Raw genomic sequence first — 72089 nt, forward strand, 5'->3', positions numbered from 1 at the left:
ATTTGGCTGCAATGTGATTCATGAACCTTTTTCCATAAAGTGAACTCCCGTTCACTGTGACGCAATTCCTTGGCGGGAACCAACTGAACAGCAAAGCCCAGCCTCAGGATCCTCTGTCTGCAAAATGTACAATCAATGTGTTCAGCTAAAACAGGAATGTAATCCGCTCTGGAAGCCTTGAAACTGAGCCTGAAACGAGGAATTGTATTATCCACTTAGAAAGAACTTTATTTCAAACTGTGGGGAGATTCTTGAGGAGAACTGGAATCTCCCCATCGACATGACGTGGTCAGTCAGCCTCACGCGCTTTCTGGTGAAGAGTGTGGTGAAAGGTACACTGCTGTAGTCAGTGACCTGTATTTTGAAAGTGTTACATTTACAGCACTGTTTTATTACAATATGTGACTTAAAGTTTTATTTAGACTTTGCTAGTATGTGTGTTAGACTAAATTAAATTTTTGGCTTTACTAATAATTTTGGGGGTTCGCCCCTTACCCTCTTTTTCCCATAGACCCCATGATTAATATTGCACGATTTTGCACAACACGGTGTTGCACAGGAACACAGCTACTGAGTTATTGGAGAACAACCTGGATTGATAGCTGATCTTCTATCTTCACACGATACTCCGCTATCCTTTTAATTTCCAGAAATCCTTGTTTATATTCAGTGCCTAGGTTTCCACAGCCTGAGCTGGGAGAGAACACTCTAGTTCACCAGTCTCAGAGTGAAGACATTTATTCTCATCTCAATGCAAAGTGGCCTGTCTGTACTGAATGCTGTGGCCCCTTGTCTGAGGCATCCAAGCCAGCTTCCAATCTGTCGCGCCCTGTCAGAGTTTTATATATTTCACTGTGATCACCACTCATTTTCCTAAATCCCATGGAATACAGGTCCAGTCGCCCAAAACTCTGCTCCCACAACAAGTCTGTCATTCCAGAGATCAGTCTGGTCATTCTTCCCTGTTCTCCCTCAATGTCAGCTTTGTCCTTTATTGGGTAAGGTGCCCAAAACTGCACACAATACTGTACAATGTTAGAGATGGGGTCTCACCAAGGTCCTGTACAGCTGCAGTAGGATACTCTTACTCCTGCACTCAATTCCCCTGTAATGAAGGTGAAATACATCATTGATCTGTCCACCTGCTTTCTGCTCCTGCAATATTGCTTTCGTGACTGGTACAATGTCATCTTTCAATGTTACAGCTTCCCACTTGCTGGGTCGACATACACTGGTCAACGTATCAATGCCATTCCCAGTATTGACTTCGAGCTTCAGACTCACTGTCCTGCATGTACTCAGAGGGCTGTGCAGAAATAAACGAAAATGCAGCTTAAATTCCTTTGTAGAACAACATTTTTCAACCACTCCCTTTTCAAATGAGAGGCTGCCATTCTATTGTTCCCATCAAAGTACACAACATCACATCTCTCCCAATTGCTCTCCATCTGCCACATATTATCCAAGTAATTTCCCTTGTCTCAGTCACTTTGGAGCATTTGTACATCTTTCTCGCCAACTCACAGGCTGACAATGTTTAGTGCTGTCAGCAGACTTGGGAATATTGCATTTGAGCCCGTCAACCAAATATATGATTTGTATTGGGAATAGCTGGGGCCCAAGACACGAACATTGCTATATCCTCCTAGCCTTCCATTTTAAAAAAAATGTTGTTTTATTCCTGCCAGCTCTCCCATTCTAAAACCATGACCATACGTTAGACCCAGTCCCACAGGATTCGAATTTGCACAATAGGCTTGGGGCTTTATCAAAAATCTTTCTGAGATTCCACTCGTATTACATTGATACCTTCTCCATAATGTTGCTAAAAGCCACTTTCTCAAATATGATTCCCATTTCATAAATCTCTGTTGACTTTGTCTACGTCCATTAATTTCATTCCGATACTTTCTCTAAACTGTTTAGTTGCTAATTTCATTCTATTCCCATTTTCTCACCAGACTAAAGATCCCTAGTATTTCTAGGAAGTTTTCTTTTTTATTTTGTTTTCCTCTGTGAAGGCATGACTGAAACTTTTGTTACATAGTTCTACCATTTCCTGGTCCTCAATTATCTGACATCAAACTGTAAGAAAGCTGCACATTTCTTTCTCTTAATTTTGCCATTAACATATTTTCAGAAAATATCGTAAGTTCTGTCTTATAGACTTTGTTAAGACATTCTTCAGAAACCTATCAATTCCTATTTTAAGGTACTCACTGATTGGCCTTCTACAGCCATACAATCACAGAAGCAAAGACTCTGTACTATCAGAAATACAGCATGGTCTACATAAGGCCCACTTTCCGACACAATACGCCTAGCCGTGTATCTTAAGGCACTTCAAGTGCACAACCGTGTATTTTCGAATGATTTTGAGTTTGTCATGACATCTCCCCTCTCAAGAAGTGCACTTCAGACCCCAATACACATTGGCTGAAAAGCAATCCTCAAATCCTCACTAAACCGCAAACTCTTCACTTTAAAAGTGTGCCCATTTGACTAAAAGGAACAGCTGCTGTCCATCCACCCTGTCCATGCTCCTCGTAATCCTATGCTTTTGAATACGTCCCCCTCAGCCTCCTTTCCTCCAAACTAAACAACTCAAGTTTATCCAGCCTCTCTCTATAGCTGATATGCTCAATCGTAGGGAACATCCTGGTGAATCTCCTCTTCAAACCCTCCCGTGCTTTCACATCCTTCCTGTAATATGGTTCTCAGAACTACACACAGTATTCCACCTTGGCGTCACCAAAGTTCCGCATAGCTCTTATAATCCGTGCCTCAATGAATCAGGTTATGTTTACAGTCCTCTGTGCTTTCCCAAATTGTGTATGAACCTGTCCATCACATTCAGGGATGTGTGGAGAAACACCCTATGACCTTCCCAGTGTGCTGCCATTCATTGAGTCCTCTCCTTCTTCCAAAGTGTATCACCTCATATTTATCAGGGTTACATTCCATCTGCCATTGATCTGTCCATCTAACCATTTCATCTGTATCTTCCCGTTACTTAAGACCTTCCTCCTCACTGCCAGCCAATGGCCAATCTGTGTATCAAACACAAACTTACTTATCACACTCCCCACCTCTCGTCCATATTCACAGCGACATCATTTATGAGTACCACAAATATTAAAGTTGAAAATCACACAACATCAGAATAGAGTCCAACAGGTTTTTTCGGAGGCACCAGCTTTCAAAGCGCTACTTCTTCATCAGGTGATTGTGCGCTTTGATGAAGAAGCAGCATTTAGAAAGCTAGTGCCGCCGAATAAACCTATTGGACTATAATCTGTTGTTATGCGATTTTTAGCATTGTCCACCCAGTGCAACACCAGCATCTCCGAATCACAAATAATAAGGGATACAGCACTGATCCCTGTCGTATACCATTGGATACTGGCCTCCAGTCACAAAAGGAGTCAACCACCACCTTGTGTCTCCCACCACTAAACTTTATTTTGATGCAATTTGGCCTAATGAGACCTACCTGTTTCTTGGTTATTCTGTTCCGCTGGATACACTTGTAGAATAATTGGGAATCCATAATCTTGCCCTGCCAGCAGGTTTCCATGTCCCTGTGTTAGTTAGTCCCCAACGCATGCAGAATTTCCTCCTTATTGCAGTCTTAAATGGTCTGTCCTTTATCCTGCCATTATTTCCCTTGATTGCGTATTAGGCAGCCGGAGATACATCCTGTTAATTTCCAACTTGTCACATGTTTTGTGAATTTTATGCATTTCACAGTGACCCATCTGTAATTCTTTGAAACTCTAGAGAACACAGGCCGAGTTTCCTCATCGCGCAATCTCACCAATTGAGGGATTAATCTGGAGAATGTCCATTGTACTTCCTCTGTGGTCAGTATATTCTTTCTCAGATTTGGTGACCAAAACTGTCCTCAATATTCCAGGTACAGTCTCACCAACACGCTGTTAACATGTCTTCAACATGTCTTTACATCTATATTCTGACTCCAGTAAAGCAATGCAATCCAAACTTTAACTTACCACTTGCTTATATTCCTCCAAATACCCTTCACATTCATTGCATTTACAAACTCACTGTGTGAGTTCTTATAGAAAGCCTTCTGATAATCTGAAGTATGCCATTTCTCCTGGATCCCCATGATCGATGCTGTAAGAATCAACTTCAAACAATTCCAAAGCTTGTCAAGTATGATTGCCCTTTCAGAAATACAGACTGATTCTCTCCAATGTTGCTGTTAATTTCTCAATAACGAATATCACATCCTACATAATAGATTCCAACAGTTTCCCCACAAATGTCAAGTTAATTAGTCTGCAGTTCTCCACACTATCTCTTCTTCCCTTTGTAGATGCTTGGATCACTCCCGTTCATCTGTAGTGCTTGGTTCCAGACTATGCAGAATGCACTGGGTAATGGTGCACAGTCATCGACAGTGCAACTAATACTTCAATTAGTGATTTATTTCTGAAGATTTTGGTATGAAGTACAACTAGTTTGTCAAGGTTAGCAAAGCTCAGTCCAGCTGCATGTTCAAGTAGAGCCTTGTTACTGATATAAATTGACTTTCTGTCTTTCGATCCACAAGTCCTGTACGATCACTTCGTATTTCTGGGTGATTTTCTGGATCTTCCTCCATGAAGACAGATGTGAGGTAACTGGTTATTTGCTTGGCCATTTCTCTGTTATCCATAATAAACTCGTCTCTCCTGATTGCAGATTTCCACATTTGACTATGCTTTTCTCTTTCCTTTGAAATATAGATCATAGATTTATGCAGTCCTTGTGTTCCTTTTTGTTTGTATGCATGTTCCCTTTTTGATTTCCTTACCCGTTTCATGGCCCTGCTTTTCTGGATCGTAATTTTCTGAGAATTCTCAGGATTCCACAATGTCTGGAATTCTTCTGAAGTTACTTCCTGTGATTCGTGTGATCTTTAATTTATTATGCTAATCATTGTTAACTCACTTTCTCACTCTTGGGTGTTTTACCTGAAAAAATTAGACATATTTTTCAGACTTTGTAGTATTTCTATCAATCTCCTGGTCCTGACCATATATATTCAGGAACACTGCAGGAGGACAGGATAGAAATAGCGGGGGCCCTGGTTGGTACTCTTGCATCATCGGTCGTCAATGGGTAAGGTCCTGGAGGACTGGAGGGTAGTGAATGCTGTGCTGTTATTCAAAAAGGGCTACAAATAAAAACCGGGGAACTATAGACCAGTACACCTAAAATCTGTAGCAGGTAAGTTATTTGACAAGATTCTGAGGGAGAAGATATACATGCATTTGGAAAGACAGGGCCTTGTGAATGGAGGATTATGGCTCACAAGTTTGTTAGACTGCATTGATGAAGTGACCAGTAACTTTGGCAAGGACATGGCTGTATATATAGATTTCAGTAAGGCCTTCAATAAGGTTCCACATGGTACGCTGCTCTGGAAGGTTAGATCACATGGAATTGAGGGGGAGTTGGCAAATTAGGTCCAAAATTAGCTTGATGATAGGAACAAGAGGGCAATCGTGAAAGGATGCTGGTTGGACCGGAGGCCTGTGATGAGTGGAATGCCTTAGGGATAGGTGCTGGGACTATATATTCATATATTACACATATCTATGATTTAGATGAGAATGTACAGGTATGATTTGTAAGTTTGAAGGTGACACTAAAATAGGTGGTATCGTGGACAGTGAGGAAGGTTATCAGAAATCTCAGAAATTACAGCAGTACCTTGATCAGGTGGGGAATTGGGCAGAGAAAAGACAAATTGAGTTTAATTCAGATAAGTGTAAGTTCTTGCATTTTAGAAAGCAGGAGTTTCATGGTGACTGGCAGGGCCTTAAGGAGTGCAGTGGAACAGAGTGACCTTGGAATTCAGGTGCACGATTTTCTGTAAGTGGAGTCCCAGGCTTTTGACTCACTGCCCTTCATCAGTTAGAGCACTGAGTATCGAAATTAGGGAGTTATGTTGCAGTTATACAAGATGTTGGTGAGTCCATACTTGTCGCGCCATGTTCAATTTTGTTCACTTTGCTCGAGGAAGGATGTTATTAAACTGGAAAGAGTGCAGAAGAAATTTACAAGGATGTTGCCAAGACTCAATGGTCTGAGTTATAGTGAGAGGTTGAACAAGCTAGGAGTTTGTACTTTAGAATGTATGAGGCTGAGGGGGATCTGATAGTAGTGTGTAAGATCATGGGAAACATGGATAGAGTCAATGCACTCAGTCTTTTTTTCCCCAGGATTGGGCAATCACGGTCTAGAGGGCATCAATTTAAGGTCAGAGGGGAAAGAGTAAAAGGGAACTTGAGGGGCAATTTCTTTTACACACAGGGTGGTATGTATATGGGATGAGCTGACAGCTGTAGTTGAGGCGGGTACATTCACAAAATTTAAAATACATTTGGACAAATACAGAGTTAGGAAAGGATTAGAAGGATACAGGGAAATGGCGGGGAAATGGGGTTAGTGTGAATGGATGCTTTTTCCGGGATGGACCAGTTTGGGCCGAATGGCCTGTCTCCGTGAGGTAATACTATATGGGTCTAACAACCATTGTTCTCCTACTGAAAGTTATATTGTACTTTCCCAATTCACTGGAGCGAACTTGACCCTCTAACCTCTGGGCTTCCATGATGTTTGACCAGAATGTTCAACCATTCCATATTGAATACAGACGCCGTGTAAAATACAACATATTAATGTCACTATTCCTCCAAAGCTGCTTCAGAGGAAGGTTAGTAATTAGTCCTTCTGATCACACAATAGATAATAAACAATAGGTGCAGGAGTAGGCCATTCTGCCCTTTGAGCCTGCACCACCAATCAATATGATCATGGCTGATCATCCTTAATCAATATCACACAACACGAAATCAGAAATAATCTGCTCTCTAGTTTGGTTCACAACATACTCTCCAACCTACCTGATATACACTTAAGGAATTTATTTTTCACAACATTAGCAGTCACTTAGTTAATTCAGTTTCAATGCAACTTGACACCATTCATTATTACTGCAGAACCCACGAGTATTTGTTACACATTCACAGGATGGGGGGCTTAGCTGGAAAACCAGCATTTACTGGCCATTCCAGCCGGCAGTTAAGAGTCAACAGCGTTGCCTTGGTTCTGGAGTGACATGCAGGCCACATCAGATAAGAACAGCCGTTTCCTTCCCTCAAGGACATTAGTGAATCAGATGAGTTTTTCCAACAATCAGGAATGGATTCCTGATCATCATAAACCCTTGATTCCAGATACATATTGAGTTCAAATTACACAATCTGCCATGGCAGGATTTGAAACCATGCCCCCAGAACATTACCTGGGTCTCTGGGTTAAGAGCCCAGCGATAATACCACTATTTCATAGCTTCCCTTTGAGTATAGTTGCATATATAATTTCCAGAGCATATGATGCAAAATATTTGCGTGACAGTTTTGGTTCAGATATATAACACAACAAATTTGTTTCTCCTTGCTATTTGTAAGACCCACCCAAACTGATTCTGTGGAATCTGAGGGACAGAGCCTGTGTCGTTATGAGCGATAGACTTGGATAAGACATTCGGGGAGGCTCACCTCGCTGCTGAGATGATCTGCAGACATGTCCAGCAATAAAGGACAAGCATTAATATCCATTCCGTTCTGTCAGGATAAGTGTCACCGTATATTCTCGCTGTTCCCTCACACTCACTGTATATCTGCTACAGCACCGACCCTCATCCAAGGCTCACACTCTAACTCCAATAAGTCTCAAGCACGACCACACTCACTGTTGAATTCAGCACCTTCCCTCCCCCACATTTTGTGTCCCTGATGTAATAGTCCCACACACTAATAGCACGACATGGATACAACACTATGGACAGACTCCCTCCGGCCACCTCTCCATATCACACCTCACCGAGTCCAGCACTAACAGCAGGGTCATCCACTCCCACCCTCACTCATTCCCTCCCTTTCTCCAATTCCAGGAGAAGCAGTCTGAAATAGCACAGAAAGGGCCAACCCGGGTGGTGGAGGGCCGGATATCCGTTCCCTCATCCCCCTATTCTGATATGTGGAGAGGATCCTGGAGAGCTCCGGAGAGCACCAGGAGGCCTTGTGTGGAGATTCTGAAACATCTACGTCCCACCCACCGAATAAGGAGCAGTGTACAGTAAGAGCAATTCTCAAATCAAACCGACTGTTAGTTCCAGCCTCATGTCTCTCACTCGCAGAAGAACAGATACCCCATTGCACAGAGATGCAGGCAGTGAATTACACAGATGTATTGGTAAATACCCCAATATACTAACATACACAATGCATACAAGGAGATAAGCATGCACACACGGAGAAGCACACAAAGACATAAACAGTCACACACAAATATACACAAACACAGATAGAAACACACAGGCTGATACAAAGACAGACAGACATAGTCACACAAATACAAAAGTAACAAGCACAAGGAAACACACACACACATAAATACACATTAAGACACAGACGCGAGTGTCATTAAGACTCAAATAAATAAGTTTTTGATTTATAAGGAGATCAAGGATTCTAGGGAGAAGGTAGGAGAATGATGTTGAGGAACATATTAGAAATGACTGAATGGTATATCAGACTCGATAGGCCAAATGGTCTAATTCTGCTCCTTTTTTTAATGCCCGTATATTGTTCTGCTATCAGGTATTCTCTTCCTGAGACAGCAGCAGCATCATATTTGATTGGAAACAGTCAGTGATAATGTGGGAAAGGATTGGAGGGCAGAATGGTTAATGTCTATTCCTAGTTATTGTATCACTTTATCCGAAAAGGGGCAGTGGTTTGATATCAGGTTAACACGGTTTTTAAAAACTGTGTCCCACAATGAAAGAAGGATGTCCCTTTCCCTTTACTGTTGTGCTGTCTGTGGTGTCCTCATCCTCAGGGAGCAGTGAAGATTCGGTTAATGAAGGTATTTTAATTTGAGTTTGACTGATGTTTGCCGGACAGGAGAGTCAATGTTTATTGGGAACAGACAGGACACGGATGGTCAGACACACTCGGATCAGCCATGAGCATTCTGGATGGTGCCGCTAAATGGCCAACTGCTGCCCCTTTCCAATGTGTTGTTCCATCAATCCTCGCTCCCGGCCGTTACAGAGATATACTGCTGACCATACCCCATGTGTTGTTCCCTCTATCCACCACTGAGTGCGATTACAGGGTAGAGGACCATCCCATTCAGCCTGAATGGATCGTTACAATGAGATGGGAGGAGACCATTCTGCCCCTCCAAAGAATTACACAGGAATATAGGATGAAGTAATTCAGCTCGTTGAGTACATTACACAACCCAGGACGAGGTCATTCAACCCGCCTGAACTGCTGCACAGGAACAGGGATGCTGTCACTAACAGGAAATAGACAGTAGAGATGTATGATTTTTTAAACAAAACTGTAACTAGTTTTGACTCAGAGATCACTGTAGGGTCATCAATGATCAATAATCTATGTAAAATATCTGGATGAAGGGACTGAATGGATAAAAGCTGAACTATCTTGTACACCAAAATGATCATTCAATAGATCTTCAAATGGAGGGAGTGAATCTGCATTATGATGTAGACAGGGAAGGTTAGTGAGCTACCCTCAGTAGAAATAATATAATGTGAGTTGTTTATTGCAGTCGGGAACAATTTAAATGGAGAGAGATTGCAGAACTCTTTGATGCAGATGTTTTTCATATTCTTGTTACATGACTGATACGAAGTCTGTCTGCAGATGCAGCAAGTGATTCGGAAGGTAAGTGGAATGATGCTGTTTTTAGCAACGGGTATTGGGTTTAATTAGGAATATTTCACTGTATCTGTCCCGGGCATTGCTGAGACGACATCAGATACTCTGGGTGAAGTTCTGATCCTCTAAACTAAAAATACAACCGGATACAATTCCTTTCAAAAATGTTCAAAGATGTTTCCCTTTACTCATTCCTGAAATGAAGGCCTTTTGTTGTCGGGGATTATCTGTTTTGACCTTAGATGAGAAATCTTATTAAACCACGATTTTCAGAGAAGTTTTTCAGCTGGATACATACTTACCCTTGTTAAGAAGACTAAAGCTAGATAATAATTTTTTGAATGAGATGCATTGGTATTAACACAAATACTATGAAGATATCAACCCAGTTTTAAAAAAATACGCAGATGTATATAAACATCTCATCAAATCATCAAACGGGCACATTACTTTCTTTGTAGAGACGCTGATAGGGGACGGGAGGGAAATATATCCCTGGTGGTGGGGTCCATTTGGAGGTGGCGGAAATGGCGGCGGATCATATGCTGTACATGGAGGTTGGTGGGGTGGTCGGTGCGGACATTATTTTATTTTGCTAATGAACAAACGTTGTGCACAACAACAGCAATGATGCTGCATACAGCATACAGTCTATTATCATCCATTCCAGAGAATGTACATGGAGAGTGCACATGGTCCAGTTTTGTTTTCAGTTGACATTCTTGTATTTTTCCACACAAAGACGGATAAAAATATTATTTGCTTCAGAAGCAGCAGCCAATTGGTCTCTCTCTTACTTACTTCTGCCTGAAAACAAGGCGTGAGAGCAGAAAACTCCTGAGTCATCTTTACCACTCGTGGAGGATTCCTGATGAGGATTCATAAGAATCTCTGTACAGCTCGAAGCAAAGGGAATTCAGCCAAATCCAACTGTTCCGGGAAGAAATCCGCATTCCCAGACATTTGTGTGAGCAGAATAAGTTGAAAGTCAGAAAAAAACATTTGGGATACTCTGTCATTTTACCATTTGTTCACAGTTCAACTTTCTGTGTCTCAGATTTTTGAAGAAAAATTACCCAGTCTGATACCTATATCACTGGACACAGCACTCAACTGGTTACATTTAAAATTTGCTTTCGCCAATAGAGGAGTGGGAAAAGACATGAATGACCCTCCAACATTGGTCAGAACACGAACAAGAGATTCTCATAGGGTTGTCAAGGTGTGAATTCCCTTCCACAGAAGATTGTGATATTTCCTGGATATTTCCATTTGTTCAATATTGTCTATGTAAGACATTTGAAAGACAAATGAATGTAGGAAAATGGTACACTGACAGAAAAGTGCTGCTGAGACCTTAATCAGATCATAGTGCATGGTAGAGCCTCACTCAGAGATGACTCAAAATTGCTTTGCTCTCTCTGATTGCAACATGCAATAACAGTACATCCAGGAAAATTGCAGCCATTTACATTGAAATTACAGAAAATGAAAACATAAGGAACAGGAATAGGTAATTCGGACGGTCAAGCCATTGTATACGATCATAGCTAATCTACTGTTCGCATTAACTCCTCCTTAATTCCCAGTTATTCACACTCCTCAGCTCTCTGACAGGTCAAAGATTCATGTACCACCCCATTAAATACTTTCAGTGATGTAGCTCCCCTAACTTTCTAGTCCAGATAATTCCTGACATTGATTACCCTCTGTGAGAGGAAAACACTCTCTACACATACACCGTCACCTGTTGATGTGAACAAGAGGTGAACACAGGGGCTCAGGAAAGAGTGAATGGCCTTGATACCAAGTCAGTAGTTGACTGAGGATGTCATCAAGACCACCTACTTATCTGAGCTTAATGAGAATCAGGTCTGACGTCCTCACTGGTTGGGGTCTTTCAGAGCACAAAGGAAGATGTTTGTGGTCGTTGGCTGACCATCCTCTCAGTTCCGGGACATCACTTCAGGAGATCCTCAGAGTAACTTTCTCAGCACAAGCATCTTCAGCTCCTTCGTCAACGTCTCTGTGCCCCCACTCCCGGCGACCCCCATCTATCCCAAGATCAGAAGCGGAGTGATCACTGAAGATCACACAATATTCAGAACATTTTGTCCCCACTCAGCTCCTGAACTGGTATGTGTCCATATTCAGCAAGACCCAAACAACATTCACATTTGTGCTGTTAAAGTGTCGGTAACATTGATGTAACAGAACGGCCAGGCACTGCACATTTCCACAATTAAAAGAGAAACTCATTCAGCACCTCAAGCTGGTTACACCCGGATATGTGGAAACTATTCAGCCCATCGAAATGACTGAACAAGAAGAGGGACAACCCATTCAATCCTTCTGCCTGTTCCACAGGAAGAGGAGGCGTCTGGTCAGTACATTGAGCTGTTAAACAGGAACAGACAGATTTCAGTCAGACCCCTAAACCTGTTCTATGGAACCAGGAGGAGACCATTCACCCCTCGAGACACTTATACAGGAATAGGAGGGTGTCATTGATGCTCCAACCTGGAAAACGAACGGAGCAGACTCTGCACTCATAGACTGCTCACAATGTTCCTCGTGGCTCCATTGCCTGTGGAACAAATGATTGTTTAACGTGTTTTGCTGGCAATGAGGAAGGAATAAAATGTTTTGTGCCAAGCCTCAAGGAAACATCTTTCATCTCCAAGAAGACAGACCCATGTTCTTCGTGGGGGTCAGAAGCTGGTTGGGATAGTTAACTGTTTTAGAATGAAGGTATTGTGGCTCCTGTCCCGATGGAGGATAACGTGAAGTTCTATGTATGATCACACACCAAATGCACTGGATTAATGTTGGAAGAGTTTATCGAAATGGGGAGTGGCGTGCACTGAGAGGAACATTCTCAGAGTCTTTTAAGCCATTGAGAATTATGTAAACCAAGTTAAAAAAAACATGGAATTTATCACCGTATTTGTTCTGTTTGGGATATAATGAGTGACTGTCCATCACCTTAAGTTTCAATGCAATCACCTCTTATTCTTCAAAGCGCTGCAGATCCTCATGCACTCCTGAAGGTACAATCATCCCAATAATTAATCTGGTAAAACTCCTTTATACTGTTTCTGCCAAGAGAATTATTCCTTATAAAGGAGAGAAAATCTGTGCACAATACTCCAAATACTATCTCAACAACACTCTAAGGTTGATCACAATAATTCTGTTCCCTCACTTAGCTGTCTCAGCTTCTTTCCTGTGGTATAAAAAGCCATTCCTTCTCTCTGCACTGCGAATGATGTGGAATTTTGAAGTTTCTTACATCTGTGCGTCAGTCATCACCAGAGGTGTCGATGGAGATGTATATCACGTTCAGAGGGAGACTCAATCAGAAAGAATTCACTTGAAACAGGGAATGGTCACCGACCTGAATGGAAATGACTTACAGGTGAATGGAAATCAGGCAGAGAAAGGGAGCTATCTTTCCTTCTGTTCTACCCTTACGGGATGTGTGCAGCCCTGGTCAGGCCAGCATGTTATGTTGATCTTGAACTGAGTGGCTGATTCAGCTGTTGCACAGGATAATAAAGAGTAAACCAAATTGCTGTGGGTTTGCAGTCACACAGAGACCTGAACATGAAAAGATAACCCATTGCCTTCTCGAAACGACATGAGGCAAGCAGATAGGCTTCTGTTTAAAACTAGTGGTGATGATTTCATTTGCATTCCATCAACTTCCTTCATGAGATACCAACAAATTATTATTCTGTGCCGCTTGATTATGAGTAAATGACTTGACCACCATGCATTGTCTGTCCATCTGACAGATTCTGTGCAGAGGAGAAATTAACCAGCTCAAGTGACGTAAGCATAGTTAGAAGGGACTTGAAAAGTTTATATCTGGATTTACCAAAGGCACAAACTATGAATTATTCAGCAGCTGCATTGAGGCTGAGAAGGTGACTGAAATATCCTGATAGTGGTCTTGGGCAGGATTGGTGAGTGGGGAGAATATGTATAAATGTAAATATGAATGAAGAAAAAAGATAATGGAAATTAGGAACAGTCTGGTTTCTCCTCGCGTATTGTTGAGCAAGCTGTGAATAGTAATTTGCTAGTTATAATCAGTAAGGAATAACATATTTGACTGGACTTGAAAATAATGACTTGCAAATTTTAAAATTTGAATATGAACAGCAATTCAGTACAACTCAGCTGAATGGTCAGATGGAATGACTGACCAGGAACACCAACTATAGCGAGGATAGGATAGTAACCACCTTGAATAATCCAAAGGATATCTTCGATCCGTGAGGCTAATGATATCCAAGGCTGAGAAAGGTAGTAAAGACCCAAGGCTAAACTCCTGTCTGTTGTAATATTCCAGTCTAAGGTTCTCAGATTCTGATCCATTAATGGAACATCCCAGTCTAATTTTCTCAGATTCTGATCTCTCCTCCCCCTGTCTCTCAAGCTACTGATCCCTGTTCGTCCAGTCATTGATGCTCCTGCCCATACTGGGATGACACATTGAACCAAGTCCTTAATTAATAGAAGAGGCAAACCCTCCAGTGACACATCTCGGATCCACGGAGATTGACATTAATCACAGTCACTGAACAAATAGCTCCATCCAATGCCTTTCAATTCAATATTGTTCTATTCAAATTCAAAACAATGATTCAAACTGTCATTTTCTGGATGGGATATGTGAGGGTGACTAATGGAACAAATCTTGAGGCCGTTAGATCAATTGAGTGTAACCATTCAATCTGTCTTGGATGCAGAAGTAATGCCATAAGTTTATTTAACGTAAACATGTGTCTCTGATTATAAATGGAACATATACCCTGGAACTATTGATCAAGCATCATAATTTCAATTAAACATTGAGACAATTTTTATCATTCATGATCTGAGGTGAATGCGTGTCTGAGAAACGTGGGGTTTTAACAGACAAATGGCATGGATATATTAACAGAGAATTGAACGTGGCGAATACAATTCAGATTGTTATTCCAGGTTTAGAGAGAGGCAGATGAGGCCTGTGCTATTGATGTTATCGATGTTAGTGAACTGTGATGAAATGTTATTTACTGGACTTCAATTACAGTGTGATTATGGCATTGTGCAGGAGGCAGGAAACAGAGAGTATTGTGGGATGTGACAGTTCAGACTGGAGGGAAGGACAATAATATTCCCCAGTCATCCGTATTGGAATGTTACTCTTTATAACTCATGTGAAGAACAGATTCAAGGATACATCTAAAGTGAGGAATGAGGAGTAAAATTTGTTTATTGAATACAAAATATGGGTACAAAATGATTTTCTGTCCGTACTAAAGTATGGGAAGTACAAAGAAATAAGATACACTCATGGTATTGAGCTTCATAAATTGAAATGTGTATTACAAAACCACGGAAGTGGTGTGTAATCTTTGTCAATCATTTTTTGGCCCATAGCTGAGATGCTGATTTCCCCTCTGTCAGTGATCCACCTCATTAAGATTCTCTGGCGCAGTATCTCAGTATCGAGCACGATTCTCAGTTCCTGCTGCTGTTCATCCAGTCTATTTAAATTAAGTCACCTTCTCACTGTAGAGAAAAAAAAATCACTTTGCCTTTTGGACTCTGTTTAACTGTCAGCAACTCAGCTCTGTGATATTATTGGCGATAAATGCTCTGGGACCACAGCCAGTATCCGCACAGTGCTCAAACTGTATGGCAATAGATAAAGACCTTGCCATCCGTGAGAATTTCTAAATAAAACTTCCATTTTCTGTCCGTTCCTGTCTATCACCCGTCATGCTGTCTTCTGATCTATCCAACTCACCCCCTTTTAGCATCCCTCCAATCACTCCCTGTTTCCAAATTGTGCAGTTGTACAACTTGATGTTTTGGCCATTTTGGAGAAATGGATAGAACAGGGGAAGGACTGATCGTTGGAGGGTCCGGGTTTAGATGCTTCAATAAGAACAAGGAAGGTACTAAAAGTGGGGCGGGTATGGTGGTTGTGGTGGGGGAGGGTGGGTTGGCATTGAAAATCAAAGACAGCATTACGTTAGTAGAAAGGATGCTTGATAAGGACTCGTCTAGTGAGGGCGTATGGGAAGAGGTTAGATACAAACACGGGGAGGTCACTCTGCTGAAAGTTCTGTACTGCCGTCTGAGAAGTTCCAGAGATGTAGAGGAAAGGATTACAAAGATGATACTGGATAGGAGCGAAAATAACAGAGTAGTTGTTATGTAAGAGTTTAACTTTCCAAATATTGACTCGACATGCTGCAGTTCAATTACTTTATATGGGTTAGTTTTTGTCCAATGTGTGCAGAATGGTTTCCTGACACAGTATGTAGATAGGCAAACAAGGGCCGAGGCCAAATTGGGTTTGGTACTGAGTAATGAACCAGACCAGGTGTTAGATTTGGAGGTAGGTGAACACTTTGCTGATAGTGACCACAATTCAGTTATGTTTACCTTAGCGATGGAAAGGGACAGGTGTATACCGCAGGACAAGAGTTATAGCTGGGGGGAAAGGCAATTATGATGCAATTAGGAAAGGATTTCGGATGCATAGGATGGGGAAGGAAACTGCAGGGGATGGGTACAATTTATGAGTGGAGCTTTTTCAGACAACAGCTACTGTGTGTCCTTTATAAGTTTATACCTGTCAGGAAAGGAGGAAGTGGTCGAGTGAGACTGCTGTGGTTTACTGAAGCAGTTGGATCTCTTGTCAAGAGGAAGAAGGAGGCTTATTTTAAGATGAAACGTGAAGGCTCAGTTCAGATGCTTGAGAGTTACAAGTCAGCCTGGAAGGTCTTAAAGAAAGAGCTAAGATTAGCCAGGAGAGAGCATGAGAAGTCTTTGGCAAGTAGGATCGCGAAAAACCCTCAAGCTTTCTATCAGTACGTCATGAATAATAGAATGAACAAATGAAGATTAATGGCAATCAAGGACAGTAGTGTAAAGCTGTGTGTGGAGTCTGAGGAGATAGGACAGGCTGTAAATTAATATTTGAATTAGTATTCACAATGGAAAAAGAAAATGCTGTCGAGGCCAATACTGAGATACAGGCTATTAGAATAGACAGGATTGAAGTTTGTAACGTGGAGATGTTAGCAGTTCTGGAGAGTGTGAAAATAGATAACTCCCCTGGGCCAGATGGGATTTATCCTAGGATTCTCTGAGAAGCTAGGGAGGAGTTTACACAACCATCTGTTCGGATTTTTACATCGCCATTATCTACAGGAATAGTGTCAGAAGACTGGAGGGCAGCAAACGTTGTCCCCTTGCTCAAGAAATGGAGAAGAGACAACCCTGGTAATTAGATACCTGTCTTACTTTGGTTGTGGGTAAGGTGTTGGAAAGGATTATAAGAGATAGGATTTAATATCATCTAGAAAGGAATCATTTGATTAGGAATAGTCAACAAGGTTTTGTGAAGGGTATGTCACGCCTCACAAATCTTACCGAGTTCATTGAGAAGGTGACCAAACAGGTGGATGAGGGTAAAGTGAGGTATGTGGATTTCATTTAAGCGTTTGATAAGGTACCCCATAGTAGGCTATTGAAGAAAATATGGAGAGTGTGGTGTTGGAAAAGCAGAACAGATGAGGCAGCGCCCAAGATGCATGCAAGTTGATGTTTCTCTTGTAAGCCTTTCATCAGGAATCATTTTTCTGGTCTGCAGCATCTGTAGTCTTCATTTTCTCCTCGCTCCTCGGATATTGCCTGACCTGCTGTGTGTTTCCAGCGCCACAGTCTCGACTCTGATCTCAAACATCTGCAGTCTTTACTTTCTCCCAGAAAATATGGAGACATGGAATTGTGGGTGATTTAGCATTTGGATCATAAATCGGCTAGCTGAAAGCAGACAGAAGGTGGTAGTTGATGGGGAATGTACATCCTGGAGTTTAGTTGCCAGTGGTACACTGCAAGGATCTGCTTTGGAGTGACTGTTGTTTGTCCTTTTGAAAATGACCTTAATGAGGGTACAGATTGATGACTTAGTAAATTTACGGTTGACAGTAAGGTCGGTGGATCTGTAGGCAGTGCTGAATGATGTTTTCGGTACTGAGCAGTAATGTTCTGTGTGCATAGACCTACAATGGGCTAAGTAGCTTTCTTCTGTGATGTAACGATTCTGAGGTACTCTGGCCCACAATAAAAGCTTTAGGTGCCTGGAGAGACAAGCTGGTCCAGTAAAGGACACACACTGCACAATCATCCATCATCTCTCCCTGTTCTCTGATATATGGCGGCCTCAAAATATCAGTTCAAACAAAATAGATTTATTCACATTCAAACACTCAGCAGGACGTTCACCCGAGGGGATTACCGTCAGAGGATTCAATGAATAATAAGGTTTCAGAATAACTCCAAAAATAAAGCAATATCACAGCAGCATAATAATTGGCAGCAGAGTAAAACTTACAGTTCCAAATATTTCCCAGTTCAGCATTGTGTTCAGTTTTGGTCACCTTGCTATAGGAAGGATGGTATTAAACTGAAACTTTACAAGGATGTTGCCAGGCCTCTAGGGTCTGAGTCATAGGGAGATGTTGGATAAGCCGGGACATTTCTCTTTAGAGCGCAGGAGACCGTGGGAGGCATGAAGTGCTTCGAGAAGCTAGTCATGGCCCACATCAGTTCCAGTCTCCCAGCCTGCCTCAATCCCCTACAATTTTCCTACCAGTGGAATGGGTCCATAGCGGGTGCCATATCCCTGGAACATCTGGACAACAAGGGCACCCACGTCAGAATCCTGCTCATTGACTATAGGTTCACCTTCAACATCATTATTCCCTTCAGACTGATCACTAAACTCCCTGACCTTTGTCTTGGCTCCGCCCTCTGAATTTGGATCCTCATCTTTCTGACCTACAGTACACAGTGAGTGAAAATAGGTAAGTGTGTCTCTTCCATGATAACATTCTATACTGAAATCCCAAAGGATGTGTCCTCAACCCCCTAGTATACTCCCTTTTCACCCACGATTGTATTGCCAAATTTTGACCAAATGCCATCTACCTGTTCACTGATGACACCATCATAGTAGGGCAGGTATGTAATGATGGCAAGTCAAAATACAGAACGGAAATAGAGGACATGGTGATGTGCTGCACTGAGACAAATCTCTCTTTCAACGTTGGCAGAACTAACCAACTGATCAATGACTTCAGAAAGAAATGAGGAGAACATGCCCCCATCTCCATCAATGGAACTGAAGTTGAAAGAGTGGAAAGCATTAAGTTGCTTGAAGTGACGATAACCAATCTCCCATGTAGATGTGACAGCCGAGATGGCACAACAACACCTCTTCTTTCTCTGGCAGCTCAGGACATTTGACATGTCCACAAGGACCTTCACCAATGTCTACAAATGCACCACTGACAGCAAACTATCTGTGTGCATAATGACCTGGTGTGGCCACAGCCCTGCCCAGGACAGTAAGTGAAATGACAGAAGGTTGTGTGCACAGCCCATGCCATCACGGAAACCAATGTCCTATCCATTGTCTCCATTTACACAGCTCACTGCCGCAGAAAGGCTGACAACATTATCAAAGACCCATCACACCCTGGATCTCCTGCAATCTCTTCCATCATGGAGACAATACAGAAGCTTGAACACACAAACCAGCAGCTCCTGGACAGCCTCGTCCGAGCCATTATTCATCTAATGAATGGACTCTCTAACTTCAAATTATGCTGATCTTGCTCACATTGATGTTGCCTATTGCCTGCCCCTTCTGGTGTAGCCTGTATGTCTCAGTCTAAGTATTTCCTTTTCCCTATGATCTGTATGTTCCTTGCTTATTGTAGGAGCGAGATTCCCCAGCTAGGGTCAAAGACTCTGGAGGCAGACAGGGCACAGGCATGGAATGGACTTTAATTCAAGCAAAACATGGTTAATGCAGGGAGAATACCAACGGATCTTCCTCGAATCTGGCTTTGACATGAGAAGACAATCGTTTCCTTAATCTTTAGCTCAGATCAGACGGCAAATCAATGACACACTTCGAGTTTACAGTAGAAGGACCGTATTTTTATACGTTCTGTGTTGCAATGATCATACACAACTTTGTCAGTGTGCACTCCACTCCCCTTCTGCAGAACCAATCTTGTAAAACAACTGATCAATGATGGACACTCCCAGGGACAGCCCGAGGTTCTTATTTGTTTCGGATGTTTAACAATTGCTGTTATCTCTAGGCCTTGGGATCTTTCTATAATGGATTCCAAAGTTCGGGGCTGTGCCCTTTTTAGTCATATCCCTCATTGTTTATCTTGAAGGATTGCATAAATTCTATTCTCCATTGGGCAGGCTATCTCTTATCAAATTCCGAGATCACATTTTACATTAAAAAGTTAATTCTGTTACAAAATTCGTATTGTTATTATTATTTCTACTGTTAAACTTTTTCTTAGTGAACTAGACAAGACATGCCAGGCATCTCTTTAAGCTTTTAGAATTACGTTGAAATCTGTGTCCATGATTATTTACCAAATATTTAACTCGGACTTATTACAATTGTAAATAGTTTCAAAGGCACAGCGAGCTTCTGAAAGATAACTTGAGTTGCTGCTTTTGTGGATGAAAAGAATCCTTACTGAGATCAGAATACGTTACCTTTTGTAATGATTCTTCAAAGTTTTTGTGCTACAATTTCATTATATCTTCTGTGTTCTGTTAAAAATTATCGATTCTTTAAAAAAGAACTTTCTTTATCACTATGTTGGCATGTTTCAGAATCTTACGAATCAGATTATCATTTATTTTGCTTTGGAATAATTCCCTTTTCAAAGGCCCTTTTTTCACAAATGCTGAAGCAATCTATTTTAATTTCTGGCTATTTTGTGGCTCTTCAAAAACAGACAGTTGTAGTAGACTTCTTTATTTTGGCCACTCCATGTCTCTAAAAAAAAGGCAGCTCCAATTCTCACTATGATCTGCCAGAACTGTGAATAAACAAAGAGTTTCACTCCACTTAGATAAATACGACAATGACTCCTATCAAATCAAATCAAACCAAATGTAATGATAGAGAGAGAGAAATTGTCACAAGGTCATTACACCCAGATCGAACTCTGCAGTCTGCCACATCCGGCCAAAAATCGTGATAGACGATTAAACAACTGACTGATGGAGAGGGCTCCACAATTATTCCCATTCTATCAATGGATAAGTTCTGCACATGAGTGTAAAAAACAAGGAAATAGTATCTGTACCATCCTAGCCAGGGGTGTTGAGTCGATGATTCAACTCACCGTCATCATCATGCCCACAGAATCACAGATCAGTCTTCAACCAATTCGATTCGCTGCACGTGACATGAAGAAACAGCTGAACACAGTAGAGAGGCAAATGCAATGAGCCCTGACTCCATTCCTGCAATAGGACTGAAGACTTGTGCTGTACAACAAGCCGTCTCCCTGGGGAAGCGGTTCCCTTCCAGCTCCAAATCTGACATCTCCCTGGCAATGTGGAAAATTACTCAGTGTCGGGGAATAATTACAATCTGACCAATTACAACCCTCTCAGTCTCATCACGATAGTCAAATTGGGAGTTCGTTTTGATAGAGCTGTCAAGCAGCACAGACATAAACTTGCTCAGTGTGGTTTCTGATAGGTCCCCATGTGGAGATGGTGCTGTTTTGGAAAAGTCACTGGATGAATTATCCAAACCAGGCTAATGCTCTGGAAGCTGGTGGAAGTTAAAAACAATTACTAAAACATCGACATCTCAAATCTGGTGTCAGTGACAGCGGCCTTGAAGTCAACGTTGATTGTAAACACCAATTTGCTTTTCCAATGAACTTTCAGGAAGCGATTCTCCCGTACTTTCCTGGTTTGGCCTAAATCTGACTCCAGACACACAGACATGTGATCGACTCTTCAATGGTCTCTGAAAAGGCCAAGCAAGACATTCTATTGTATCAAACTGCTCTGAAGTCTTCAAGGATAAAACCTGACAGAACACCCAGCCTCAGCCTCAGTATGGAAAAGGGAACTGGAAAGACAGTCCTGTTGACCCTGCAGAGACCTCCTTCCTAACATCTGTGAACTTGTGACAACATTTACAGAGCTTTCCTACAGACCGCACAGAAACATCGGGAATGGAATAGGCCATACAGCACATTGAGCCTGCCCCATTCTAGTTAATGTCTGAACATCTCCTCAAAGCACTTTCCCCACACACTGTACACGTGCCTTAATGTGATTAACCTTCTGAAGCTATAAAATAGGAACTGCAGTCGTCCCCTTGGTCTGTCGAGTTTGCTATCCAATTCAATATAATGACGGCTGACCCTTTATTTCTACACCACACTCCTGCTCTCTCCCCCATCCTTTCGGTATCTAGACATCCTTATTAGTCTTTAGTGCCTTGTCTTCCACAGCCTTATGTGAGAGAGAATTCCCAGGTTCACCAGTCTCGGAGTGCAGACATTTATTCGTTTCTAAATGCAATGTGACCCAACTGTATTTAATACCGTGGCCTCTTGTTTTAGACTTCCCAGGCAGGGGAATTATCATCACTTCTTCCAATCTATCTAAACCTGTCAGTGTTCTATATGTCTCACTGAGATCTCCACTCATTTTCCTAAACCCCATGGAATACAGGCTCAGTCGCCCCAAACTCTGCTCCCACAAAAAGTCTGTCATCCCAGAGATCAGTCTGGTCATCCTTCGGTGCTCTCCCTCAATGTCAGGTTTGTCCTTTATTAGGTACGGAGACCAAAACTGCACACAACACTGCACAATGTTCGAGTTGAGGTCTCACCAAGGGCCTGTACAGCTGCACTGAGACACCCTTACTCCTGGACTCAAGTCCACCTGAAATGAGCGTCAACACCCCATTTATCTTCCTGACTGCTTTCTGCTCCTGCAATCTTGCTTTCAGTGACTGATGTACAGGGAGATCCGAGATCATTTTCAATGTTACAGCTCCCCACTTGGTGGGTCTGCGTAAACTGGTCTCTGTGCCAATGTATTCCCAGTATTGGCTTCTGTCTTCAAAACTCACTGCCCTGCATGGAACTCAGAGGTCTGTCCAAACAATAACAGAAGAAAAATACAGTTCCCTTTATAGATTGACATTTCTCAACCAACTCCTTTTCCAATGGTTGGCTGGCATTTTAGTGTTTCCCAACAAAGTGGGCAAAATCACATCTATCCAAATGCTCTTCATCTACTACATATTTATTCATTCACTCCATTTGTTTCAATCACCTTAAAGTTTTTTTCACATCCTCCTCAATTTTCAAAATCCAATTCCATCAGCAGACTTGGAAACTTTGCATTTGATTCCCTCAACGAGATGTTTGAGATGTATTGTGAATATCTGGCGCCCCATCACCAATCATTGCGATGCCCCATGAGCCTTCCAAACTGAAAACCATCCATTTATTCCTACTCATTGTTTCCTGTCAACACTCCCATTTTAACACGATGCTCATATATTACCCCCCATCCCATGTGTTTTTACTTTGCACACTAGGCTTGGGACTCTTTAAAATTCTTGCTGAAAATCCAAGTTCAGTGCCTCTATTGTTTTTTCTGTAATTAATCTACCAGTCAGTTTCTCAAATATGTTTCCAATTTCATCAAAGTTTGTTGATTTTTTTCTATGCCCATTATTTTCAGTTCCAATAATTTCTCCAAATTAGTTTGATTACAAATTTCATTCGACATCATTTTCACATCAGACTCAGGTTTTCTCCTATTTCTGTAAAGGCTTTGTTTCTGTATTTTTCTGTGAAGACAGAAGTGAAGTCGCTGTGTCATGTTTCTCTGTTCTCCATTCTACATTCCCTGGTTTCACTCTGTAAAGAAGCTGGAACTTTGACTAAAAAGAACAGCTGTTGTCTATTCACCCTGTCCATGCCCCTTGTAATCTTAAACCTGAATGACTTATCCGCTCAACTTCCTCTGCTCCAAAATAAATAACTCGAGCTTACCCAGCCTCTCTCCATAGCTCATATGCTCCATCCTAGGGAACATCCTGGTAAATCCCCTCTGAATCTCATCCAGTACAATCATAACCTGTCTATAATGTGGCTCCCAGAACTGCACACAATATCTCATTTGGCCTAATCAAAGTGCCATATAAAACTCGTATAACCTTTGGGTCAATGAATAAAAGCTTCATCTGCAGTCATGCTGAACTCATCAATTATCATATTCAGTCATATTCAGGGATGTGTGGAGAAGCACGCTCTGAGCTTCCTAGTGTGCTGCCATTCTTTGAGTACTCCCCTGTCTGGTTCCTTCATCCAAACTGTATCACCTCATATTTATCAGGGTTACATTCCATCTGCCATTGATCTGACCATCTGACCATTCCATCTGTATCTTCCTGTAACATAATACCTTCCTCCTCACTGCCAACCACCCGGCTAATCTTTGTGTCAAACACAAACTTACTTATCACACTCCCCCTACCCACTTCACATTCACTTATCTTATGAATACCACAAATAATAAGGGACACAGCACTGATCTCTGTGGTAAACCAAGGGAAATTGGGCTCCAGTCACTCAAACAGCCTTCTCCAATGAAGTTGAGTTTGGATGCAACTTGCCAAGTCACTAATAGGCCCTACATGTTCCCTGGTTGTTCTGTTCCACCTGATATACGTGAAGAATATCTGGGGATTCTTCTTAATCTTGCCCTGCCAACAGGCTTCCCTGCCCCTGTGTTAGTCAGTCCCCTCCGAGGGAAGAATTTCCTCCTTATTACGGTCTTAAATGGCATATCCCTTATCCTGTCATTATTTGCCTTAAATATAGAGTAGACAGCTCGAGAAACATCCTATGTATTTCCACCACATCACATGTATCATAGATTTTTGAAATTTCACTGCGATCACCTCTCATGCTTTGAAACTGGAGAGGTCGCAAGACAAATCTCCCCATCAGAAAATCTTGTCATCTCAGGAATTAATCTGGAGGATGTCCATTGGACGTCCTCTGTGATCAGTGTAATCTTTCTGAGATTAAGTCACCAACACTGCACTCAATACCTCAGGTACATTCTCACCAACACTCTGTGCATCTGCTTCATGATGTCTTTACCTCTCTATTCCGAGTCCCTTAAACAAACTCCAACCGAACTTTAACTTTCCAATTACATATATTGCACCAAATACCATTCACACTAATTGCATTTACGAACTCACTCTGTGAGTTATAGAGTCATAGAGATGTACAGTATGGAAACAGACCCTTTAGTCCAATCCGTCCATGTCTAGCAGATGTCCCAACCCAATCTAGTCCCACCTGACCGCACCTGGCCCATATCCCTCGAAACCTTCCTATTCATATAACCATCCAAATGCCTTTTAAATGGTGCAATTGTGCAAGCCTCCACCACATCCTCTGGCAGCTCATTCCATACATGTACCACCATCTGTATGAAAAATTTGCCCCTTAGGTCTCTTTTACGTTTAGATTTTTTAAAGAGTGGAAACAAGTCCACACCGACCCACCAAAACCCCTACATTTACCCCTTAACGCAATACTACTGGCAATTTAGCATAGCCAATTCACCTAGCCTGCCCATTTTTGGATTGTGGGAGGAAACCCACGCAGACATAGGGAGAATGTGCAAACTCCACATAGAGAGTCCACACAGCCTGAAGCAAGAATTGAAGCGGAGTCTCTGGCGTTGTGAGAGAGCATTGCTAACCACTGTGCCACTGTGCCGCTCAACATCTTTCTCCTCTCACCCTAAACCTATGCCCTTTAGTTCTGGACTCCCCAACACCAGGGAAAAGACTTTATCCCTTTATCCTGTCCTTGCCCTTAACAATTTTTTACATCTCGAGAAGGTCACCCTTCAGCCTCCAAGACTCAAGGGAAAACAGCCCCAGCCTGTTCAGCCTCTCCTTATACCTCAAATTCTCCAACCCTGTCAACAGCCTTGTAAATCTTTCCTGAACCCTTTCAATTTTCAGAACATATTTCTGATAGGAAGGAAACCAGAATTCCACGCAATTTTCCAACAGTGGCCTAACCAGTTTCCCGTACAGCTGCAACATGACCTCCCAACTCCAATACTCAATACTCTAACTAAAGGAAAGCATACCAAACACCGCCTTAACTATCCTATTTACCTGCGACTCCACTTTCAAGGAGCCATGAACGTGCACTCCAAGGTCTCTTTGCTCAGCAACACTCCCCAGGACCTTACCATTAAGTGCATAAGTCCTGCTAAAGTTTGCTTTCCCAAAATGCAGCACCTCGCATTTATTTGAATTAAACTCCATCTGCCACTTCTCAGCCCATTAGCCCATCTGATCAAGATCCTATTGTAATCTGAGGTAACCCTCTTCGCTGTCCACTACACCTCCACTTTTGTTGTCATCTGCAAACTTACTAATGATACTTCTTACGCTCGCATCCAAAGTATTTATGTAAATGGTAAAAAATAGAGGACCCAGCACTGATCCTTGTGGTACTCCACTGGTCACAGGCCTCCAGTCTGAAAAGCAACCCTCCACCTCCACTCTCTGTCTTCAACCTTTGAGCCAATTATGTATCCAAATGGCTAGTTGCCCCTGTATTCCGTGAGATCTAAACTTGCTAACAAATCTCCCATGGAGAATCTTGTCGAACGCATTACTGAAGTCCATATAGATCACATCTACTGCTCTGCCCTCTTCGTTACTTCTTCAAAAATCTCAATCAAAATTGTGAGATATGATTTCCCATGCACAAAGCCATGTTGACTATCCATAATCAGTCCTTGTCTTTCCAAATGCATGTACATCCTGTTCTTCAGGATTCCCTTCAACAACGTGCTCGCCACCAACATCAGGCTCACTGGCCTATAGTTCCATGGCTTGTCCGTACCAACCTTCTTAAAACAGTGGCACCAAGTTTGCCAAACTCCAGTCTTCTGTCACCTCTCCTGTGACTATCAACGGTACAAATATCTCAGCAAGAAGCCCAGCAATCACTTCTCTAGCTTCCCACAGAGTTCTATGGTACCCCTGTTTGGGTCCTGTGGATTTATCCACGTTTAAACGTTTCAAGACATCCAGCACTTCCTCCTCTGTAATATGGACATTTTTCAACGTGTAACCATTTATTTCCTGACATTCTATATCTTCCATATCCATTTCCACTGTAAATACTGATCCAAATACTCGTTTAGTATCTCCCCTATTTCCTGAAGCTCCACACAAGGGCTGCCTTGCTGATCTTTGAGGGGCTCTATTCTCTCCCTAGTTATGATTTTGTCCTTAATGTTTTTGTTAAAAACCCTTTGGATTCTCCTTAATTCTACTTGCTAAAGCTATCTCATGTCCCCTTTTTGCCCTCCTGATTTCCCTCTTAAGTATACTCCTACTGCCTTTATACTCTTCTAAGGATTTGTTCGATCTATCCTTTCTATACCTGACATATGCTTCCTTCTCTTTATTAATCAAACCCTTTAGTTAGTCAGCAATCCCTATACTACCAGCCTTTCTTTTCATCCTAACAGGAATATACTTTCTCTTCTTATCTAATTTCTGAAGGCTTCCCATTATCCAGCCGTCCGTTTACCTGTGAACATCTGCCCCCAATCAGGTTTTGAAAGTTCTTGCCAAATACTGTCAAAATTGGCCTTTCTCCAATTTAGAACTTCAACTTTAAGATCTGGTCTATCCTTTTCCATAATCATTTTAAATCTAATATAATTATGGTAGCTGGCGCCAAAGTGCACCTCCACTGACACCTCAGTCAACTGCCCTGCCTTATTTCCCCAGAGTGGGTCAAGTTTTGCACCTTCTCTAGTAGGTTCGTCCACATACTGAATCAGAAAATTTTCTTGTACACACTTATTAAATTCCTCTCCATCTAGACTCTTAACGCTATGGCAGTCCCAGTCTATGCTTGGAAAGTTAAAATCTCCTACCATAATACCCTACTTTCTTACAGATAGCTGAGATCTCCTGATAAGTTTGTTTCTCAGTTTCCCTCTGACTTTTTGGTAGTCTATAATACAATCCCAAAAAGGTCATCATCCCATTCTTATTTCTCAGTTCTACCCAAATAACTTCCCTGGATGTATTTCCACGAATATCCTCCCTCAGTACAGCTGTAATGCTATCCTTAATCAAAAACTACACTCCCCCTCCTGGCCTGTCTCCCTTTCTATCTTTCCTGTAACATTTGTATACTGGAACATTTAGCTGCCAGCCTTGCCCATCCCTGAACCATGTTTCTGTAATTGCTATGATATCCCAGTCCCATGTTCCTAACCATGCCCTGAGTTCATCTGCCTTCCCTGTTCGGCCCCTTTGCATTGAAATAAATGCGGTTTACTTTATTAGTCCTACCTTGTCCCTGCCTGCCCTGACTGTTTGACTCGTTTCTGTTCTCAATTGTACCAATCTCAGATTGATCTATTTCCTCACTATCTCCCTGCCCCCAGTACCCCCCCCCCCCCCACTTTACGAGTTTAAATCCTCCCGAGCCGGTCTAGCAAATCTCCATGTCAGTATATTCTTCCCCTTCCAATTTAGATACAATCCGTTCCTTCTACCCCAAAAGAGATTCCAGTGATCCAAAAATATGAATCCTTTTCCCATACACCAGCTCCACAGCCATGCATTCATCTGGTCTATACCTCTATTTCTGCCCTCACTAGCTTGCAGCGCCGGGAGTAAACCAGATATTACTACTTTCAAGAAATTCCTTTTTAAATTTCAGCCTATCACCCTGCAATCTCCGTCCATAATCTCAAACATTTCCCTTCCTATGTCGTTGGTTCCAATTTGGACAATGACCTCTTGCTGGACCCTCTCCCCTGTGAGAACATTCTGCATCCTTTCTGAGACATCCTTGATCCTGGCACCAGGGAAGCAACACACTAATCTGCTTATTTCTCTGCTGTCCACAGAACCGTCTGTCTGTACCTCAGACTAGCGAGTCCCCTAACACAATTGACCACGTGGAATCCGACGTATCCGTTGTTGCATTAGAGCCAGTCTCCATACCACAAACTTGCTTGTTTGTGCTACGTTCCTGTGTGAATCCATCACCCGCTACATTTTCCAAAACAGCATATCTGTTTGAAATGGAGGCAGCCCCAGAATACTCCTGCACTAGCTAGTTCATTATCTTGCCCTTCTTGGAGTTAACCCATCTATGTAACTGTATCTGAGACATTCCCCCCTTCCTATAATTGCCATCCATCACATACTGTTGCTGTTACCAATTCTTCATTGTCTTATACTGTCTCTCCAACCGATCCATACAATCTGATAGGATTCGCAACTAGAAGCATTTATTGCAGATATAATCCGCAGTAACCCTTAAATCCTCCTTAAACTCCCACATCTGACAAGAAGCACATATGATTCTACTGAGGCCATTTGTGCTCCTTCACAATCTACAGACCCAGAAAAAGAAAACTGTCTTAATCCTCTACAAAACACTGCCCAAGGTTATATTAATATTTATAGTTTATATTTTAAGATTAATCAAAAGACATATCTCAAAAATATATAATTAAGGAATAACCCACTCTACTTACTTCTGCAGACTTTCTGTAGGACACATTTAAAACCATCCACTATCTGGCTGGGAACTTTGCTCAAACAGTTCCTCCAAACCAGTTGTAAATTTCACTGTTTGTTAATTTTCCTAGAGGCACTCCGATATCCAGCGATACATGAATTCAAACAGCAAAGGCAGTAACTCTGCTGGTACGCCGTCCTGTCAGTTTCTTCCCCTCACCATGTGCTTCCTTTGTCCGTTCTTTTCCCTCTTAAAACTGCTGTTTCTTTGAATTTCTTTTTCCCAAAGTTCCAAAACAATGCAAGTGCATACAAAACAGTTATTGCTGCTTTCTGGAATTCGAGGAAATCACCTCTAACACCTAAAATACCTCAAAAAGAGGAGCAGCTGTTACAGCCAGAAATTTTTCCCGCCCGCCCAGACATCTGAGAATCCAAATACACTACTTCCCCTGGTTGTCTGTGGTCTAAGCTGAAAGAAACAACTTCAAACAATTCCGAAGTTTGTCAGGCATGATTTCTCTGTCAGAAATGGATTGTGATTCTCTGAAATTTTGCTGTTCATTTCTACGTACCCAATATCACATCTTATGTAATGGATTCCAATTCTTTCCATACATATGTCAAATTAATTGGTCTGCAGTCCTCCACATTATCACTTCTTCCCTATGTACATAGATGGAACATGTTTACTACCTTTCAGTTACCTACAATGGCTGGATCTGCAAGAAAATAAAACACAGTCACCAGCAGTTCAATAAATATGCTGTTTTATTTCTGACATTTTTATATGAAGTATATCTGGCCCATCAGACTTAGCAATGATTAATCTAGCTCAATTTTCAAGTACTACCTTTTTTCTGATATGAATGCACTTTATATCTTTAGTTCCACAAGTCCCATGTGATCACTTGCTTTACACAGAGATTGCCTGGCACTTTCTCCATGAAGACAGATGCAAAGTAGCTGGTTAGTTTCTCTGCCATTTCCTTGTTCCCCACAATAAATTCTCCTATACCTTACAAATTTCCACATTTGGCCTTACTTTTGTTTTCTTTGGTATATGGATCGGAGATTTAAGCAGTCTTTATGTTTCCTGTTTGTTTGTATTCATGTTCTTTTTGATTTCCTTAACACTTTCTTCGTCCTTATTTTCAGAAAAATAAATCTCTCTGTATGTTCAGGTTTGCACAATATCTGGAATTCTTCTGAAGCTGCTTCAATTTAATGCAATCATTAATTTCTTACGTAAACCATTAATGAGTCACCTTCCCTTTCATTGGTGTCTGTAACTTAGTGATATGTCCGTATTTTTCAGACTTTACAGTATTTCTATGACTACCAGCCAATGTTTGTCTCACACTAAGTGTCATATTGTATTTTTCCAATTCACTTGACCCTCTAGCCTTCGGGTTTCCATGATATTTGACTGTAATGTTCAAACATTCTATATTGCTTGCAGGCGCCGTGTAAAATGCAAGATATTAATGTCACGATTGGCCAATAGCTGCCTCAGAGCAGGTTCAGTCATCAGTCCTTCTGACCACACAACACCACGCCCAAAATAACCTGCTCTCTACTTTAGTTCACAACATACTTTTCAACCTACCTCATATACACATGAAATTGATTTTTCACAGCATTAGCAATCATTTAGTTAACGCAGTTTAGATGCAATTTTAGATCATCCAGTATCACTGCAGCACCCACGATATTTGCATATCTAATTTCCAGAGAATTGGATGCACAAAGTTGCACAACAGTTTTGGTTTAGATATGTAAGGCACCAATGTGTGTTCCTCCTTGTTGTTTGCACGATACATACAAACTGTTTCTGAAGAAGCTGAGGGATGTGGTGTGTGGTGTTATTAGTGATAGACATGGACAGGACATTGGGGAGGCTCACCCCGATGCTGAGATGATCTGAAGAAATGCCCATCAATACAGGACAAGCATCAATAACCTTCCCCGCTGGGCCAGGACAAATGTTTCCCTCTTCTCTCTACTCCCTCACACTCTCTTTATATCTGTTACAGCACCTACCCCCGAACAAGGCTCTTGCTACACCACTCTCACCTTTGCATGCAACATTCTATTTCCTTCACTCTGTCACTGAAAGCAAATCGAGATTGAATTTATTGTTTTGCCAACATTGAACCAATGAGACAATTGGATGCTGGGGACATAAAAATGCGAACATTTTGAAAATTAGGGAGAGAGCAGATGCCATCGAGATGGATGAAGCCTCGGGACCAACCATCTTGCTTTGCAAGAAATTAGGAAATACTCACTCATCATATGTATTTTTTTCATATGAAAACTATTCACAGTAAACAGAAATACGACGACCCAGGGAATTCAGCAGCCAGGAGAGTAACATCACAGAGGACGGCAGTGGCTGTGTGGTTTTGAAATTAAGTTCATGTAATCTTCATAAGTGTCTTATTGAAACAGCATATTGTTAGAGATTTGGGGGCAGTTGTGGGGGGTGGGCTGGTTAAAGTTGTAAATAGTTGTGGCGTAATGTTCACTTTTACAGTTAAAAGTAAATTGGCGTTATTTTCTTTAAATAGTGGAATTTGGGGAGTTCTCTATCACTCATATTCTAATAGATGACGGGTTAGGTGAGCTTTCCTGGGTGTTTGGTTTAATTAAGAGGCGTTCACCCCCATATCGTAACACTTGCAAAGACCAACAGAGAGCAAAACAAATGATATAAGGAGTGAGAAAGTTAAATATGAGGTAAGCAAGCCAGCCAGCAAGAAAGACTGTAAGAGCTTCTTTCGATACATAAAGGGCAAACGAGAGTCGAAAATGGGCATCTGATCGCTAGAAATTGACGCAGGAGCGATAGTAATGTGGAACAAGGAAATGGCTGAGGAGCTGAAAAATTACTTTTTGTCAGTCTTTATGGTTGAAAACACGAGTAATATCCCAAACATTGAAAAGACTTAGTGGACAGTAAGGTGAGTAAGGTGGCCATCACCTAGGAGAAGGTGTTGGAAAAACTGAATGGCCTGAAGGTAAGTAAATCACCTGGACCAGATGGACTCCACTCCAGATTTCTAAGGCAGATAGCTGATGAGACAGGGGAGGCGTTGCTGGTAATCTTTCAGGAATCTCTCGAATCAGGGAGATTCCCAGAGGACTGGAAAATCGCTAACGTGATACCCCCGTTTAAAAAAGTAAAGAAAAAACCGGAAAATTACAGACTGATTAATCTAAACTTGGCTGTGGGTAAGATCCTGGATTCCGTTGTGACGGATGAGATTTCTGAATACTTGGATATGGATGATAAAGTAGGACAAAGTTACCATGGTTTCATCAAGGGGAGGTAATGCCTGGAAAATCTGCTGGAAAACCTTGAGGACGTAATGATCAGCTTAGAACAAGGAGAGCCAATGGATGTCATCCACCTGGACATCCAGAAAGTCTTTGACAATGTGCCGACAGGAGGCTACTGAGTAAGGCAAGGGCCCATGGTGTTAAATGCAAGGTGATAGCATGGATAGAAGTTTGGGTGTCTGGCAGGAAGCAAAGAATATCGATAAACGTGTCCCTCTCAGGTTGACAGTCGGTGACAAGTGGCGTTCCTTTAGGCTCAGTGTTGGGACCACAACTTTTCACTTTTCACTTTCTACATTAACGATCCAGATGAAGGATCTGAAGGCATTCTATCTACGTTTGAAGATGAAACAAAAATTGGTATAGGGACAGGTAACATTGAAGAGGCAAGGAGGCTCACGAAGGATTTGGATAGGTTAGGAATATGAGCAAAGAAATGGCAGATGGAGTACAAAGTGGGAAATTGTGGGAACATGCACTTTGTTAGGAAGAATAAAAACATGGACTACCGAGAAAATTCAGATGTCTGAAGTACAAAGGGACTTGGAAGTTCTACTCCAGGATTCTCTCAATGTGAACTTGCAGATTGATTCAGTAATTAGGAAGGCAAATGCAGTGATGGAATTTATTTGGAAAGGATTTGAATATAAAAGCAGGGATGTACTTCTGAAGGTCTATAAGGCTCATGTCAGACCATATTTGGAGTATTGTGCGCTGTTTTTATCCCCACAACTCAGGAAGGATGTGCTGACCTTGGAATGGGTTCACAGGAGGTACATGGGAATGGTCTCAGGAATGAAAAGCTTAACATATGAGAACGTTTGAGGACTCTGGGTCTGTTCTTGATGGAGTTCAGAGGGATATGGGAGGATCTAATTGAAACATACAGAATACTAAATGGCCTGGACAGTGCGGATGGTGGGAAGACTTTCATTGGTAGGAGACTCTTGGACCCAAGGATATAGCCTTAGAGTAAAGGGAAATCCTTTTAGAACGGAGGTAAGGAGAAACGTCTTCAGCCAGAGAGTGAAGAATCTATGGAATTCATTTTCACAGAAGGCAGTGGAAATCAGGTCTTTGTGTATAATTAAGATAGGGGTAGCTAGCTTCTTGAGTATCAAAGGGATCAAGGGTTACATGGAGAAAGCAGGAGAATGGTTTTGAGAAACTTGTCAGCCATAATTGAAGAGTGGATCAGACTCGATGGGCTGAATGGTCTAATTTCTGTTCCTATATCCGATGATCTTATGGTCGTAAGCCAGTCTATTGCCCCCTCTCTCTCACTTTGTCCCTTCTGACAGCAAAATGTGAGAGAAAAAATCCCTGAGTCATCTTCAGCAAACTTGGAGCATTCCTGTTGGGGATTCATGGGAATCGCTCCACTGCTTGAAGGAAAGGAAATCCAACGATTCCAGGAAGAAGTCTCATACCAGCAGCTTGTTTGAGTAGAATAACGTCGGAGACAGACTATCAGTTGGGACGCATCATTTCTTTTCCATTTGAAATAAGTTCACCTACTACGAAACTCTGGAAACCTTTTCCTATTCTTTTTCATCTTCAGACAGTGCGATTGTGTCTGTGTCAGTACGTGTGTGACTCTGTGTCTCACATTTTTCGAGAGACTGGGCTAGGTTACACTTCAAACCTGTTGTAACCAGTGGAGAAGTGGGGCTGGAAAAGGACACAGAAACCCTCCAACATTTGTCGGAGCAGAAATGAGAAATTCGCACCGGCTGTTCAAATGGGAATTCCCTTCTCCAGAAGTTTCAGCTCAAGGTGGCAGCTCAACACCACCACTTCCAGCGTAATTAGACATGGTCCATAAATGTTGGCCTATCAACAACACCCACATTCCATGAACAAATCTAAAATGATAAACTGCAGCAGAATTAATTGTATGGGAACAAGACTGATATATAAATGTCTGTTTCCTTCCAGAATTGTGCTGCCTGTGTACTTTTACTTTGTGCAGTTTCCTAGTATTGTGCCTGGGTGCCTGCATTTATTCAAAGTTGTGTTTTACAACATTTGACAGACATGTGAATGGAGGAAAATTGTGGACAGACTGAAAAGTGCTGCGCAGACCACAATCAGACCAGCCATGATCTTATTGTCTGGTCGAGCAATGACAAAGTGTCTAATGACCCACTCCTGTTCCTCAGTTCTCTGTTCCTATGTTCCATTCAGTCCTTAAAACCATTTATATAGGAGTAGATGGAGACGACTTGCTCCAAATACCTGGTCCGCAGTATTACAGGATATCATTCAGTCCCTCAACACTGTGTGGTTTGCTGTGGGTTGGAAAATGTGATGGGAAATCCAAACTGTGTATGAAAGTGGTCTCCCACCTCTTTAAAGAGTGTCTCCTCTCTGCAAGTGGTGTTTCGTATGTTGGTCATGTTGTAGACCCAGATTCATGTGAATATCGGGCCCATACCTCTCCCAGAGATGGCTCACAAAATGCTTTTTTCTCACTGTCCTCAACATTCAATAACAACACTTCCAGGAAAATTAAAACCATTAACTTTCCAAAGACAGAATATGAGAACATAAAAACAGGAGTAGTAATTTGGATGCTCACACCATTGTATGCCATCATGGCTGACCTACTGTTGGCATTAACTTTTCTTTAATGCGCAATTCTTCACACCCCTCAGCTCTCTGACAGGTCAAAAATCCATCTACCTCCTCTTTGAGTAATATCGCCCCCCCTAACTTTCTACATCTGAGAATTCCTGACATTCACTACCCTCTATGAGAAGAAAATACTCTCCACACAGACACCATCACGTATTAACATTTACAAAAGTGTTTAACTGACCGGCTTAGGTAAGATGGATTGACCCCGATATCAAGGCAGGATTTGACTGAAGATTTTATCCACAGAGGCACTTAAATATCCAGAATCATGCATCCCAATTAAAAATAAAAATACAAATCATGGAATTAATCACCTTCTCGGTGACTGTGTAGAACATAACTAGTGATTGTCCATCTCCATCAAGTTTCAATGCAATGACCTCTTATTCTCTGACAGTGTTATAGATTACCCTTCACTCACTCCTCTTTTACCATCAGCCCAGGGATTAGTCTCATGAAATTCCTTTACACAGCCTCTATTGTCGTGAGATAATTCCTTCTAAAGGAGTAAAAACTGTCCATAATACCCCAAATACTACCTCAACTACACTCTTAGTGATGATCACAATAATTCCTTTCCCTCACTTATTGGTCTCCGTATCTTTATTATGACATAAAAACCCATTCCTTCTCTATGCACTGCCACTGTTGTGGAATTTAAAAGTTCCTTACATCTGCATGTCAGCATCAGTAAAGTCAGGACCAGAGGTGCCCGTGGAGTTGAACATCACTCTTGGGGAGAGACTCAGTCAGAAAGATTGCACTTGAAATAGGGAATGGTCACCTACCTGAATGGATATGAAGTGTAGGAATAAGGAAAACAGGCAGAGGAAGGGAGCTAACTTTACTTTTGTTCGTCTCTCACGGGATGTGTGCAGTCATGGTCAGGCCAGCTTGTTATGCTGAGCTTGAACTGAGTGACTGGTTCAGCTGTTCCACAGGACAGTCAAGAGTAAAACATATTGCTGGGGCTTTGCCCAGACATGACTGGGGAAGGATAACGCATAGGCTTCTCTGAAGGACATGAAGCAAGCAGATGAGCATTTTCTCACAAATGATGATAGTTTCAGTTCAATTACATCAATTTCGTTCATGAGATATCACCAGATTATTATTCTGTGCCTCTCGATTATGTGTCAATGATTTAAGCAGCATGCAGTGTCTGCCCGTCTGACAGAATCTGTGCAGTAAACAAGTCCAACATACTCAAGAGCAATTATTCTGTAATTGACATGTGGTTACAAGGGACTTGATAAATTGTATCCAGATTTAACAAAAACACAATTGATGGTTTATTCAGAAGATGCACTGAGGCAGAGGAGGAGTCAGGGATATCATGATTTTGGTATTGGACAGGATTAGTGAGCGGGGTGGATATAGAAATGTAGATCTGTGCAGGGCTAGAAGGATTATGGAGTTTGAGAACAGACTGGTTCTCCTCACAATTTGGTGAGTAATTTGTCATGAGTAATTTGCTCGATACAATTTGTGAAGAAAGAAATAGTTCATTGGAATTGAAAATGTTGACATCCACCTTTCTAAATTTTAAATAATATTCGCAGCAATTCAGTCCAACCTGGCTTAATAAACAGATAGTATAAATTACCAGGAACAACAATTTAGCGAGGATGGGATAGTAACCAGGTTGAACAACCATCAGTACATCATAGATCCACAAAGCTAATGAGATCCAAGGCCGAGACAGACAGTAAAGACCCTCGGATAAACTCCTGTCCATTGTTGAAACATTTCAGTCGAATGTTCTCAGATTCTGATCCATTGTTGGAACATTCCAGTCTAATGTTCTCAGGTTCTGATCTCTCCTCGCCCTCTGTCTAGGTCTGCTGATGCCTGTTAATGCTGTCGCTGATGCTCCCACTGATACTATGGGATAACACATTGAACCGAGTCCCTAATTAATAGAAGAGGAAAGCCCTCCAGTGACATATTTAGGATGCATGGAGACTGACATCAATCACAGTCACTGAACAAATACCTCCCGTTAAACCATTTCAATTCAATACTTTTTATTAAAATTCAAAATTTTGATTAAAATTTACATATTCTGGATGGGATATGTGGGGGTGACTGAGGGACAGCATACATTATGTTAGGTCTGGTAGATCAATCATGTGTAAGCATTCAATCTGCCTTGGATATGGGAGCAATGCCAGAGGGTTATCAGAATATAAGCGTGCTTCTCCGTTTATAAATTGAAACATACGTTCTGCATCTACTGATCAGGCACTGCAATATCAGGAAGACATTGAGAGAACTTTTATCGTCCAAAATCTGATAAGAATATATCCCGAAGAATACATGCAGTTATAACAGACTGCGACATGGCTATGTTAAAAGGGAATTGTATCTAAGAGATAATGGGGACTGCAGATAATGGATAATTCAGTGCAGGTAAAGCATGGAGGTGGAAAAGGCACAGTAAGCCAGGCAACATCCAAGGAGCAAGAGAGTAACGTTTCAGGCAGGACCTTTCTTCAGGACTGGGCAGGGAGAAGGGGCTAAGAGAAAATGGGCGATGGGGTGATGCTGGGGGAAAGATCAGTGATAGGTGAGTGAAGGTAGGAGGTGATAGTGATATATCGGTCGGGAGTGTGGAGGAGATGGTGGGAAGGAAGATGGACATTAGGTCTCCTCGAGAGGGCAGATGTGAGTCCGGGGGTTGGATCTGGGATCTGGGTTGGCCAGGGGAGATTTGTAAACCAGTGAATCCAATGTTCATGCCGTGTGTTTGTGTCTCCCGAGGCAGAAGATGAGGTGTTACTGGTAGCATCCTGGTAATCTCTTCTCAAACATCTGCGGCTTAATAATCTCCTTCCTGTAACAGAACTGCACACAGTACGTCAGAAGAGGCTGTATCAATATCCTGCACAATCTCAGCATGACTTCCCAACTTCTAACCTCAAAAGTATGAGCAATGAAATAACCTTAAACACCCTGCGCCACAAACTTCAAAGAATTATACCTGCGTCCCTGGGTCCCTCTTTACTATATAACTACCAAAGCCCACCATTAATTGTATAAGCCCTCCTCTTGTTTGTTTTATCAAAATGCAATGCCTCACATTCATCCATGTTAAACTCCATCTGCCACACCTTAGCCCAGTGAATGATATTACTGCCCCCTCACACTCCCCCTTCGGATTAAACGACAATCCCCTGTCCATAAGGCCAACAAACACCAGCCTTGATTTTCCCAAAGACCCAGAACTTGGTTTGCCTTGCGCAGGCAGAGGGAGGAGTCGAAAAGCAAAAGCTGGAAAGGAAACAGTTGCTTTGTATCAATGAATGATTTTAGGAAGAGGGAAGGCACGGGATTTGAAATAGTGACCGGTGTTTTGGGCCCAGAATTGTGCTCCTTTCTCGTCTCTGATGTTCAGTATTGATATCTACTCGAGAGCCTTCATAGTGTAGAGTGTGTCTGCAGGATTTATTTCCCTAATATAGCAGAATGCTGGTAATAGCTATTTAAACCGGAAATCATAGCCAAGCAATTGAAGATGTTCATTGGTTATCTCAATGGCATAGCGAATGCACTCAATATTCTTTAGTTGAGCCTTATAACTTGTACTTTTTTCAATTCGAAATGTCCCCTGTATAATTTTGTAATGTTAACCAGAATTTAATAAATCCATACACTTCAAATATGACCCGAAATCTGGGCATGATTTAGGCCTGTTTAATGGATGGGTGCCCAAATTTCTGAGCCGGAGCTCTGGATTCGATTCAAGTCCATGACTGTCTGATAGTGCCCCTATCTCTGGAGAAGGTGGAGTGGAGTCATGTCCCGTGGAGGTGTGTCACAGCATGTTACAACTGATGAACAACATACAGGAGCATCATGTTGCAGCTTTAGGGGGTAATGCTGAATGATGGTAGGTCCCTATCACTGCGCCGAAAATTCTAATTCCAAATCCCACAGAGCTGTTTCATAATATATCTGAACAAGTTGATTAAACTTTTTTGGAATCGTGCCTTGATAGAGAAGGAAGAGGTACGACTACTGAATTTGAGACTATAGACCCAGGATGACTGAAAGCACAGCCAACCGTCTTGATTGGAGTCACATTTACACTTTCTAGAGGTTTATAAAATTATGAAGGGCATGGATTGGGTGAGTGGTCAAGGTTCCTTCCCCCCAAGGTAGGAGAGTCTAAACTAGAAGGCATAGGATTAAGGTGGGAAGAGAAATATCTGAAAGACAATGAAGAACAACTTTTTTTCCTGCAGAGGGTGGTGCTTCTATGGAATAAGCTGCCAGAGAAACTGGTGGAGGCTGGAACAATTACAGCATTTTAGAGGCAACTGGATGGCTTTATGATTAGTGGGACATGGGCCAAATGCTGGCAAATGGGAGTGGATTAATTTAGAATAATCGGATGGCATGAACAAGTTGAAGGGTCTGTTTCCATGTTGTACATCTCTATGAATCATTGATTTAATTAATGAAGGTCTCTTTGTAATCTTCAGTTGTTCACCATTATACAAACACTGTCCACTGTACACCCAAACTTGATGTTATCCGCAAATTCGCGAAATATATCTTCTATTTCTCTCATCTAAATCATTTATATAAATGACAAACAAAAGTGGACCCAACAATTTTGCCTCTGGATCATCGCTGCCCACAGGCTTCCATTTCAAAAAACAACCATCCACCACCACCCTGTCTCCTGCCATTAAACAGATATACACAGAAACACACACGCAATCACACACACATACCGACACACTGACGTAACCATGTCTTTAAGACAAAGGTTAGATTAAAACAACGATCGAGAGTTACAGTGAGAAGGTGGGAAAGTTGTGTTGAGAAACACACACCCGACAGGATCAAATAGCAAAGTGGACGTGATGGGCCAAATGGCCTAATTCCAATTTCTTATGCTCTGTGGCCTTAAGGTGTCAGGATTATTTTCCAAGGGTGCAGTAGAAACTACGTTTGATAAATACTTGACAGAACAGCCAATGGGACTGTGGGATACATTTGAGGGGCTGAATGGTATATGTTTGTTCCTATTTGCTGTGCCCTTGTTTCTGAAAAGAGGAGGTGACTTGCTGTGAGGTTAACACAGTTTAATATAAAAGGTGTCTCCTATTTCCATTTGAGATAAAATTGGTCCTTTCTCCTTTGGATTATGCAATCTGTGGCGTTCTCTTCCCCCGGGAACAGTGAAGTCTGTGTCACTGAGTATGTTCAAGGTTGACCTTGACTGACCGTTGATGGACAGGAGGGTCAATGTTTATTGGGAACTGACAGGAAAGGGGTATTCAGTTACAATCAGACCAGCCATAATGTTTCTAAACTGAGCAGCAAGTTGGAGGAGACGAATGAGCAACTGCTGTTCCTACTTCATCCGTTGGTCTGTCAATTCACCCACAAGGCTGTTACAGAGGGAGAGAAAGATCCCATTCAGCCAGTCAGCATCGTGATAATACAGCAAGATCAGGCCATAATGTACCTCTATGGGGTTAGACAGGAATAGAATGAAGTATTCAAATCATTTCAGTAAATTACACAGCACAGGAGGATGCCATTTAACCATCCCAGGCTGTTACGCAGGAGCAGGGGCGCCTTGGGCAGCATCAGGAAATACAGACAAGAGATCATTACTCATTTTATTTTTGGCAAGTTGTAACTAGTGGAATTCTTCAGGGATCTGTGTGAGGTCATCAACAAATGACAATCCTTAACCAATGAGTTGGATGGAGGGGATGGAGCTCAGTTTGCTCATACATCAGGACAGTCAATCAATAAGATGTCAAAGGGAGACAGAGCGTCTGCAATGAGATACAGACAGGGGGAGGGCAGAGCGTCTGCAATGGGATACATAGAGGGGGAGGGCAGCACGTCGGCAATGGGATACAGACAGGGGGTTGGCAGAGCATCTGTAATGGGATACAGACAGGGGAAGGGCAGAGCATCTGTAATGAGATACAGACAGGGGAAGGGCAGAGCATCTGCAGTGTGATACAGACAGGAGAGGGCTGCGCGTCTGCAATGGGATACGGGACGGGGGGAAGGCTGCACAGCTGCAATGGAATACAGACAGGGAAGGCATAGCGTCAACAGTGGAATACAGACAGGGGGAGGGCAGACCGTCTACAATATGATACAGACAGGGGGAGGGCAGAGCGTCTGCAATGGGACACTAACTGGGGAGGGGCAGAGCTTCTGCAATGGGATACAGACAGGGGGAGGGAAGAGCGTCTGCAATGAGATACAGACAGGGGGAGGGAAGAGCATCTGCAATGAGATACAGACAGAGGGAGGGAAGATCATCTGCAATGGGATACAGACAGAGGGAGGGAAGAGCATCTGCAATGGGATACAGACAGAGGGAGGGCAGAGCATCTGCAATGGGATACAGACAGGGGAGGGCTGCGCGTCTGCAATGGAATACAGACAGGGGAGGGCTGCGCGTCTGCAATGGGATAGACAAAGGACACTTTTGAGCAAACCTTCAGCAGAAAACAAAGTACAACATTTCTGTGATGGGAATTTTCTGTTTTGGGCAATAGACAAAACAGCAGAAAATTATTTAAATGCAAGGAGAATGCAGAACTGAGTGGTACAGAGGGCTCTGTGTGTCTTTGTACATGAATCACATCAAATTACTCTGAAGAGGCAGCTGGTGATTTGATAATAAATGGAATTATTCTGTTCCGTGTAAGGGATGTTGTGTTTGATCTTAGCGATGATTTTTGCATCAGTACAGGGCATTGCTGAGATCACAACTGATGTATTATGTGTCGTTATAATTGCCTTAACTGATAAAAACAAAATTGCTTTCGAAACGTTTCAAAGATCTTTCTCTTTACTCATTTTTGGGATGAAGACATTACGTTACGAAGAAGGAACAGTTCGACCTGAGAATGAGAGATGTTTTATTGACCGTATAACATCTTGAGAAGAGTGTAGTTGGTGAATACTGGATGGATAGTTCTTCTTATGTGGGAGAATAAAATTGGGGAAATAATTTAAGAATAACTAAGGTTCAAAGGAAAAGTCATTGGACCGAAACATTGAACTCTGATTTCACTTCATATCTGTTGCCAGACAGGCTGAGCTTTTCCAGCAATTTCTCTATTTGTTTAAGAATAAAACATATTCATCTTAACACAGATATTGTGAAGTCATCAAACGCTTATGTTTACATTATGCAGGCACATATTAACACATCTTCAAAACAAGTAGGACCATTTATTGTTAATGAATTGATTCTGTGTATGACAACAGCATTAATGAACTGGCCTGGAGACGAGAATGAGATGGAGTCATATAATTCGGACAATATTCAAGGAGAGCTCACATGGTCCAGTCTGGGGCCTGATAACGTGAATGATTTAACTCACAGATAGGAAAATGTAGCCTACCTGTGAAGGCACAGCCTATTACCCCTTTTCTGTTTCCCTGCCGCTCCACACAGCACTGTGTGGGAGTGAGAAAAAGCCTAGTCGTCTTTTCCACTCATGGAGGATTCCTGATGATGATTCATTGGAATCTCTCCACTGCATGAAGCAAAGCAATTCAGCCAAATACAACTATTTCAGGAAGAAATCCCATTGTCAGAAGGTTATGCGAGACGAATAACTTCAGAAGTAATTATTCAGACTCGATATGTGAGGGGATCAGGCAAGAGATTCTGTGGCTGCAAATGGGAATCCAAGATGATGTATAGCCTCCTACGTGCCAGGGTCCAGGATATCTCAGAGCGGCTGCAGAACGTTCTCACTGGTGTGGGGGAGCAGCCAGAAGTCATTGTACACATTGGTACAAATGACACAGGTAGAAGTAGTGATGAGGTCATGCAGAGTGATGATAGAGAGCGAGGAAAAAGGGTAAAAGACAGGACCACGACAGTGTAATATCCGGTTTACTTCCAGTGGTCCGTGCTAGTGAGGGTAAGAACAGGCGGACATGGCAGATGAATACGTGGCTAAATAATTGGTACAGGAGGTACCAATTCAGAGTTTTAGATCACTCGGATCTTTTGTGGGACAGAGGTGACCTGTTCAGGAAAGACAGGTTTTACCTGAATTGGAAGGGGACTAATATCCTGGCAGGCAGGTTTGCTAGTGCCAAAAGGGAATGTTTCAACTAGATTGGCTGGCGTGGGGACGGCGTGGGATCCTCAACAGCAGGGATACAAGTGCGAGGCTTGAAGGAGATACCGTTATCACAAACAGTAAAATGCAGAGATAGGTTAGGCAGGAACACGACAGGGAGCAAGGAATGCCTGTTGGATTAAATTGCATCTGTTTCAATGTAAGATGACTGACAGGTAAGGCCGATGAACTCAGTGCGTGAATAGGTGCGTGGGACTGGGATATTGTAGCCATTACAGAAACATGGCTAAGGGAGGGACAGGACTGGCAGCTTAATGTACCAAGGTACAGGTGCTTTATGCGAGACAGAGATGGTGGAAGGAGGTGTGGGGGTTTCATTTTTGATTAAGGCGGTACCACAGCAGTAATCAGAGATAAAGTAACTGATAGATCATCCAGTGAGGATTTGTGGGGGAAGCTAAGAAATAAAAAAGGAATGATGATATTATTTGGGTTGTACTATAGGCCCCCAAATAGTAAACGGGGAATTAGAATAATTAAAATATGTACAGAGATTGGGGAGACTTGCAGGGCCAATAGGATTGCCATAGTCGGAGATTTTAATTTTCCTAACATTGACTGAGAATTACATCGAATGTAATTGAGATGGTGTGTTCAGAAACGTTTCCTCAAGCACTATGTAGAGGGAGCAATTCGGTAAGAGGTAAAACTTGACCTACTCTAAGAAATAGGGCAAGACAGGTGACTGAGGTGACCGTGGGGGAGCACGCTGGGGCAGGGACCGTAGTTGTGTTAGTTTAACAATCCTTATGGAGAAGGACAAAACTGGCCCGCATGTTCAAGTTCTAAATTCGGGGCAAGGCGAATTTTGGTGGAATTAAATAGGAGCTTGTAGGGGTTGGTTGGAGGAGTTTGTTTGCAGGAGAAGGAACCTCCGGCAAATGGCTGGAGTTCAAGGTCTGTATGTTCCTGTGAGGATAAAAGGCAAGGTTGGCAGGAAGAGGGAACCCTGGATGTCAGGAGATATTGAGGCTTTGACATGCAAAAAGGAGGTCTGGCTGAGGTCCATGCAGCTGGGTTCAATGGAATCCCGGTGCTGTACAGAGAATACAGGAGTTTACCGATAAAGGAAATCAGAAGGGCGAAAAGAGTGCCCGCGATAGCCTTGTCTGAGAAGATTAGGGTGAAGACAAAGAGGTTCTTGAAGTATATTAAAGTTAAAAGAATAACTACATGAGAATATGACCCCTCAAGGTCCCAAGTGGACATGCATGTCTAGAACCATAGGAGATGTGTGAGATTCTCAATGAATATTTCTCCTCTCTCTTTATAGTGGAGAAATACATGAAGACTTGGATGGTTAACAAACGTCTTGGTGATATCTTGGGGTTAGTCAATATCACAGGAGAGGATGTGTTGTATGCATTAGAATGTATGAAGGTGGATAAATCTCCTGGTCCTAAACAGATGCATCCAAGAATGCTGCAAGAGGCTACAGAAGAAACTATGGGGACCTGGGTGATATTTTTGCATTATCGTTAGCCGCAGGTTAGGTTCCAGAATATTGAAGTGTAGCAAACGTTGTGCCATTATTCAGGAAGGGAAGCAAAGAAAAATCTGGGAACTATAGACCGGAAAGCCTAACATCTGTAGTAGGTAGGTTACTTGAGAAGATTCTGAGGGATAAGATATGCACACATTTGGAAAGACAGGGTTTGATTAGAAATAGCTTTTTTTTCAGTTTCCTACAGTATAGAAACAAGCCATTTCGTCCAACAATACCACACCGACCCTCTGAATAGCAACCCACCCAGTCTCATGCCCCTAATCTATATTTATCCCTAACTTATGCACATAAGGCTGTGGCCAATTCACCTGACCTGTACATCTTTGGATTGTGTTAGGAAAATGAAGCTCCCAGAGGAAACCCACACAACCACAGGGAGAATGTGCAAACTCCAAAAGAGAGTCACCCGAGGCTGAAATCAAACCCGGATCAGTGGCACTATGAGGCAGCAGTGCTGACCACTGAACCACCATGCCACCCTTGCTTTTTTTCAACGCAGTTCAATGACATAGGGACAAAATCTATTCTGCCCTTCACGAATGATGCACGTTCCAATGCCACACACCATGGATAATTTATTCTCCGCTGAAAATGCCATCATATTATTACATATTATTGTTTGTTGTTATTTATTTTAATAAATACTTTTTAATAGTTGTTTTTAGACTGGAATGATTGCATGACTTTGTGAGTGGGAGATCATGCCTCACAAATTTGCTTGAGTTCTTTGATGAAGCGACCAGGAATGTTGATGAGGGCAGCGCGGTAGACATAGTCTGTATGGTTTTCAGTAAGGCCTTTGACAAGATTACTCTTGATAGGTTGATCTGGAAGGTTAGAACCGCAGGGAATCCAGAGGGAGCTGACAAATTGGATACACAATTGGCTTGATGGTAGTAAACAGAGGGTTATAGTGGAAGGATGCTCTCGGAGTGGAGGCCTGTAACACATGAAATGCCTCAGGGGTCAGTGCTGGACCCATTGTTGTTTATTATCTAGTTCAATGATATTCTTCAGAATGTACAAGACATGATTAGTAAATTTGATGATGACACTAAAATTGGTGGTATTGTGGACAGTGAGGAAGGTTACCAGAAATTGCAGCAGGATTTTGATCAACTGGAGAAGTGGGCTGAGGAATATTTTTTGCAAACGTAGATCAATGTAGGAGTTTCATGGTGAATGGTAAGGCCTTAAGCAGTGTCGTTGAGCAGAGGGACCATGAAGTTCAGGTCCACCGTTCTCTGAAAGTGGAGTCACAGGTAGACATGGGCAGTGAAGAAGGCTTTTGGCTCACTGGCAGTCAACGGTCAGGACATGGAGGAGAGAAGTTTCTAAGTTATGTTGCAGTTATACAGGATGTCGTTGACACTGCACTTGTAGTGTTGAGTTCAGTTTTGGTCACATTGCGATCAGAGGGATGTTTTTAAAATGAAATGTGCACTGACGGAATTTACAAATATGTTGCCAGGACTCAACAGTATGAATTATAGGAAGAGGTTGGACAAGCGAGAACTTTTTTTCTTTAGAGCGTAGGAGACTGAGGGGGATCTCATAGAAGTGTACAAGATTATGAGAGGCATGGATAGGGTGAATGGACTGAACCTTTATTTCCAGAGATGGGGAATTGAGGACTAGAGAGCATCAATTTAAGGTGAGATGGGAAAGAATAAAAGGGAAACTGATGGAAACTGTTTTACACAGAGAGTGGTACACAAAGGGAATGAGCTGCTAGCGGAAGTGGTTGAAGCATTTATATTAACAATATTTAAACGGCTTTTGGACAAGTACATGGACAGGAAAGGACGACATGTGCTGGGAAAAGAGGTTAATGTGGATGGATATTTGTGTCAGCATGGACCAGTTTGGGACAAAGGGCCTCTCTCCATGCTGTAGGACTTGATGACTCTATAAGTAGAATAGCATTTGGGTCAAACTCTCATTCTTCCTGTGGTCATGAGTTCGAATAATACTTGGACAACGTTCTTTCAAGATAACTTTGCAGAGATTTTCGTTTTCAGTTTGATATCCATCGTGTGTGTGTGTGTGTGTATATATATATATGTGTATGTGCGTTCTGCAGTATTTTTCAAAGGGAAATACCAATGTACATATTTGCAATATCCACTCATCATTCTTTTTTTCCATCGTAGTTTGTGCAACTTTGCTTTGGTCATATACATGTTGTTTTAACAGATTAAAGAAATCTGTCTGACTTATTCCGAACACTGACCCTGAGACACTCTGAAAACTATATCATTGGCCATATCACCAATCTAGTTAAAATTATTTTTTTGTGGCTAGTGGACGAGTGGGACTAGAAAAGGGAACAGCGATCCAAAAACACAGGAAATTATCGACTCAGTCAACCTAATGCCAGTGTAGAGAAGATTTTTGGAGGGGATTCTGAGGGATAGGATTTACATGCATTTAGAAAGACGAGGACTTATTAGGAATAGTCAACATGGCTTTACATGATGGAAATCATGTCTCATTAATGTGATTGGTATTTTGAAAAAGTGACAAAGAGATTGAGGAAGGCACTGTGATATACATTGTTCACACAGACTTCAACAAGGCATTTAATAAGGTTCCTCATCGTAGACAGAATACAGAGGTTAGGTCATATGGAATTCAGGAAAGGCTAACCAATTGTATGCAAAATTGGATTGAAGGTAACGCGTTGTTTTCCACACAGTAGGCCTGTGGGCCGGGGTGTGCTGAAAGAATCAGTACTGAGCTCAGTGCTTTTCATCATGTATATAAACAACTTGTATGTGATTATCGGAGGCATGGTTAGTAGGTTTACAGGTAACATTAAAAAAAGTGGGACAGTGGACAGTGATGATTATTTCAGAGTACAACGACATCCTTGACAAACAAAGGGCCAAGGACTGGCAGATAGAATTTAATGCAGACATTTGTGTGGTTTTGCATTTTGGTAAGTTAAAGCAGGGTGGTACCCTGGGGAATGTTGCTGAACAAAGAGACCGACGGATGCAGGTTGATAGTTACTTGAAAGTGGAGTATCAGGAAGACAGAGTTTTAATGTTCAGTCAGAACATTGAGTATAGGAGATGGGGTAGCATATTATGCTTCTTCAGGACATTGGTGAGGCCACGTTAAGAATATTGCACAATTCAGTTGGCACTGCTAAAGGATGGATGTTGCTAAGCTTGAGAGGGTGAAGAAAAGATTTACAAGGATTTTCTGGAACCTGAGGAATTGAGCTGCAGGAGAGGATGAACAGGTTGGGGCTTTCTACCCTGGACAGTTGGAGTCTGAATAGTGACATGACAGAGGCTTATAAAATCCTGAGGGCCATTTATAGTCTCAGTGGCCAACATCTTTTTTCCCAGTGTAGGGACTTCCAGAACTAGACGGCAGAGGTTGAAGATGACAGGGGAAAGATTTAGATGGAACCTGAGGGGAAACTGTTTCATGCAGAGACTGGTGGGTGCACGGAAAGTGCTGTGGTGAAAGCAGGTACAATTACATGTTTAAAATATATCTGGATAGATACATAAACAGAAATGGTTCAGAGGGATACGGACCAAATGCAGGCATTAGGACTAGGTCAGGTTTGGATGCCTGATCACATGGAGAATTTGAACAAAAGGATGTGTTTCCATGCTGTATGACTCACCTATTCTATCACAGGGATGAGGAAAAATACTAAAAGGGCTTTTGAATGGGAATTCTCTTCCCCAAACGTTTGTGGTGCCTCTCTGATTGCAAGTATTCACAGTTGAGTTCGTTAAAGATTTCACAGAGACTGTGTCATGGCTAATTGGATACAGACAAGAAAGTGGGGCTGAAACCAAACCTGATCAGCCACAATCTTAGTGCCTGGTGGAGATGGCTCAAAGTATCTCAGGACCCACTCCTACTCCTCAGTCCCCTGTTTCTGTGTTCCATTCAGACCCTCAAACCTGCTGGATCTGAGCAGTTGGAGGCTACTTACTGCTATCACCTGGTGCACAGAAACAGAGGAGAACATTCACTCCCTCATGACTGTCACACACGGTTTGGGAGATTTGGAAAATGTAATTGGAGAACCCAGGCTGGATATGAAAGCAGTCCGTCATTTCTCTTTACAGAGCTTCCCCTCTCTGCAACTTGTGCTGCATTTGTTGGTCGACCCGGATTCACTGTGAATACAGCCCCCATACAACACCCAGAGATGGCTCGCAAAGTCCTCTGGGCTCCTTGACTGCGACATTCCATAGCTGACCTTCCAGGCACCTTCAGGGGAGGGGAGGGGAGGGAAGGGAAGGGAAGGGAAGGGAAAGGAAAGGAAAGGAAAGGAAAGGAAAGGAAAGGAAAAGGAAAAGGAAAAGGAAAGGAAAGGAAAGGAAAGGAAAGGAAAGGAAAGTAATCTAATGTAATGTAATCTAATGTAATGTAATCTAATGTAATGTAATCTAATGTAATGTAATGTAATCTAATCTAATCTAATCTAATGTAATCTAATCTAATCTAATCTAATCAAATTTCCCAATAGCAGAATGTGAGAATATCAGAAACAAAGGCAGGTCATTCAGCTCCGAAGCCTGCCTTGCCTTTCACTAAGATCACCGCTTCATAGCCCTCACCTCTCTGATACATCAAAATCCATCTCCAAACTCTATGAGCATTTCCATAGAACACAGAACAAAGAACAGTAGAGCACAGTACAGGACATTCGACTCTCGATATTGTACCACCCGTTTATCCTCCTGTATGATCAGACTATCCTACATGCTTCCATTCACGTTCTTCCATATGCCTATCGAAGAGTCTCTTAAGTTTCCCTCACGTAATTGACTCGACTTCCACTGTTGGCAGTGCATTCCACACACCCACCACTCTCTGTCTAATGAACCTACCTCTGATATCTCCCCTAAACCTTCCTCCAATAACTTTAAAATTATGACCCCTTGTAATAGATATTTCTGCCCTTGGAAACAGTCGCTAACTATTCACTCTGTCTATGCCTCTCATCATCTTGCACACCTCTATCAAGTCACCTGTCATCTTTCAATCCTCCAATGAGAAAAATCCTTGCTCCCTCAAGCTTTCTTCATGAAACTTCCCCTCCAGTCCAGGCAACATCTTGGTAAATTTCTGGTCTGAAGCTTCCACATCCTTCCTATAAAGGGGTGACCAGAACTGAACACAATATTCCAAGTGTGGTCTATTCAGGGCTATATAGAGCTTTGGCATAACCTCACGGCTCTTAATCTCAATCCCCCTTCTAATGAAAGCCAGCACACCATATGCCTTCTTAACCACACCATCAACTTGGGGAGCATATTTGAGGGATCTGTGGACACGGACCTCAAGGTCGCTCTGTTCCTCCACACTGCTAAAAATCCTCTCTTTAACCATGTATTCTGCATTCACATTCGAGCTTGCAAAGGGATTCACTTCACACTTTTCCAGTTTGACCTCCATCTGCCACTTCTCAGCCCAGCTCTGCATCCTGTCAATGTCCCGTTGCAACCTACAAAAGCCCTCCACATTCTGTACCACTCCAACAACCTTTGTGTCATAAACAAACTTGCTAACCCACTATTCCACACCCCCATCCAAGTCATTTATAGAAAAAAACAAAGAGTAGGGGTCCGAGAGCCACTCCCTGCAGATCACCACCGGTCACTTTCAGTGATCTAGATCCCCTAACTCTCTGTGTAAGAGAATTCCTGACATTCACTACCCTCTGTTTGAAGAAAACATTCTCTGCTTCTACATCATGACTTATTGATATGAGCAATACAGGGAACACAGAGGCTCAGGTAAGAGAGACTGGCCCTGAACTCTAGGCAGTATTTGACTGAGGATGAGATCAAGGAGCCTGAGGAAAATCACACTTAATGAGAATCGATTGTGACCTCTCCACTGTTTGGAGTCATTCACGGCACAAGGGAAGATGATTACCATTGGTGGGCATCAATCATCTCGGCCATGGAGCATCTCTGCAGGAGATCCACAAGGTTCCTCCCTCAGCCCAGGCATCTTCTGTTTGTCAGCGGGGAATCCTGCAGCTTGGAAGGAGGCCTTTCAGCCCATTGAGTCAAAACTGAGCAGAAGTGGGGATATTCACTGAAGTTTACATAATGTTTAGAACAAGTTGTCGCTCTTCAGCTCTTGAAGCAGTCTGTGTCCATGTGCAACTAGATCTGGACAACATTCAAGATTGTGCTGTTAAAATCTGGGTAACATTTATGTTACAGCACTGTACATTTCCACAGTAAAACGAGGAGCACATTGAGCACTTCAATCTGTTTTCACAAGAATATGAGGAAGCCATTCAGCCCATCAAAACTACTGATCAAAAAGAGGGATAGCTTCTGTCTTGTGTAACAAGTTTTATTTTGTGAAACCTTATGAAAAATCTCGAGAAAGCCTCGTGTCTACCAGATCCCCTTTATCATATCCGCTTGTTACATACTCAGGGATCTCCAGAAAAAAAATTTGCATGATTTCACAGGCAAAATATTGATCGCCTTTCACAAAACCATGTTGAATTTGCGTGAGGCTTTTCTAAATGCCCTGAAATTCCTTCCTTGATAATAGACTCTAGCAGATTCCCAACAATAATGTTGAGGCTAAATGGTTACTGCTTTCAGTCTCGCTGTTTTCTTGAAAAGAGGCACCACATAGTAGGGACTCCAGTTTCACTGGAACGTTCCTGAAATCCAAGGAGTTATGAAATATTTCTCACAGTAACACCAGTCACTCTGTAACCGCTGCTTTTAAAACCAACTGTGAATTACTGCTGACCTGCATATCCTTACTCTTATCTGTTTATTGAAAAACCTTGTTCCTTTTGTTAGAGGCAGTTCAAGAACTTCCCTCCTATTGCTATTTTGATTATATCATTGAAATACTTACAGTGCCTTCTAATGTGAGGAATGATATAAAATTCTGGTGTAAATTATCTGTCTTTTCCGTCTAGGCATACGCTCCAAACGTCCTCAATATATTTTCCTGACTTCATTTCTACCAAAGGGCATACATTCATCTTGAACGTTCTTCATATACACAGAAAAGCTTGCGCTGCTTGCTTTTATATTTCTTGCCAGTTTTCTTACATCATATCTTTTCTTCCCCTTTTTCCTTGTTTTCTTGATTCATACAGTCATATCGTGCACAAACAAACCCTTTGGTCCAACTTGTCCATGCTGACCAGGTTTTCCAAACTAAACTAGTCTCATCTGCTTGCATTTGGCCCATATGCTTCTGAACATTTCCCATTTATATGTTTGTCTAAATGTCTTTTGAATGTTGTAGCTGTACTTGCATCTTCCTCTGGCAGCTCATTCCATAAGCAAATTACCCTCTGTGTGAAAACGTTGTCCATTTGTCCCTTTTAAATTTCCTCCTTTTAACCATAAAGCGACGTCATCTATGTTTGGACTCTCCTATCCTCTCAAAAAGACCTTGGCTATTCTCCCTATCCATGCCTCCCATGATATTAAAACTTCTCGAATGTCACCCCTCAACACTCCATCTGATTCTAGATTCAAGAGCAAGCATTTAAAGATAAGCACTGCAAATTTGTAAGGGTATTAAAAATGACAGGTAAACAACACTCAGCCCAAACTTCATAATGTGATTTGTTTTTCTCCATGTTACAATACTAAGGCAGCAGGAAACTCTTACTCGTGCTAATAAGACGTCAAGCAAACAAATTCCTTTTTTTAAAGGGGCTGATGATCTCTACAGGGAAAACGTATCTTTGGCCAGTTCTATGTGAAAAAAAGGAATTCTTATACCATACGGTCAGCGTGCACCTTTAGCAGAGTGAGATGAAGGCTGAGTGTACTTTCTGGATTTGGGATCACAATGTGAATTCAGTGCAAAGTGAGAATAGTGCTTTCAATACGGTTTACTACAAGAATGAAACTTTCCGGAGTGAGATGTGAGTGGGAGGTCTAAGACAGCATGAATGGTGAGGCCGAGCCACACTCAGACCAGAGGCAAGGTGGCAGCACAAAACGCAGATTGATGCCAGTGCAGGGAAGGTAGACTGGATCAAAGAGCTTCAGGTGAAGTGGGGAGGGACCATAATGTGAGAGAATGTGCTCTGTAATTTGAGATGGAGAACCTGGAATCAGGAAGGGGACAGGAGCAGGGAAAAGGATGGAACAGCAATGACAGCGGTTTCTGGGGGGGCATTCAGGAAGCACAAATGAAATTCATGCCCCACATCTGCTTATGATCCCTGAAATAAACATCCTAAATCTGGCCCTACACTAATGCTCATCATAGTATCCTTGTCCACCATGGGTGGTACATCTTCTAATCGAGTCCTTCTTTTTGAACAGAAACAACAATTCCTGAGCGCTATTAGATATCTGCTTGAATGTCTGCCCAGGTATACCCACTGACCTTCCTCTGCGTCTACTTCCACATCCCGCTTCAGATCAGATGTGAGACAGAAAGCCTCAATTTAGATGTCTGGTTCTTTTCAATCGTTCGGGGGGACTTCTGCATGTAGCTGAACACATGATCAGCGGAGGCTGACTCCATTCTCCCAGTTTCTCCGTATCTGTTGTTTACGTTTGATGACGCCACATTCCAGTGAACTGCCTGTGATGTGACCGCCTTTTCCTTCAAATCAGAAATCCGCTAATTCCGGTGGACAGGACCTTCAGCTGTGACTATCCCATCTCCCGCGCTTCTGTCCTCACTCCGTCCCCTCCTTACCAGAACAATGATAGATCTCCCCTCGTCCTCACTTCTACTGTACTAGAATCCACATTCACAGAATCATCTTCTACCATTCCACCATCTCCAATGGGACAGCACTATCAAACACATCTTCCTCTCGCGACCACTGACAGCATTTCACAGAGACCATTCCTTCTGTAACACCCTCCATCATCCCGAACACTTCCCAACTCCCCATGACACATTCCCATGCAATTACAGAAGCTGCAACACATGCGCATTCACCTCTTCCATCCCCACTGTCCAAGACCCCAAACACACCTTCAGGGTGAAGGAGCATTTCACTTTTACTCTATCAATCCGGTCTCCTGTCATTGCTGCTCACAATGCTGTCTCCTTTACATTGAGGAGACTAAACAGAGACTTGTTCGAGGACCACCTTCACTCTGTAGGAATGACCCTGAGCCTCTCATTGCTTCCCATTTCAATAACCGACCTTGCGCTCATACTAAGATTTCGGTCCTGAGCTGCTGAAATGTTCCAATGAAACACCACCCAAGCTCGAGTAACACCTCACTTTACACTTTGATGTATTACAGCCTGCAGGAGTTAATACACAATTCCAAATTCACAGCCTGATTCCATTATGGCTGTCCTCCATTTTTCATGTATTCTACTTCCTGGCCTCCCAATGATCTCATCCGTGTCTTGTTTATCCTGCACTCAATAGAGACAACCCATGTCTGCCATCTACACTTTAATTTACACCAATTTTATATCTGTTTCTTTGTCAGCACAATTTAAATCCTATTCCTCTGTGCCATTGCACCTCCACATGCTCTGTTTCCTATCATCCCTCGTCCACTTTTGCCAAGGTATTAAGCAGCCCTTTTCAGTTCTGAACAAGGGCCACGCTGGACTTGAAACGCTATCTCTGTTTCTCTGTCTGCACACATGCTGCCAGACCTGCTGAGTTTCTCCTGAAATTTCTGTTTTGAACATGTTCAAAGATGCACGTCAAAGCTGCTCAAATGTCGTGACCCACTTGGATTGCTGTACACTGGGAAGTGTAAAATAACAAAAGGCGCACAAATATCTTGGTTCTGAAACTGGAATACGACTGGAATCATTGACACTACAGAGTTCTTAATGAAAGTCATGGAGAGAAGCAGAGTGAAGCACATTCAATTTAAACACTGAAAGTGGCACAACTGCAAGGGAAAACGTTCAGATGAATGTTAGAATTAGAATCGCTACACTGTGGAACAGGTCCTTCAGCCCAACAAGTCCACACCGATCCTCTGAAGAGTAAACCAAGCACACCCATTTTCTTATCCTCTATTTACCCCTGACTAATGGACCTAACCTGCAAATTTTTGGTTTGTGGGAGGGAACCAAAGCACTCAGAAGAATCCCACAGGGAAAATGCGCCAGCTCCATAAAGACAGTCGCTAGAGGATGGAATCGAACCTGGGTCCCTAGCGCTGTGAGGCAGCAGCACGAAACACTGAGCCATGGTGCTACCTCATGGAATATGTTTGGAGTTTTGAAAAACCTGACAAGTAAGAGGTGTGACACAATAAACAAACGCTCAGAGGAATGAGAATATGAAAATGGAAGTGCTACCAGATCAGAAACCAGAGTAACTCACGGGGTACGGGTCAATGGGTCTCGGTATGAATTGGGTGACAGACAGCAGAATTGCATTGCAGAAGTTGCAGCTCAAACCCGGGAATTCATGTAATAGTGTAGATCACAGTTGGACAGAAGGAGAATTGTACTGAGTTACAATCTGTAACTTTTTGCCCAGGATCATTCCTCAGTCCATTATTCCCATTAAGCTGAATGATGTTTCAGTAACAAGTGTAGGTGAACATACCAGGGTCAGAGCCGTGTGGACCTAAAACTGATGACAACCCATTTAAAGCTACCACATTTGACTACTCACTTACATTGCAAACAGAAGGACTAAAATCTGATAGAGAGGACGAAATGATTACAAAGCAAACAGATCAGATCGAAGCTCTGCAGTCCTGTCACAGCCAGTCAGAAATGGAGTTGAACTATCAAACAACTGATGAAAGAAGAGGACTCCACAATTATTTACTTAAATGTTCAATGGGATTAGTGTGTCGCTGGGTAGGTCATCATTTATTGACAGGAGGGTAGTTAAGAGTCAAACACATCGCTGTGAGTCTGGAGGTACAAGTAGGCCAGAGCTCGAATGAAGGGCGGTTTCTATCCCGAAAGGGCATCTGTGAACAAGATGGGTTTCCCACACAATCAGCAATTGTTTCATGATCATCATTAGACTCTTAATTCCAAATATTTATTGGATTTGAATTCCAAAACTTTCTTTGGCAGTATTCGAACTCAGGTCACATGAGCATTGCCTGGGTCGCTAGACTAACAGCTCAATACCACTCGGTTATTACTTTACAATTCCCCGAAAGAATGGAACTTTGCTGCACATCAGTGTAAAAGACAGTATGCAATGTCTGCACCATCCTCAGCCAGAAGTGTTCCTTAGATGATGCCCACAGAATCACAGATGTCAGTCTCCAACCAATTCGATTCGCTGCACCTGACATGAAGAAACAGCTGAACACAGTAGGTACGAAAAAGGCAATGGGCCCTGACACTATTCCTGCAATAGGACTGAAGATTTGTGCTGCATAACAAGCCGTGTCTCTGGGAAACTGTTTCATTCCAGCTCCAACTCTGCATCTCTCTGGCAACATCGAAAATTCCTCAACTATTTCCTGTCCCTTAAGAGAAGAATAATTACAATCTGACGATTTACCACCCCCTCAGTCCCATCACGATAGACAAAATGGTGTGAGTTATTTTTGACAGAGCTGTCAAGAAGCACAGAAATTATCTGCTCAGTGTGGTTTCCGATTGGTCCCCATGTGGAGATGGTGCTGTTATGGAAATGTCACTGGATTACCAATCCCGGCCAGGCTAATGCTCTGGCAGCTGGTGGAAGTTAACATCAACTAATAAGATATCGAAATCTAAACTTTGCTGTCAGTAACAGTGACCTTGAAGCCAATGTCGATTGTAAACACCAATTGCCTTCCCAATGTACTTTCAGGCAGTGAATCTCCCCTGCTTTCCTGTTCTGTCCTAAAAGTGCCTCCAGACGACAGACATGGAGCAAACTCTTCAACGGTCTCGAAAATGCCAAGCAAGACATTCTATTGTATCAAACTGTTCCGAGCCCTTAATGGATAAAATTGGACAGAACATCCCGCACCAGTCTCGGTATGAGAAAACGGAATGGGAAACACAGTCCTGTTGATCCAGCAGATGCCTCCTTCCTAACAGCTGAGAGCCTGTGACACATTTACAGAGTTTTCCCACAGACTGCACAGAAACATCAGGAAAGGAGTAGGTCATTCAACACATTGAGCCTCTCCCATTCTAGTTTTCAGTCTAACATCTCTTCTTTTTTTTTCATAAGCACTGCATACTGTATATCCTTTGCAGTGATTAATTATTGGAACAATATAAATTAGGAACTTCAGTCCATCAATTTTGCTTCCCCATTCAATATAACAATGGTTGATCCTTTCTCCCCACACCAAACTTCTGCTGCAACCTTGTCCCTTTAGTGTCAAGAAATACTTAGCGAAATTCAGTGCCTTGGCTTCCACAGGCTTGTGTAGGATAGAATTCCCAGATTCACCAGTCTGTGAGTGCAGACATTTATTCTCATCTCAATGCAGTGTGCCCTGATTGTACTTAATACTGTGGCTCCTTGTTTTAGACGTCCCAGCCAGGTGAATTATCATCCCTATTTCCAATATATCGCGCCCTGTCAGAGTATTATATATCTCACTGAGATCTCCACTCATTTTCCTAAACCACATGGAATACAGACTCAGTCGCCCCAAACTCTGCTCCCACAACAAGTTTGTCTTCCTAGAGATCAGTCTGGTCATTCTTTGCTGCTCTCCCTCAATGTCAGCTTTGTCCTCTATTAGGTAAGGAGACCAAAACTGCACACAATACAGCACAATGTTCGAGATGGGGTCTCAACAATGTCATGTTCAGCTGTAATACGATACCCTTATGCCTGGACTCAAATTCCCCGGAAATGAAGGTCAACACATCATTTACCTTCCTAACGGCTTTCAGTTGCTCCAATAATGCTTTCAGTGACTGGTGTACAGGGAGATCCAGATCCTTTTCAATGTTACATATACCCACTTGGTGGGTCTATTCACCCTGGGCAGCGTGCCAGTGCCAATCCCAGTATTGACGTCTGGCTTCAGAATGCACTGCCATGAATGGACCTCAGAGTTCGGTGAAGAAGTCAACAAAAGTATGCACGTTAGTATCTTCATAGACCAAAATTTCACATCAATTCCTTTTGAAATGCTAGCCTGAGATTCAATTTTTCCAACCAAAATGTTCAGTGTTACGTCCATCCACATTGCTGTTCATCTGCCACGTATTTGCCCATTCCCTCCACGTGTCTCAAGTCCCTTGAACTTCCTTACATCCGCCTCACCCAATCAATTCTCAGCTTGGTGCCATCAGCAGATTTTGAAACATTACATTTAGTACCCTCGAGCAGATGTTTAATCTGCTTCCTGAATAGATGGGTGCCAAACATCAATTCCAGGATCATCCTGCTCGTAATTGCTTTCCACTCCAAACAAAGGAGCTGCTTATTCTGACTCACTTTTTCTTTCAGCTCTCTACCATTCTCAACCCATGCTAGTATATTAGATCTCACTGTTGCACACTGTTATGGACCAGGATAGACCACCTCAAGTCATTTCAAGGACGTAGTGCAGACTCAAACTTTGCTTGTTGCCTTAAGCAGGTGTAAGGCGGATATTCCAGGAGTGACGCAGCTGGTCAAGCCACTTAGTTTTAAATAAAACAGAAATTTATTTTCAAGGTTACGGAATGAAACACAAACAGAACAGAATAGCATGCAGAATAACAATCTATCCGAAAACCCAACAGATTATCCTAACTTAATGCTGTTAGCAAATTAAATTCATAAGGAGTGGGTACATGGGAAGACCAAGAACTGACTTTCAATCCAGCCTACAAAAATGTAGGTCATTACTGTGTAACATGATTAGAGATGACAAAACCAAGACACAGCCAATTAGAAGCCATATCCATGCTACGAGTTCCACAGTAAGTAGAACTAAAGTGACTTTTCCCAGCTTTTGTCATTTTAAAGTTTTATAAATAAACATTAAAAAATATTAAAAGTTGGCTCGTCAACTAATCTTCCAGGTGAAGCTTTCTGGTCTTCAGTAGCACTCCACTTCTCAACTGAGTATCTGAAAATGGTTGAAAGGTGCTACCGTGGCACAGTGTTTAGCACTGCTGGCTCACAGCGCCAGAGACCCAGGATCAATTTCCACCTCAGGCAACTGTCTGAATGGAGTTTGCACATTCTCCCCGTGTCTGTGTGGATTTCCTCTGGGTGCTCCGGTTTCCTCGCACAGTCCAAAAATGCACCGATTAGCTGAATTGGCCATGCTAAATTGCACGTAGTGTTAGGTGAAGGAGTAAATGTAGGCGAATGGATCTGGGTGAGTTGCTCTTTGGAGTGTCGGTGTGGACTTGTTGGGCCAAAGGGCCTGTTTCCACAATGTAAGTAATCTGTATCTAAATAATCTAAGGTGTTGTTCGAAACAGATTAGATTAGATTTAGATTACATTAGATTACATTACCTTACAGTGAGGAAAAAAGGTCCTTTGGCCCAACAAGTCCATACCGACCCGCCGAAGCGCAACCCACCCATACCCCTACATTTACCCCTGACCTAACACTACGGGCAATTTAGCATGGCCAATTCACCTGACCTGCACGTCTTGAAACCGGTACTTGAAATAATCCCCATAAACACCCCATGGAAAATTCGAAAGGAAAAAATCAAACCCAGGTTCTTCCAGGAGAGATATCAGAGAGGGGGGGGGAGCTGGGGGATCAGCATGGACCTTCTTCTTTGGCCTGATAGCTTCACAGCTGGCTCCCTGCTTTCAGTAAACAGCCAGTCTGTGAAAAATCAGTCCAAACAAATCAAAGCAGAGGGTTTGCGCTGGGTGAACTCGCCACTCCCCTTTCATAAGAACAGAAGGACTAGGAGCAGGAGTAGGCCACCTGGTCCTTCTAACCTGCTCAGCCATTCTGTAACATCAAGTCTGATCTACTCGTGGACTCATATCCACTTACGCGCGCTCTCACCGTAGGGCTTTTGCCCGAAACGTCGATTTCGAAGCTAATTGGATGCTGCCTGAACTGCTGTTCTCTTCCAGCACCACTGATCCAATATCGGTAATTTACTTCATTGTTCGAAACATATCTATCTCAGCTCGAAAAACATTTACTGAAGTAGCGTCAACTACTTCACTGGGCAGGGAATTCCATAGAATTACAAGCCTCTGGGTGAAAAGGTTCTTTCTTAATTCAATCCTAAATCTGCTCCCTCTCATATTGAGGTTGTCTTGTTATCTTGTCCTGGCTTCACCTGCCAGTGGAACAATCCTCTCTACTTTTTTCTTACCTCTTCCCTTCATCATTTTATTATGTTTCTATAAGATCCTCCCCTCATTCTTCTAAATTCGAATGAATATAATGCTGATCTACTCTGTCTCTCCTCATAAGACAACCCCCTCAATTCCAGAATCAACAGAGTGAATCTCCTCTGCACCACCCCCACTGCCAGTACATCGCTTTGCAAGTAAGGAGGCCAAAACTGCTCACAATACTCCAGGTATGACCTCATCAGCACCCTGTACAGCTGCAACATAACCTCCCTGCTTTTAAATTCAACCCCTTTCGCAATGAAGAACAAAATACCATTTATCTTCCTAATTACTTGATGTACCTGCACATCAACCTTCTGTGATTCATGCACAAGGACACCCAGGTCTCTCTGCACAGCAGCATGTTGCATCTTTTTACAATTCAAGTAATAATCCCTTTTACTGGTACTCCTAACAAAATAGATTTATATTCATATTTACTAACATTGTATTCCATCTGTCAGACCTTTACCCATTCATGCAATGTAACTCTTTCCCTCTGCAAAGTTTCACAGTACTCTGCACACTTTGCTCTGCCGCTCATCTTCGTGCCATCTGCAAACTTTGACAAACTACGCATGCTCCCAACTCCACATCATCTATATAAATTGTGAATAATTGCAACCCCAACACTGATCCCTGAGGCACACCACTCAGCCCTGATTGCCAGTCAGAATAGCACTCATTTTCACCCACTCTTTGCTTCCCGTTAGTCAACCAATCTTTTATCCATGCTATTACTTCAGTTGTAACGCCATCCAGCTTTTTCTTATGCAGCAGCCTACTATGTGGCACCCTGTCAAAGCCTTTTTGAAACCTAGACACACCACATCCACTGTGGCCTCGTTGTCTATCTTGCACGTAATGTCTTGGTAGATTTCCAAAAGACGAGTTCAGCATGATCTGCCCTTCATGCATCCTTGCTGCATCTGTGCAATGGACCGTTTTCTATCAAAATGCCTTGCTATTTCTTCCTTGATAATACAGTCAAAGCATCTCCCCCACTACTCAGATTAACTTAACTGGTTTATAATTCCCCAATTTTTATCCACCTGCCTTTTTAAACAATGGCGTCCCATTAGCTGTTTTTCAATCTTCTGGAACTGCCCCAGAGTTCAGCACATTTTAGAAAATTACCACAAGTGCACTTGTTATTTCTTCCGCTATCGTTTTAGAACCCTGGGATACATTCCATCAGGGCAAGGAGATTTATGTACCCTTAGCTCCATTAGCTTGCCCAACACTACCTCCTCTGTAATAATGATTGTTCACAAGTCCTCACCTACCCTCATCTCTTTGGTAAAAAACAAGGACTGCAGCTGCTGGAAACCAGATTCTAGATTAGAGTGGTGCTGATAAAGCACAGCAGTTCAGAGCATTCCTGATGAAAGGCTTTTGCTCGAAACGTCGATGTTTCTGCTCCTCCGATGCTGCTTGAACTGCTGTGCTTTACCAACACCACTCTAATCTAGACTCTTCATCTCTTCGTCGATCACTGGCACGTTATTCGTATCGTTCACTATGAAGACTGATACAAAATACCTGTTCAATGCCTCAGCCATTTCATCATATCCTATAACTAAATGCTCCTTCTTCTCCTCTCAAGGACCAACATTTAAGTTAGCCACTCATTTTTATTTTATATATTTAGGGAATCATCTGCTATCTGTCTTCATATTCTGTGCTAGGTTTTTTTTCTCGTGTTCTATCCTACTTTTCTTTATAACTCTTTTCGTGGCTTTCTGTTGACCTTTAATCTTTTCCCAATCTTCTAGGTTCCTGCTGTTCTTGGCCACTTTGCATTCCATATCTTTCAATTTGATAGGCTTCCGTATTTGCTTAGACACCCATGGCAGATTTCCCTTTTTCTTCGAGTCTTTCCTTTTCACCGAATATACTTTTGCTTAGGACTTTGAAAAAATCTTTTGAAAATCCTCCACTGCTCGTCAAATCTCACCATAAAGTATTTGTATCCAGAGACTTTTGCCAAGTCCTCCCTCCATTCTGTTGTAGTCTCCATCGTTTAAGCACAGGACCCTGGTGTTGAATCACAGTTAGTCAGACAGCATCCGTAAAGAGAGAGCAAGCTAACACTTTGAGTCGAGTTGATTCTTCATCGTCTGTATTCGGATTCCCTTTAAATGAAAGCGTTGAAAGGGACACAGCACTGAAACCTGTGACACACCAGCATACACCGGTCTGCAGTCACACAAACGCCTTCTACCACCACCTATGTTCTCCAAGAGTTTCTCCAGTGCTTACCGTCCCCTGTTTGCATATGTTCCTTCCAATACACTTTGCTTTAATGTTTTCTGCTAACTTACTGCGTGTGCTGATTAAACCTCCTCCTGAATATCTGACTGTACCACATTCACTGATTCGCTATTATTTACAAATACAAGTGATATCTTCAAGAAAAAAAATGTAAATTGTAACTTCCCTTTCATGAATGCAGAACAATTCACTTGAAATTTGCTATAACTTTCTCAGTGTCCAATAAGATCTTCGTTACAATAGGTTGCAACAGATTCCCTACTGTGGATGACAACTAACTGGCCTGTATTCCTCCACTCTCCCATCTCTTCCCTTCGTAAATCATTTGAATGCATTTATATCCTTCCGAAGTGAATACAGAGAAATACAGTGGCCCCTTTTGCAATCAACATGTGTATTGCTGTTTTCTCTGAAATTTCAGTTTGAATTATATCTGGTCTGTCAGACTGATCAATCCTCATCCCAGTTCTGTTTCCAAATACTACCTCGTAATGTATATGAATGATTTTAGTCTTAAGTTATAAAGGTCCCGTGGTTACTTGGTATTTCTGGGATATTTTCTGGATCTTCCTCTTTGAAGACAGATGCAATGTAACTGTTTCGTCTCCTTGTCATTTTTCTGTTCTCTACAATAAATTCTCGTATCCACACATTCCCTGTGCCACATTTGATCTTGATTTCATTTTCCTTTCAAGTACCAACAGACGCTTTTCGCCAGCATTTACAATTAACAAAGAAAATCACAGAACAGGAACAGGCCCTTCAGTCCTCCAAGCCTGTGTCGATCCAGATCCTCTATCTAAATCCGTCGCCTATTGTCTAAGGATCTGTATACTTCTGCTTCCTCATATTAAATGATGCTATCGTCCCCGCCTCTACTACCTCAGCTGGCAACGCATTCCAGCCACCCACCACCCTCTGTACAAAGAACCTTTCGAGCATATCTCCAATAAAGTTTTCCCCTTTCATCTTGAATTCTTGACCCCCAGTAACTGAATCCCCCACTCTGGAATAAGCTTTTTGCTATCCTCCCTGTTTACATCTCTCAAGATTTTGTAGACAACAATCAAGTCCTCCCTCAAACTCCATCTTTCTAATGAAAATAATCCTAATTTACCAAACCTCTCTTCATATGTCGTTCTCTCCATACTAGGCAACATTCTGGTGAAAATCCTCTGCCCTCTTTCTAAAGCATCCAGATCCTTTCAGTAATGTGGCAACCAGAACTGTCTGCAGTATTCCGATTGTGACCGAACCAAAGTCCTATACAACTGTAATACGGCCTGCCTACACTTGTACGCAATAGATTCCAACAGATTCTCTCCTGTTGGTGACGAGTTAACCACTGTGGTTCTCCACTTCTTAAATTGTTAGAATGCAGGAAGGACGTATGCTGTATGCCTTCTTGATCATTCTATCGACCTGCCACTTTCAGCGAACAATGGACCTGAACACCCAGATCTCTCTGTACATCAATTTTCCCCATGACTTTTTCCAGTTACTCTATAATTCGTTCTCGAATTGGATCTTCCAAAATGCATCACCTCACATCTGCCATTTCTCCACCCAACTTTCCAATCTATCTACATTCAGCTGTGTTCTCTGACAGTCCCCTCAACTTTCTGCTACACTATCAATCCTCGTGTCATCTGCAAACTTGCTAATCAGACCACCTATACCTTTCTTCAGATCATGTAAATATATCACAACAAACAGTGGTCCCAGCACGAATCCCTGTGAAACACCACACAGAAGAGTTTTCCATTTTGAGGAACTCCCTTCCATTACTACTCACTGTCTCCTGTTACCCAGCCAGTTCTCTAATCGATCTAGCTAGTACCCCATGGACCCCTGTGACTTCACCTTCTCCATCAGTCTATCTCATCAAACGCCTTACTGAAGACCATGTATTTGATATCTACAGCCTTTTCCGCACTATCAACTTTGTCATTCCTCAGAGAATTCTATTACGTTTCTAAGATGTGACCTTCCCTGCACAAACCATGGCAGGTCTTGTGTGGAGGCCGACTTGTTTTACCCTGGAGTCATACTGGTTTTATTTCCAAAGCAGGACTTTTTAAAATGCCACAATGATTGGCTGCGTACAAATTGAATGTTGTTTTGAACAAAATACAATCTATCCACAAATATAAATCTGCAAACGCAAATTAGCCCGCCCCCCCACCCCGATTTATAGGTGTGTGTGTGCGCGCGCGCGCGTGGTGGGGCGGTGGGGGTGCCGTGCGAGTGAGAGAGAGATGATGTGTATGTTTGTTTCCATGTGTGTGAGCGAAAGATGGTGTGTGTGTGTGTCTGATTAAGGATGAGAGTGAGAGCCTGTGCGCACTTTAAGACCAGACAGATTTAGCAGATCCCTTTCCCCACATACATGCAGTCCGTGGTTTCAGAGCGTCCATGATCTGCAGCCTCTGCTCCATTTGTTGTTCATGTTACAGGCACTAACTACAGACTCCATGCTCCATCCAGAGTTGGGTCACCAAATCCTCTGGTCTCCCGGAATGTCTGAGGGAGCTCACAGCACAACCTCCAGCAAACCATCCCCATCCCGATCCACTCCACTAACTTTTCAATAACAGGAGACAATCAGACTTCCATCCACTAAAAGTGAGATATCTACTTTATAATTATACTTCAGGGTCCTCCTCGTGTTTCTGATCACGTGATCAGCTGAGCTGGGCAAACACAGGCGTTCAGTAGACAGGCACAGACCAAACTTTAAAGACATGAGTCAAAGATGCTGAAACTCCCTGTCCAACATTAAGCACAACTTGGGACACACCGGGAAGTGAGCAATAACCAAAAACACAACCCACTGTCCATGGAGCACCACATGGGACACACCAGCAAATGAACAACAGCCCAGCACACACACTGCTGTCCAACATGGAGGACGACGTGGGACACACCGGGAAGTGAACAACAGCCCAGTACACACTCCCCTGTCTATGGAGTAACTATGGGACACAGTGGGAAGTGAACAATAGCCTGACACACACCATTACATTATTTCTGAACTTCATGATGCCAGCATTCGATACAATACAGAACCAAAAAAACCAAGGCCAGAGAAAGATACAGATGGACAGAGACATTCACATTAAAGATAGAAACGGACAATTAAGACAAAACCAGAGCATGTTGTTGAAATATGGGAAAAAAACAAGGGAGTGGGTCTCTTTGGAGCAGTGAGACCTTGGTGGGTCAGGTTACAAGAATGAGAACATTGAATAGAGGCATTGCCAGACCAGCTGATCAAATTTGTTCACTAAATTCTGAATTTGCTTCACAGAACAAACGCAGAAACTATACACTGGGACAAGTAGACAACCCAACTTGGAGTGCTAAGCAGACTTTGCCAGTGTATTGCTCAGTAAACTGGTCTATCTGCCCAGCATGGAGAGATGTGCAGACTGTGCTACTGTATTGCTCGGTAAGGTGGACTATCTGCCCAGCATGGGGAGCTGTGCAGACTATGCTAGTGTATTGCTCAGTAAATTGGACTATCTGGCCAGCATGTGGAGCTATGCAGACTATGCTAGTGTATTGCTCAGTAAGGTGGACTATCTGGCCAGCATGGGGAGCTGTGCAGACTATGCTAGTGTACTGCTCAGTAAATTGGACTATCTGCTCACCATGTGGAGCTGTGCAGACTATGAAAGTGTATTGCTCGGTAAGGTGGACTATCTGGCCAGCATGGGGAGCTGTGCAGACTATGCTAGTGTATTGCTCAGTAAGGTGGACTATCTGGCCAGCATGGGGAGCTGTGCAGACTATGCTAGTGTATTGCTCAGTAAATTGGACTATCTGCTCACCATGTGGAGCTGTGCAGACTATGAAAGTGTATTGCTCGGTAAGGTGGACTATCTGGCCAGCATGGGGAGCTGTGCAGACTATGCTAGTGTATTGCTCGGTAAGGTGGACTATCTGCCCAGCATGGGGAGCTGTGCAGACTATGCTAGTGTATTGCTCAGTAAATTGGACTATCTGCTCACCATGTGGAGCTGTGCAGACTATGAAAGTGTATTGCTCGGTAAGGTGGACTATCTGGCCAGCATGGGGAGCTGTGATGACTATGCCAGTGTATTGCTCAGTAAGCTGGACCAGCTGCCCAGCATAGCAGTATTGTAAAGCATTGCCGGTATATTGCTGCTACATTTGCACTGCGTAACTGCCTAGCACGGGACAATTTGCTGCCCAAACTGCGAGTGACATTAAATGGGCGCCCACAAATTAATGTCTCTGTATCTTCATGCATCAGTTCAAGACAAGGGGTTTTATGTTTGCATGGTTCTGGGGCAGTGTTAGATGTGAAAAGCTTTGTCTAAAAGAGAGCACACCTGGAGGAAATCAGTTTAAATGTGAACAACTGTAAGGGCTTGGTATAATGGACAGAGAGAGATAGTTCATGGGCAGCTGTTAATGACGTGCTTGAGAATATTAAATAAAGGCATTGCCGGACCCAATAGCATTATAGATCAGTACGCACAGGAATGATGGATGGATGGGGAGTTCAGTGTGATATCAGATATGAGCTATGGAGTATTGACTCAGAGTTGTTTCTGCAGGTTTGCAGCTGTGAGTGTCAGCTACAGACGAATGCCATCGTTAAGACTGTATTTCACAGCTCAGGGTTCAAACAACAGATGGGATGAGCCAGTGAAGTATATACTGGATTTATCAGTAGTTATAATTAGGAATGGTCAGGATATAGTGTCAGGAATTGGTTCATGGCCAAAGGGATCACCACTGTTGTTATTTGTCTAATTCAGCTTTAGATATTGGCCCAGGATGAGCTGGAGTCAGAGGAAGGAAATTTATTTTGTAACCAGAACAGAAGATAGTGACCTCAATGCCTTCAATATTTCGATAGCAAGTGCAGTGATACAGCGAATCATGGTTCACAGCTGAAACTGAGCAAGTCAACATACCAACCCATGAGTAACACTGCCAGAAGCAAGGAGGGAGAGATTGATTTAACAATTTAGTAGTGGTTTGTCAAGTTAATATGTGGATTTAGAGTCTTAGCAGGAACAATAACAGTGGCAAGGAGGGTAGAGTGAATGAAGGAGCAGTAGTATTGTCAAATATGATTTATAGAATTAATGACTGAACAGTGGGACTTAACAGGTGCACCAACAAAAGCCAGGATTGTATAATAAAAATATTGCATAATGTAAAGTACGTATTTGATCCGCCACAATAAAGACCTTCGATCATAATACGTAGAAAGAAACCAAACATCCAAATATAAACTCCTGCCCATTCTTGGGACATTCCAGTGTAATGTTCTCAGATTCTGATTAATTGTTGAAACATTCCAGACTCTTGTGCTCAGACTCTGATCTCTCCCCCCGTCTCTCTTGGACTGCTGATTCCTGTTAATACTGTTGGTGATGCTCCCACCATACTGTGGGATAACACATTGAATGGAGCCCACTTATCATTAAAAGTTGGAAACAGTCCACTGGGGCAATTGCAACCCATGGCGACTAATATTAATCACAGTCACTGAACAAATAGGTCTAGTTAACCCCTTCCTGACATCACTTTTCTTATCCCAATAAAAGGGAACATTTATTCGGTGTGGGTGGAATGGATGGGCATTGCTTAGGGATGGATCATAAATCTTTCAATATTCTTATTGCTTCCTTTGTAAGAGGGAGTAGTGCCAGAACACTGCAGGAGTGTGTATATTACATACTGTTTATAAACGGCGACAGTGAATAAGTAACAGACCAACTGCATCAGGTGACGTTGGGGTAATTTCCAGAGCCAATAAACCAGTGTATATATTTAATGTCCATTTACTTTGTGTAATGCCACTTCTGGTTTTATGTGCACTGTTGTCAAATTCTTCCATAACCTTAGGACATTATTCAGAGCATCGGGACTGCTGCGCAGGGACAGGAGGAAGTAATTATGTCCCCATGTCCCTGTTACAAAGGGACAGGGGGAGGCCATTCAGCCTCTCAAGTCTCTTACAGAGGGACAGGAGGAGGCCATTCTATTTCTTCAGTCTGTTATGCAGTAGCTATCAGTTGTAAAATACTTATGGAGAAGAATACTCCTAATATAAATTTTAAAGTTGTAAGTTGTCTCAGGCCAACTTTGATTGTTTTATGTTGACACTTTGAAAAGCTGCTTTGGAGAAGCTATTGGCGGGAAAGTGGGAGGCCTTCACAAATGAGTTACAGAGTCTAGCGACATAATGTTCCTGCCTATGAGCAGGGTAAGGCAGGTAGGTGTAGGGAATGCTGAATGGCGAGCAGAATTGAGGCTCTGTTCAAGGAAAGGCGGAAGCATATGATAGATACAGACAGTAGGGATCAAGTGACTCCATTGTGGAGTACCAGGGATGTAGGCTAATACTCAAGATGGAAATCAGGAGGGCAAAATGGGGACATAAGATATCGTTCGAAAGTAGGGTAAGGGACATTCCAAAGTGATTCTACAAATACATTAAGGTCAAAGGAGTAATTAGAGAGAGAACAGGACCCCTTAAAGATCAGCAAAGTGACCTATGTGTGGAATTACACGAGATCAGTGAGATACTAAATATTTTGCATCAGTATTTACTGTGGAGTAGGATATGGAAGGTAGAGAACTTCGGGAAATGAATAGTGATATCTTGAAATTTGTCCACATTATGAAGATGAGGAGCTGGATAGTTTAAAATGCATTAAGGTGGATAACCCCCCTGACCTTTTAAGTGACTCTTGGTTAGGCACATGGATTTTAGTACGATGAAGGGCATGAAGGTTAGTCTGACCCTTAAGTAGGATAAACTGCCGGCACAACATCAGCAGCTCAAGGGCCCGTACTGTGCTGCACTGTTCCATGATCCATGATCCATGAACTAATCAGATGTACCCCAGATCTGTTGGGAAGCTAGAGAAGTAATTGTTCGGTCTCTGGCTGAGATATTTGTATCATGGACAGCCACAGGTAAGGTTGTGCCATTGTTTAAGAACATTTGGTAAGGAAAAGCCAGGAAACTGTAGACAAGTGGGACTGATGTCATTGGTGCTGGATTAGTGGTGCTGGAAGAGCACAGCAGTTCAGGCAGCATCCAAGTAGCTTCGAAACCGACGTTTCGTGCAAAAGCCCTTACCTCGTTGATGTCATGGGTGGGTAAGTTGTCGGAGAGGATTCTGACAGAAAGCATTTACTTGTGTTTAGAAATGTAAATTCCGATTAGCGATAATCAACATGACTTTGTCTGTGGGAGATCGTGTCCCACTAATTTGATTTAGCGTTTTGAAGAAGTGACGAATAAGATTGACGAAGGCGCAGAAATAGAACTGTGGAATAGAATATAGACTTTAGTAAAGCATTCAAAAAGGTTCCGCATGGTAAACTGGTTAGCATGGTGAGATCACATGGAATACAGGGAGAGTTGGATGTAATTGGCTCGAAGGTAATAGACGAAGGAAATGTTTGTGAACTGGTATATTTTTTTTGGACTGGAGGCCTGTGACCCGCAGTGTACCACAAGGATCGAATGGATTTTGTCATTTTATATAAATGATTTGGATAAGAATACAATAGGAATGGTTAGTGAGTTTGCAGATAACACCAAAATTATTGAGGTAGTGGAGAGTGAAGATAGTTTACTCAGAGTAAAACGGGACCCTGATCAGATAGGCTGAAGGGCTGAGGAGTGGCTGATGGAGTTCATGTTAGACAAACGGAAGGTGTAACATTTTGTTGTGGCAAATTGTGTTAGCACTTATAGGTAGGATCCTGGGAAGTGTTTTCAAACACAGACAGCGACATAGAAATTATAGAAGCCCTGAAGTGTGGAACCAGGCCATTTGGCCCACCGAGACCACACTGACTCTCCAGATAACATCCCGAACAAAAAACCCAAACGTTACCCCGCTAATTCTACATTTCCCATAGACAATCCAACGAATCTGCACATCCCTGGATATTGCAGAAAAATTTAGTAACGTCACTGAACCTAAACTGGACATTTTTGGTTGTGAGAGGAAAACCAAACACCCAGAGGAAACTCACGCACACACAAGGAGAGCGTGCAAACACCGCACAGAATGTCACCAAAGGGTGGAATCGAACCCAGGTAATTGATGCTGTAAGGCAGTATTGCTCGCCACTGTGACACTCAATGACCAGCTGCGCGAGAAACTGCATCCTCCTACTTCCTCTGGATCTGTCACATCTGTTCAAATGATGCCGAATTCCAGTGTGGTGCTTCCAACAAGCCTTCCTTTACCACCACAGGGCCTTAAGCTGTGACTGACACATTGCCTGCTCTTTGCCCTCACCCCTTCCCCTTCTTCTCAGATCAAGTTGTCCATTAATACTGCAGCATGCAAGATAATTGCTGATCTAAAATAAAACAAAGAGCTACATATACTGGAGATCAAAAACAAAAGCTGTTCTGATGAATATTCCCAAATTAAAAATGTTGACTCACTCTCTTCCTACAGAGGAATACGAAAAAGTGAATTCTGAAGTGAATTCCTGATGAAAGGCTTATGACTGAAACATAGACTTTCCTGCTCCTTGGATGCACCCTATCCTGCTGTGCTATTCGAGGGCCAAACTTCCGACTTTTTTCCTTCAAATGGTACCAGACCCATCGGGTTTTGCCTACAAACGCTTGTATATCTAATTTCCTGTTTATAACGTACACTTTTTTTCCCTGCTGTATTGACTTCCATACAGATCTCCCACCAATGTTTGCTTGTACTTCTTGTTTATAACCTCCAGTCAAATTGTTTCTGTGTAATCTGATTGCTAGGGTGAGATGAATGGTAGATTCAACGAGATCTTTCCTGAGGCCTTCCTTGATGTCACAAAACCTCGCTGCACTTTGTTCGAACAATATATGAATTGGAAAGGCAGAGAAGGATATGGGCCAAGTGCAGGGAATTGGGGTTAATGTGGACGGACATTTTGGTTGGTATGGACCAATCTTGGCTGAAGGGCCTGTCTGCGTGCATGACTGTAAATGAAAGTGGTTTTGGTTATAGACAGAGAGGGTGAGATTGAGCAACAATATCATGGACGGATGTGCTCACATGTTTCAGAATGCTGAGATACAGACATTTCGATAGCATCAGGCAAAATAAGCCAGTATTACCAGGAATGATGGTGAACAGAATATAGGTGTGAGTTCAGATGATGGAGAGTTGTGGTTGAGGATTTGTTCTGCAGCTCTGTAACTGTGAATGGGATCAGCAGAGTCTTCAGCTCATCCGTCTGAATCGAATAATAATTTATCTTTGAGTGATTTTCATTGAGTGTGACAGGGGGATGCTCTGCACGAGGCCGAGCTAGTTTCCTGGTGCTATCTTATCGAACTCACCTCATCAACTACCCACCCTAACTCATGGTGTCCCTCTCATTCAATGTTAACCCGATTCTCCCACCCACTTTGGCTGGAGGTACCCACCATCGCCCAGATGCCGCTGGATATTCCATTATCCTTGGTACTGGTGCCATCTTTAAAAGGACAATGGGCACTCGATTGAGCTTTCCTCAGTTTGGAGCTGCCATGTACGTTTTACCCAGAGCATAGCAGATAAGGGTCAATTCCACCACGGTTTGTCAACAGGGTCACAGATATCTTGACGGATGGGTTAGTACATCTCTTCCCAGAGTGGGCCACACCACCAGACCCACCGAGCATGATCTGAGCTCACCACCCA

This window comes from Chiloscyllium punctatum, chromosome 52 (assembly GCF_047496795.1).
Source record: "Chiloscyllium punctatum isolate Juve2018m chromosome 52, sChiPun1.3, whole genome shotgun sequence".
Lineage (NCBI taxonomy): Eukaryota > Metazoa > Chordata > Chondrichthyes > Orectolobiformes > Hemiscylliidae > Chiloscyllium > Chiloscyllium punctatum.